The sequence below is a fragment of the Apodemus sylvaticus genome, chromosome 3 (genome assembly GCF_947179515.1).
Source record: "Apodemus sylvaticus chromosome 3, mApoSyl1.1, whole genome shotgun sequence".
Taxonomy (NCBI): domain Eukaryota; kingdom Metazoa; phylum Chordata; class Mammalia; order Rodentia; family Muridae; genus Apodemus; species Apodemus sylvaticus.
Genome location: NC_067474.1, coordinates 56,252,091 through 56,314,485, shown reverse-complemented (window position 1 = coordinate 56,314,485; position 62,395 = coordinate 56,252,091). Strand labels below are relative to the sequence as shown.

Below are 62,395 nucleotides of genomic sequence, written 5' to 3'. Positions count from 1 at the left end.
TTTTGAGAGAGGTTCTCACTATGTAGCTTTAATTGATCTGGAACTCACAGTTATCTACCTGCCACTGCTTCTGGAACAGCCCAGGTATGTACCGTACCATTATACCAGGCAGAATATCTGCATCCTTAATTCTTGTAACTTGTGGATGTGTTATTGTACATGCATAGAGAATTAAGGATGAAGGAGGAAATAAGGTCATCTAGTGTGTGTGTGTGTCTGTGTGTGCGTGCGTGTGTGTGTGTGTGAGAGAGAGAGAGAGAGAGAGAGAGAGAGAGAGAGAAACTGCCCTGGCTATCCTGGACAAAGTCCTGGGTTTGATAATCTAGGCAGTGAGTAGGATTATACAGATAGGTTCATGTAATTACAAGTCTCCTTAAAAGTGGGTAAAGATGGACTAGAGATAGCTCCGTGCTAAAGCATCCTTGAATGCCCAAGACCCTGCCTGAGTTCAGTCCCTACTGCCTATCTCAAAAAAGGAAGAGAGACCATAGAGATGCAATGTGCGAAAGATTTGTTTTACCTTTTGATAGCTTTGGAAATGGAGAAAGGGAAAAGATAAAATGGAGTCTTACCTAAAGCTACAGAAAGGAGTTGTGTCTCTGGCGCCCCTTGATTTTAGTTGTATGAGATAGTTGGATTTTTGGCAAATGTGTTTTGTCTGAATTGTTACATAAGGGAGAGCTAGTACTGTATCCAGCTAACAGTGTACCAGGAAAATGGGCACAGATTATAAATTACTGAAGGCGTGAAAATGGATTGGGGATTTAGCCTAGTGGTAGAGCACTTGCCATACAGTAAATAAATAGATATGTCATAAAAAGTCTTAAGGTTCCAACAAGAAAAGATACTTTAGTATCTTTTATTTTAGTGGTCTTGGGGCAAATAAGCTCATGTGTTGAAAGAGAAGAGCAGGGCTGAGATGTAAGTCTAGAAGAATGGTAGGAAGATACAGAAGCTGAATATGGAGCACAGTATGTAGTCCCCAAACCCGGCAAGCTGGGGGAGTAGGATAATGAGGTGGACATCAGTCTGGGCTATGCAGCAAGACCCTCTTTCTAAACAACAGAATTTTGGGGTCAAATGGATGAAGAGAACTGCTCTCTAAACAACGGCTGCTTATGTCATTTGTACTTTTGTGAATTGATGCATTTTTCTTTCATTTCCTATGAAGTGTTTGTCTCAAGAGCAGCAGTGGACTGTGTTCCTCTGGCTTTGCAGCTTTACCCTAGAGAGTAGAGACATGGACTCCTTAAAAGTCTGAGAAAGAAAGTTAAAATGGCAGAATGCTTCATCTTCCCTCTGGTTGCAGCATTAGGGAGTTTGAGAACAGTAGTGTTGTTTCCTAATGCTGCAAACCTTTAATATAGTTCTTAATGCTGGGATCCCAACAATAAAATTGTGTTGCTATTTCGTAACTAATTTTGCTACTGTTAATGATAGTGTAACTATCAAGTCCCGATGGTCTTAGTCAACCCCTGTGGAAAGGTTGTTGGACCCCCAGATTGATTGATTGTGACCTACAAGTTGAGAACTGATGCTCTAGAACCTAATAAATAAGGGGATATGGCGCTAGCAGAATAGGGAACTGACATCTTCAGTAACCTAGACTTTAAAGAAGACATAAATGGGATTTGTCTAGTTGAACTACTTTATTAGGATTTTTCTCTATTTGTCTCTATTTCCCTGCCCACACCTGAGGGTCTGGGTTATCGAATACTGGGTGCCAGTATTACCATACTTTACCGGCTGAATTTGGTTGGCAGGGGTCTATGGATACGTAGAAACTTATCTAATAACTTTTGGAAGCCTCTGCTAGGGGGAGCTTTGGGTGAGGAGGATGGGAGCTGCTGCTTTAGCGGGATCCCAGGACAGTGCTGACAAGGACAAGGATTCTGGGTGTCACCAGCCACCAGGCCTATCCTTTGCCGATCCTGGGGACAAGCAGCATTTGGAAGAAGCTCCTGAGCAAGAGCAGAATGTGGAGACCTCTGAACTCTATACTGAGCCCTTTTAGAAAACCTTGGTATAGAGGCATCTGCTGGTCTGCAGACCTGGGCAGGCTTGTTTTTCCTTGTGACAGTGGGTGATCCTAATCTTGCAGTCCTTTCACATTTCTCTGCTTTGAATGTTCTGGAACTCCTCTGTTGGGTTGAAAGTAGTGCTAAAGTCTTGTCGTGTCTCTTTCCAGAGACCAGAACCCCTGTATTTGAGGGATCTCCCATTCCTGAACAAAACTTTTCATCAGCCTTCATATGACCATGCCCTGGAGATGGGATTTGGACCATTGTCTTCCATTTCATCATCTTATTTTTCTGAGACTTCTGCTCTGCTCTACCAGAAGCTCGTACCTGAGGTTGAGAAGAGGAGTGGGAGCAGTGAGGGGCCTGGACAGGCAGGGCTTCTGCCCTTTGAACTTTTGGGAAATGACTACTTGAAGAGCAGGGGTGCAGACTGAGAGGATGAGTCTGTTGGGGACAAGATGAAAGTCCCAAAGACTCATTAAGAACTTGGGAGCTGTAAAACGAGTTGTGAGAGTCTGGGGATTTGAAAGTGGAGCTGTGTTGTAGTTTCTTTAGTCTGAGCTTCAGTTCCCTGCTCCATTGCCAAGCGTGGATCACAGGATGGTCAGACACTGAGACAGCCTCACCCTGGGAGGATGGGGCCTCTGCCTTGGCTTCCGAGAACATCCGTTCCTTCTGGAGGCCAGGCTGGATAGGCCAGGCTGTTGGTTGCAGAGGATTCACTACTGGAGGATTGGGACCCTGGGAGGCTTCTCTTTCTAGTTCATTTCTGCATACAAACTCAGTTTCAGAATGTAGCTCTTGTAACAGAGCAGAGAAAAAGCTGGGGGCTGGTAGATCACTGGCCCAGGAATCCTTTGTCCACTCTCCTCCTGACTTCATAGGCTTATAGTTGCACTGGTCTCCAGAAGGCTCACTTACGTGAAACTTCAAAACAGAGTTTGGAGGTGAACTGGATCCCCAAACTGGGGATACAGAAACACAGTGGTTTTCATTTTGCTTCATGAACCCTCCAGCAGGCTCAAAGTCAGAAAAGACTTCTGCAGGGCTATGTCCAAGTAGGTGTTGGGATAAGCTTTGAGCTGGAAGCTCAGAGGCCAAGAAGTTACTTTTTCTTTGAGTAATAAGTCTACACCAAGCTTGATTATCCCCACACCAAGCTTTAGATTTAAATGGGCTCTCTATGGGGCTAACTCTAAGGGTCTGTTGGACAAGAGCTGGGCATGGGTTGAGGTTTAGAAATGGAGGCTCAGAAGACAGACAGTTTCTTGTATTATCAATATTATTTCCTGTAGCTTCTGATCTAGGGAAGTCATCCACAGTATTGATTCTTTGTGGTTCTGTAAAGGGGACTAGAGGTGGTATATGGGGACATGGGGAATCAGATACCCACAGATGTTTTTCCTGCTCCTTTATCTCCCATAAAGCTTTAGACTCTAATAAGATTCTTTGAGGGCCCATTATTGCAAAGTCTGGCAGAGAGACAGAGGGAAGGCTAGGAGATGAGGCATAGACATAAAGATTTTCTGTACTAGGTGTACCCTTCAATTGAGTATCAGATCCCAATGGGACACACATAGGGTTGGTTTCATAAAACCCCATGGTGGAGTCCAAGGTTGGAGTTTCAAAGCCCCAGGGACTGCTTGAGCTTTTTTTGTATTGCCATTGAGGCTTAAATCCAGACACATCCTCTAAGGGACTCTCTTTCTGGTGTTCTAGGGTGTCTAGAGGAGGGTAGGGGACTGAGACTGGAGGCTTGGGAACAGGTGGGTTCTCTCTATATCCCATGTTTTCCCTGAAGTCCTTAGGTGCAGAAAGTCTTTCTTTGGGGTTAACATTTTTTACTTCTGACATAGAAGCTGTTGGTTGACAGGAAGCAGACATTAGGGGATCAAAAGCTTGGGGAATGTCATTATGTAGTGTGATTCCCCACTGAGCTTCATATCCAGGGGGAGTTCCTGGAGGGCCAATTCCTTCAGTCATGGGCACTGTGAATTGGCAAGGGTCTGAGACTGGACCCTCATAGATCTGAGGGTTCTCTTTTTGCACTGTGGTTTCCCAGAGAGTTTTCAGTTGAGACAGGTCTCCTGTGGGGTTGACTCTCTGGCATTCTGTCTGGGAAGTTGGGAGTCGGCTTGCAGTTTGCATTGCAGTTTCAGAGGCTTTTGGGTGTTCATTTTGTTTCATGATTATCCATGGCATCTCAAACCTATCTAGGACTTCCTGAGGGTTAGAAGGATACAATAGAGAGACATGATAGAGGCTGAGGTCCCCTGCCATCTCCCTACAGGCCTCCGATGAATATAAGAGTGTGGAGGATCTGATTTTTTGGAGTTCAGGCTGTGGATACAGGGCTTGATTCTCAGAGACACAAGGAACCTCTTTGTTCTGTGTAAACCACTGTGTGTGTGCTTTGGTGTCAGGTATGATTCTCATGCATCCCTTAAGCAAAGGCTTAAGATTGGAGGATACTCGTGGGATAGGAGGGGAAGGTGGAGATTGAACTAGTTGAGAACCGGGTGCTATTTTTTCTAGATCTTCCAAAGTATGGGCTTTAGGGGTAGGATAGTAAGTTGAGTTGTAATAGGGAAGCAACAGGTTGTACACACACAGGAAGGGAACCTCGTTATAGAAGACAGAAGGACAAATAGACAACTTTAGTGAAGAGGGGTGATCTAAGCTCAGGAAATCAGTCTCCAAGGACTCACTGTGTAGAGAGGGAAGACCCCAGAAGAGCTGTTTTTTTTTCTGCTGCAGGGAGCTCCCTGTCAGGGTCTGCAAGGTTGGGAAGAATCTGGAAGGGCTTGGGGGTTGTGTGAGTACTTGTTCTCGTGTCTCTGTGGCCCTGGGGAGGCCCTGAGAACTACAGGATGGCTGCCATGGGGCTGTAGAGAATCCTGAAGGATAATATGGTTTTAGTGGATCCAGAGATAAGGATTCTTCTTCCTTCTTTTCCTCATCTTCCTCTTCCTCTTCTGAATTTTGCTTCCATGGGCAATCAGAGAAGACCAAGTGGTACAGAAGTTGTAGGCCCTAGGGAATAGAGCATGCTCTTAGGTATGCTAGCTTCTTAGAGACATGTGATATGTTGCACATTTATTACCTCTGTTCCACATGTAGACTCACCTGCCCCACAGCTGTACCAGTGGTTACTTCATCCATTGTTCTTCAATCATTGTTAATGTCAGAATCTAGTTATAGTCTGATATCTGGGCCCACATCATAACAGTGACCCTCTATTTAACCACACATATCATTTTAATAGTTATTCATCCAGATCTGTGTCCAAGGTCAGTGCTCACCTACCTTGCCTTGCGTCATTTTATCTCCAGAGCACCAGGGCTGAAGCTGTTGCCATCCTACAAGCTGCCACCATCTTCGGATCTGCCAAACCATGAACAAGAATAGTATGATCATATTCCCTGGACTTTGGAGGCAGATATCGCTGCTGCAGTGTTTGCAGGCCAGAGTATGGGTCAGCTGGCCTTGGAGAAGTCCCATATCTCCTTTATCCCCAAGCAGGGCTTCTAGCAGCCATTTCATTTTCTTCGGCCTAGTGGCAGTTTCTTGTGGTCATCATTACATCATAGAACACAGAATTCTCAACTTCCACATAGATCCAATAGCCTTCTCCTGGTGCTTAGGGCCAAAATGTCTCTTATCAGACAACTAACTCATCCCATACAGTGAAGGCCCAAGGGCTCCCGTTTTGTATTGATTGACAAGACCAGACATATGCCTGAGGGCATGCATTTTTAACACTGAATTATGCAATCCCAGACTCTAGTTTCCACTTCCTGTCCATGAAACCTCAATCAAACACTGTAGAACCTCAGGTTTTGTTTGTTTGATTTTTGAGACAGGCTCTTCATAGTCCTGCCTGTCTTAGAACTCACTTTGTAGACTACGCTAGCCTTGAACTCACAGAAATCTGCCTGCCTTTGTCTTCCAAGAGCTGGAACTAAAGGTGAGTGCCACCACACCCAGCCTATTCAGTTTTTAGGATTAAATGTATATAAGTACTTAGGGCAATATCTGGTAGGTTATATATATATAGTGTGTGTGTTGTGTGTGTTACGTGTTTTAGTTTTATTTCTAGCACAATTGTTTTTCATGGCATTTTCATAATACTAATTTTAGTTGTCTCTTCCTGTTGTGCGTGCCCTTTACCCCTGCACCCCTGCCCCACACCATTTTCCACTTTGACATCACATATTCTGTACCTTTCTTCACTGAAGCCTCTTTTCCCTTTCTACTTCCCTGATCACCTCTTACACTTAGATAAATACCCATAAAGAAAAACTAGGAGCTGGGCTCTGCATACAAGAGAGACCATGTGATATTTGTCACTCTGGGCCCGTGTTTTTGTTTTTTTATTGCTGTGATGATGAAATACTTTGGCTAAAAGAAACTTGGGAAGGAAAGGGTTTATTTTAGCTTACATTTCCACATCATAGTTTATCATTGAGTGAAGTCAGGGTAGAAACACAAGGCAGAGCCTGGAATCAGGAGCTGATGCAGAAGCAATGGAGGAGTGCTACTAACTGGTTTGCTCAGCCTGATTTCTTACAGACTTGGGACCACCAGCCTAGGGACAGCACCACCCACAGTGGTCTGGGCCCTCTAACATCAGTCATCAGTTAAAGAAGATGCACTTCTGTCTTTAGTACAGGCTAATCTGGTGGGGTCATTTTCCTAACTGAGGTTCTTCTTCCTGGATGACTCTGGCTCGTGCCAGCTTGATATAAAACTAACCAGCACAGCTTGGCTTACCTTGCTTCCTATATTTTTCCAATTCCATCCATTTTCCAGAATTTTTAGATTTTATTTGTATGTGCATGCATATTTTTGTGCTCAAGTGCACAGCTTTTTTTTTTTTATGAACAAGTAAAATTGTTTTGTGTATATGTGTCATAGGGTTTCCATTGCTGTGATGAAATGCCATAACCAAAAAGCAAGTTGGGTAGGGAAGGGTTTATGTGGCTTACACTTCCAGATCACAATCCCATCATTTGGAGGAAGTCAGGACAGGAACTCAAGCAGGGCTGGAACCTGGGCCAGAAGCTGATGCAGAATCCATGGAGGGTGATGCTTATGGTTTGCTTTACATGACTGACTTGTTCAACATGCTTTCTTATAGAACCCAGAACTACCAGCACAAGGATAGCATCAGTTATGGGATGGGCCTTCCTGCATTAATCACTAATAGAGCAAGTGCCTTACAGCTGGATCTCATGAGGCATTTTCTCAGTGGAGGCTCCTTCCTCTCTGATGACTTTGACTTGTGTCAAGTTGACACACAAAACCAGCCAGACCTATATATACATTTCCATTATCCATTTTTCTGCCGGTGATTTTTTAGACTGATTTTATGTCCTTGCTACTGTGAATAGAGCAACAAAACCCATAGATGTGAAATATTGCTGGAAAAGTGTATAAAGCTATTTGTGATTATGCCCAGGTGGTAATGCTGAGTTATATGGTAGTTCTGTTTTTAGTTTTAGGGTTTTTTACTTGTTTTGTGCTTTTTGGGAAACCCCCACATTCCGTGGCACCAGTTCACACTGACCGACAGTATATGTGTGGGAACATAGACTTCTGCCCTCCTCCCCTCTACACCCCTCACCCACTACATTCAGTTTATATTGGCAGGGTCTCCCTTTGTAGTGGTAGCTATTCTGGAACTTACTATATATCCCAGTTTGGTCTCAAATTCATGGCAATCCTCCTGCCTCAGTCTCTTGAGTGCTGGAGTTACAGGACTGAAAGAACATTCCTAGCTTTTTAGTTTTTAGACTTTCTTTTTTAAAGATTTATTTATTATGTGTGTGTACATTGTTGCTGTCTTTAGAGACACCAGAAGAGGGCATCTGATCTCATTACAGATAGTTGTGAGCCACTGTGTGGTTGCTGGTATTTGAACCCAGGATCTTTGGAAGAACAGTCAGTGCTCTTAACTGATGAACCATCTTTCCAGCCCTAGACTTTTTCAAGACAGGATCTCATTATTTAGTCCATAGAAGTTGCTCTGTAAATCAGGCTGGCCTAGAATCTGTACAGATTGGCCTGCTTCTGCCTCTCAGGGCTGAAATAAGGTGTTTGTGTTTATGTTGTGTGGGTTTCCCTCACACTGCTGAGCTAAAGTAGTCCTCCCCTTTGAGCCTCTTGAGTAACTGGGGCTATAGGCTCAAAGAATAATAAATGTGTAGAAAAGTTAAACATCTTCAAACTTGGATTGCAGAAAGGAGCCACAAATTCATTAATTAAATGTAGAAAACCACATTACTCCTACATAGTGAGTGCCTGTAGTTTACTTAAACAGAACAGAATGAGAACTGATTCCAAATCTTTCTTTTATTTCTTTTTGTTTGTTTTTTTAATTCATAAAGTTTAGTTGTTCAGAAAAAAAAGGGTAATTTTTCTGAAAACTGTATTGGTTTTGTGTGACTTGAGGTTATTTTGGGAGCGATAAGAACACTGGTAAGTTGTCACTCTACCTTTAATTCTGAAAATGACAAAGTCTGTTTAGTTGATTGTAATGATACATGTATGCTCAACTGGAAGACAACTACAAACTTAGAAGGTTATTATCTAAGGGCATGCAAAGGGTGTTAAGAGGAAAATGATCTCAGAAATGCCCAAAGTGGCAACAAGAAATGATGGATGGGAATCTGAAGGTCTTTTTAGTCTTCTTTGTCGTTTGCTCCATGTGTAAGAATGCGTATGAACTCAGTGTAGTTGGAATAACCCTTGTGTCAGTATGTGCTTCTGTGTACCACCAATCCCGTTAGCTCATCTGTGACTGGTCACGATAGTCACAGCCCAGGTGCCAGCTGTTGCTGGTTCTCCTTCATTTTCTTCCTCATCCTCGTCTTTACATTTATGTGTATGATGTTTTGCCTTCATGTATGCCTGTGTGCACATGCCTGTCTGGTATCCAAGGAGGTCGCCAAGAAAGGGGCTTGATTGAGTTCTCTGGAACTGGGCTTACAGAGGTGGGTCCAGGAATTGATCTTGGGCCCTCTGGAAGAGTGGCCATCACTCTTAACTGTGGCGCGCTCTCTGACTCCCACCCAGCACTTAAGCAAGATAAAGCATTTTTTATGTCATTTTCAGGATCTCTGTGTGCCCTTTAACTTTTCAGCAAACACGCTGAGTAAGTGCTGAGCACTAGGGCCATGACTTTATCCATCACAGCATCCAGATATTTATCAGCAGGGTTTTCTCCACAGTGAGGCCAGAATGCCAATCTTCTCTGTCAGTGAAACCATGTGTTGGCCTTCTTCAGTCCCTGGACCGGTATGGATGGTTCACATATGGCAAACACTGGATGTTGCCTGATGAGGGGCTTCTTGGTGATCTTGGTCTTGGCCCTTGTGATTGACATGGTGGTTTCATCCCAGCACAGCTCTGAGAGTCAGCATACCTTGGTGAAACCCTTACTCACTCATCCTTTCATGTCTTATCCTTGAGCATCAGTGCACAAGGAAGAATACACGGTGAATGGGCATTATTATCTACCTGTTCAGCTCAGAGTTCTCAGGATTAACCTAACTCCCTGTTTTCAGGGCTCACAGTATTTAAGAATGTTCATTGCTAGAGCTCATTTTTGTCAGCAAAACACATCTCAGGAAACTAAAAGAAGAAACCAGCAACCAGAGTACCAGCTTTCTGCTTCTGCTTATCCTTGAAAATGAAAGAACTGTAGAGCTGAGGAATGTCCACCAGATGGCAGTGTGACGTGCACTAGAACCAACATACCTAGACCGGCTTTCTAAATTTTTTTTTTCTTTCTTCAAGACAGGGTTTTTCTGTGTAGCCCTGGCTGTCCTGGAACTCACTCTGTAGACCAGGCTGGCCTCGAACTCAGAAATCCGCCTGCCTCTGTCTCCCAAGTGCTGGTATTACAGGTATGCGCCACCATATCTGGCTCTAAATCTAGACTTTGGACAAATTTAACTTCCCTGAGACTCAGATTCCTCCTTGAGATCCTCTTGGCCTGTATCCCTCACAGCATGCTTATAAAGAGCATATGGGACAACGGACAAGAAAATACTTTGAAATATACAGTGTTATTGATAACTGAGCTCATTAGTTTTCATTGGCCAATCCAGTCTCTGTAGTCCTTCCCACAAAAGACTGTTTCAGTCAGCCTCTACACTACTTTTGCGTGCTCCATCTCCATCACATGTGACCGAGTCTTGGAGGGAACTTACCAGGAAACAGCTCACAAGATTCAGGACTAGCTTGCACTTGAGGCTGGGTGGGGATGGAAGTCGGTATTCTGTAATTTCTATTGTACCCTTTTTTCTTAGCATGCCCTGTGTCAGTGTAGAGTCCCAGTGCAGTTAGGATTGAGACAAGAGGTGGAGGCGAGTGTCTTGGAATTTATGAAAACAATCTCTGGCACGAAGAATAAGAGACTATTGTGGATTAGAGGTGGGAGAATGTGACTTGAGTCCTCACTTGTGAGACCTTCCTGTCCCCATTCTGCCCCTGCCTGCAGCAGGTACTTCTGTTGTTTTGCAGCCATCTGGGTAGGAAGTTCTTGGTGAAGGCAGCTTGTAGCAAGTTACCTGCTGGGAGAATCTGATGAAACATGGGTGGAGGCTGACCCATCATTTGGGAGATTAGAAAAGATGCTGCTTCTGCAGTGTTCCCAGGCTCCCACAGTTTCGCTCCTGCAGTGTCCCCAGATTCACAGCTCTGCTCCTGCAGTGTCCCCAGGCTCCCACAGCTCCGCTCCTGCAGTGTCCACAGGCTCCCACAGCTCCGCTCCTGCAGTGTCCCCAGGCTCCCACAGCTCCGCTCCTGCAGTGTCCCCAGGCTCCCACAGCTCTGCTGCTTCTGCTGTGTCCCTGGGCTCTTCTGCCTCTGCAGTGCCCACAGGCTCCCACAGTTCCACCACCTGAGTCTTCTGACTTCTTTAGCTTCTATCCTTCTAGCAGACACTCTCAAAATCCAATTGATAGTTTCCTCGTGTGATCCTGTTCATCACTAGCCTGTTTATGAACCTGTCAGATACCCACAATATAAGCCACATAGATGTACAAGCTACAGAGGCCTGGGGATCCTCCAAAGACCCTGCTTCCCATGCCACACTCTACCTCCGCTTACATCTTGTTAGTTGGCTTCCCTACTCATTTCACACTCAGTGTAAAAACAGTAGTCTCTACTTCTGTCAGAAAGGCCACTTTGCCCTTGCCCATGTACTGTCACTAATCTCTTTACTCATCTACCTTTGACATAAACACTATTTAATTACACCCATTTATTTACTTTAGTATGTGTGGAGGTAGGAGAACATTTTGCAGGAATTGATCCTCCTTCCTCCATGAGGATCCCAGGCATTGAACTCCGTTGTCAGTCTTGGCAGCCATTACCCATTGAGCCATCTAACTTGCCCTCCCTTTCCTTTAGAGATCTTCCAGAGATCTGATGGGCCCTTGTTGTTTAGTGAGCCCTCAATTCCCTTCAGCTGTGCCAGCACTAGCACTCTTCTTTGAAACTTGTATTTGCTTGCTGCCAACTCTGCTGCCTGTTTGATTTGTAGCACAGCTACAGTTCCCTGGGTAGCTTGGAACTAAGTTTAGAAACACATGTACTAAGCAGTTATTTCCAGCAAGCCCCTTCAGTGTCATCTTTAGCTCCAGCTTTCCTCCTTTCCAGCAAGGCCCTTCAGTGGCATCCTTAGCTGAGGCTCACTCTTGTCAAGTGAATTTTGTTCTCACAAGTAGGCTCTGTGATGGCTGGGATGTTGCCCTCTGGGCACCTCTACCTAACCCCCTTCCCCCTCAAATATTTATTATGTATACAGCATTTTGCCTGCAGTAACCTGCATACCAGAAGAGGGCACCAGATCACATTATATATGGTTATAAGCCACCATGTGGTTGCTGGGAATTGAACTCAGGACCTCTGGAAGAGCAGACAATGCTCTTAATCTCTGAGCCATCTCTCCAGCCTGGCACCTTTCTCATCTCTGCAGAGCTTTTAAATTTATTCATTTTAATTTTTTATTTTTCCACTTTTTATGTGTGTTGTATATATATGCATGTTTTTGCATGTGTGTGGGTTCATGTATATGTGTATGTGCATATACATATGTCCTTTTGGAACATAAAATATTTTTTTAGAATGTACATCAATTAGCTGATATTTATACACACTGATTTATAGGAATATTTTTTATAATTTTTTTTGCATTTTATGTGTATGGGTGTTTTGCCTGCATGTACTGCATGTATGTCTGTGCACCACATGTGTACAGTGCACAGAGAGCTGAAGAGGGTGCTGGTTCTCCTGGGACTGTATTTTTTTCATGTAGAGCTGTAGTTTCTTTTATATCATCCAGAAAGACTACCTTTTAGGAATTTCAGGGCAGAGTTGCTGAAGATGAATTTTCTCAGTCTTTATGTAGGGATGTCTTGATTTCTCCTTTAGTGTTTTCTTTAAGATAGAGTCTTACTGTGTAGACCCAGCTGTCTTGGAACTCAGTATGTAGACCAGACTGGCCTTGAATATCCATATACCCACCTGCCTCAGCCTCCTGAGTGCTGGGATCAAAGGTGTGTGCCACCTGTTATTTATTTATTTTTTATTTTTTTATTTTTCAAGAAAGGGTTTGTGTATTCCTGACTGTCCTGAGAGGTCTGCCTGCCTCTGCCTCCCAAGTGCTGGGATTAAAGGCATGTGCCATCCCTGCCCGGCTACCTATTTTTGTTAGTGTCTTGTTGCAGCTGTACCATACTCCAGACTTCCCCTCAAACTTGCTGTCCAATCCAAGCTGGACTCTTATTCATGATCTTCCTGCCTTCCTCTCTTTATTGTAGGGATTACAGGAGTATGCGACCATGTCGCCTTTATTTTTGATTGGTAATTTTTCTCAGTATAGAATTTCCCCTTTAACACTTTGATTGTATCACTAGGTCTTTCTGATCTACAAGGCTTCTGATTGCAGACAGCCTTCTTCTTACTGGAGTTTGCTGGGATCTGTCCAGCAGTGGATCTTTTTATTGTCCTGCATACCCATCTGGAATTTCTTTTTCTTTTTTCTATGCTGAGACTGACCAGAGCCTGTCACATGCTAGGTGAGCCCTTGTCAATCATCTCCATCACAGAGCCTTTTGGTTTACTGATTAGTAAGGCTGCTCATTGAATTTGAGGAGTTTTCAGTCAATTCATTTCCTTCTCTTCTTTCTCTTCTTTTTTCCTTCCCTGTTCATCTCTGGGTGCTAAGGTATCAAACCCAGGCTTTTATACATTTTTTTTACCCCTTTCTTTCCTGTTTCTGACACTTCTATTTTTGTGTTTTGCAGGTCTTAAAGGCTTTCTTCACCTTTACTATTCTTTATTCCTCAAATTGAATAATTTCTTGGACCTATCTTTGTTTGCTGATTTTTGTCTTCCTAATCTACTTATTACTATCAACAATTTCATTCAATTGTATTTTTCAACTACAAATTTTCTATTTGTTGATTTAAACCTTCTCTTTATGTCCCCCCCAACCTGCTGCGCTCCCCCACCATCCCCTTTGGTTTTTCAAGATTCGGTTTTTCTGTATAGCCATGGATGTCTTGAAACTCATTCTGTAGACCAGACTGGCCTCCACCTCAGGTCAGACTGCTTCTGCCTCCCAAGTGCTGAAATTAAATGTTTGTGCCACCACCATCCTGAAAAGGTTCCTTTCTTATATGCATGAGTGTTTTGCTTGAATGTGTATGCCTGTGCACCACATTTATGCAGTGCCTCAAGAAGCCAGAAGAGGGCGTGCAATCACCTATACTGAAGCTACAGACACTTGTGAGCCATCCTGCAGATGCTAGGACTTGAACCTGTGTGTGTCCTCAGAAAGACCAACCAGTGCTTTTAACTGCTGAGCCGTATCTCCAGCCCCACCCCTGAAAATGTTATAGCTGCTTGGGAACTTTAACTTTAGTACTTATCATCACTGAGTCCATATCATCTCTTGAAAGCTTTCCTTTCTTGACTTAGGAATTAAACATGTACTAAAAGCCAAAATAATATGCCTGGAATTAGGAAAGAGGTAGAGCTTACTTGTCAAGGGGCTTGAATCTATAGAACTATTCGGGTGATGAAGGCCCAGCTGCGGGCCTCTCCTGCCTCCCTTCTCAGCCTGTGTTTTAGGGACAGCTAAATGAACATTGTTCAGGTCCTGAAAAGAACCCCCTAGACAGATTGATGGGTATGATCATAAAAAAATCAGTCCTGGAGCTGGAGAGATGCTTCAGCAGTTAAGAGCACTAACTGCTCTTCCAGAGGACCTGGGTTCAAATCCCAGCATCCACATGGCAGCTCACAACTGTCTGTAACTACAAGATCTAACACCATCACACAGACATACATGTAGGCAAAACACAAATGTACATAAAAAATAAAAAAATAACTTTTAAAAAGATTTAAAAAAAAATCAGTCCCCTTGCCAGAGGTGGTGCCACACACACTTAACCCAGAACTCAGGAAGCAAAGGCAGGAAGGTCTCTGTGAGTTTGAAGCTAGCTTGCTCTACATAGTGAGGTTCTGAATAGCCAGGGCTGTAGAGAAACCTTGTCTGAAGAAAAGCAAAATCCAGTCCCAAGGCTAAGGGTAATATAGTGAAGTGGGACTGCATGTGCCTGCAGCGTTTTCGGGCCTGGGTTTGGTCCCTAGTGCCTGTCTCCTTATCATAAGCAAAAAAGTCCAAAGAGACCTGAGGGATCCATGAGTTGTGGGCTCCAGGGGACCCTCAATTCAAGAAAGAGAATTTTTTCTCCTGATATCATGGATAAATTGTGGCAGTGGGGACAAGGGGCAGTCTAGAGTTACCCCGCAGCAGGACAGGATGTGAATGATGATAGGGTACCAGCCACCAGGCTGCCGCATGGAGGGGCAGCACTCAGAAGCGAAGGTGCAGAGAGGCTGGAGGGCAATCACAGAGAGGGACAGCCTTCCAGTGTCCTCTTTGGATGGGTAGGAGAGACTTGGAAATTCACTCATAGCCCAGAAGAGGCTGAGGAGAAGTGCGGCACAGGGATGGACGCTGCAGCCCTGAGTCATGGTCGTCCTGATGCTGAACTGAGAAAGGTTGGGAAACTGAGTGGTTGAGTGACTGAGGTGACTGAAGAACCAGGGAGCCCAATCTAAAGACAATGTCACACACAACAGACAGATGATTGCCATAGTTCTGTCATTACAAAATCAACTCCTCCCCCTCCCCCCCCCTCACAAATTTGGCCAGGCAAGAAAATCTGAAGGCTCACCAGGAAACACTCCCTAGTTTCTTTATTTTCATAAAGTTCTCCCTCTATTCCCCCTTTCTCCTCTCTTTCCCCCTTCTACTTATGTGTGTGTGCACACATGTGCGTGTGTATGTGCATGCACACACTCTTCAACAGCAGCTTATCTTGCCTCAGATAGCTCGGTTTCTAGGATCTCAGGGACCCATGGGCTCAGAAGTGCAAACATTCAGTGCAAACATGTCCACAGAGGCCAGAAGAGAACACTGGGATCCACCTCACCCACAGCAGACTGTTTGTGAACCAGGTACCTTGGTTTAGGAGTAGAAGGAAGAGCTTCCCACAGGAAGTGCCTCTTGTTAGCAGGCAGGAGCCATTGTCACTGTCTCTGCCCCAGGACAGAGTAAGTCCGAAAGGTCCTGAGAAGCCCAGGGTCCACCGGTGTGGAGCCAGGCCCGGCCGAGGACAGCCATCCTTGTGGTCTCCAGGCTGTCTGGGGCCTCTCCAGCATTGTGACTGGCGTTCTTGGTACTTGAAGGTGTCCATTTCTGTAACCACAGGGTTCTTTCCTACCCAGACCCATCAGGCCCTGAGAGTCAGAGTTGTCTAGCAGGGACAGGCAGGTGAGATACCAGGACAGACAACCCCAGAAGATGGCATGGTTCAAGGAGCAGGAACTATGTTTAGTGCCCATCAGGGAGCCCAGGTCCCCAGCCAGGCCCTGTCAGCATGCTCTATCTATATTCTTTGTGCCCAAACTTTAAAAAAAATGTTTTTTTTTTTTAATTGTAAGTGTGTGTGCCTGAGTGCAGGTTCTTGGCAAGGCTGGCCTTGTTGGATTCCCTTGAGCAGTTGTGAACTGCCTGATGTGTCCTGGGAACTGAACTTGGCTTCTCTGTAAGAACAGGAAGTGCTCTTAACTGCTGAGCCATCTCTCCAGCACACTTGATGGCCAAACTTTGTTTTTGGGAGTGCGCCTATTCTCATCAGTCAGAAAGTCCTCCACCCCCTGCAAGGAATACAGTGTCTCTAACTCCAAGAGAACATTTAGACAAATATGCTGGATCTCATGTTGACAGCTTCTGACAAGGCTGGGCTCTTTCTCACAATCGAGGGTATTTTCTTCTTCATAGACAGCTGGGCTGTGGCTTCTAGCTTTGTTGTTTGTATGTGTTCTGGAATTCCAAGAAATCAGAGCTTACAGGAAGAAGGGGTGAGCCTCAGCTTGTCCTGAGGTTGACTGACTTTCCTGGGGTGACCAGGGCCCCGGAAGGAGGCTGACAGTGCCACTGTATTCCTGCCTGCACCAGGGTTACTGCTTCTGCTCAGAGGCTATATTTTTAAAATACTTTATTTTTTTCATAATACTGTCATTACAAAAAATACAAAAAACTACTATAAAAACATTCAGGGGCTTGTCAAAGTGAGAAAACCTAAAGACCCCACCCCAGGACCAGCTGAAGCAGTTTTCTCCCAGCTCCTTCACTATTCAACTTTTATACAACTGTGGGAGTGGGGTGGGGTGGGGGTCACACAGGCAGAGAGGGGCTGGAAATTTCTGACACAGCCTCCAAGAAAAGTAAGAAATAAGTAGCTTCACATATCACAAAAGTGGGGCTTGGAAGTTTGGGGTGGCTAGGCCCTGAGTTCAGAGATGTGGGGAGAGACCTGTGACCCTGAATCTCTTGGTGGGGAGCAGCTGCCACCTGACCCCAAAGCCCTTTCCTTTCTGCTGATGGCTGGCAGATGGCTCCTGCCCACCTCTTAGCTGTGATGGTTCAGCCCCTCTCTTCTTCTCTCCGCCCTTCACCCCCCCCCCACTCCAGAGCAGCTGAGGGGGACAGATCCTCCAGCTCTGTGGGGTGCAGGCAGGGTAGCTGGTGGGGCGGCTCCTGAGTGTTGACTCGCCTCCCTGCCCCAAATGAAAAGTGTCTCGTGCTCCAAGGACAGCCTTGTTCACAGGTGACGGACCTTCCCTTCCTATCTCCTGTCCTTTGTCCCCTAGAGGGACACAGACCATTTTGGCAAGTAGCACTTGTGCAGTAACACTGTGCAGTAGCCTCGGACACTACAGACCCGGGGTGAGGTGGGAAGCGGGGTCCCTCCTACCCTCTTTCTTCAGAAACAGGAAGAAGGCGAAGGGAAGGGAGAGGAAGGGTGATTGCAAGGCTGAGAGGGAGGAGGACATGCTATTTACAGGCAGGACAAGGAATCTATAGCTCCGAGTAGCTCTCAAGTCACTCTCCAGCCACTGCAGTGGGAACTGGATTCAAAGCATGTGACAGAAAATTGACCCCTGGTCTGGGCTAGCTCTCCCCACCGCCCTCCCATTCCCCCAAAGCAGCCCAGCTCTGAAAGGGGTCGGGAACAGGAACGTTTTCCTGAACATCAGTGGCTTTGCATTTTAGAAAAGGGCCAGTGTCCAGTGGACATCCAGCCGGGTCCACATGTGATGGGGGAGTGTGGGGTATTGCTGTGGTAGGCTCCAGACTGGCCAGGGCGGAGCCTAGGAACAGGGTAGGTGCTGTTTAAGGATCTGCCGTGTCTGTGGGGTCAATCTGTCTGGGAATCGAACTTTGAACTCAACGATGAGGTCTCCCCGCTGAGTGGGCACCTTGGGGAAGGGAAGTCCCTCCCCACGGAGTCTTTTCACGGTGCCTGGCTTGATAACATCATTGCAGGGTAAAGGGATCACTCGGCCATCAATGGTGGGAATGTTCACAGTGCAGCCACACAGCGCCTGCAAAAAAACAAGTCAGAGTAAGGAAAAAGTAGGCAAAGAGTGGAGAGGGAGGAAAATGATTCACATGGGAAAAGAACATGGCAGGTAGGAAGGAAATGCTTCCTATCACCCTCCTACAGACAGACAGACAGACAGACATACAAGCACACACACACACACACACAAGCACATACATGCACACATGTGAACAGACACAGACACACACACCCCACCTCCTTGAGGCTGATGAGTGCACTATAGAGCACATTGGTGCCGTCTCGGCGGAAGTGTGCATGAGGCTTGTCTTTGAGCACGAAGACAATGTCGGCAGGGATGTTGTCGGGTGTGGCGTCGCCCTCTTTGGGGAAGGTAATCTTGGTACCTTCCTTCCAGCCACGTTTGATGACAATGTGCAGGATTTTGTCCTCAGTGCGCACAGTTCGCCCGTCAGGGTTAAGGCGCCGCCTTGTGATCTTCATGCGCTTGGTAGAGCCGTGGTAGATCTCCTCCAGGGACACCCGCAGCTCATGCACCACAGGGGGGTCCTGTACCTTGCGCCGGGGGTACAGTGGTTCTGGGGCTCGCCTTGGACCCCTGCTCAGCCCATTGAAGCCAAAGCGGCCAAAGGCACCAAATGGGTCCTCATCTTCATCCACATCCATGTCATCTGGGTCAAAGCCACTGAAGGGCCGAGTGGAGCGGCTGCTGGCAAAGAAGATATCGAAGGGGTTGGAGCCACCAAAGAAGGAAGCAAAGGTGGCATGAGGGTCCCCATGAAAGGTGTAGTGAAAGGAGCCACTGGAGCCACCTGATGTACCACCGCCGGTCTTGAGGCCTAAAGGGGAGGAGAAGTTAGGGGCAGTGTGGCTCACCCTCACCCGTCCCAGGCTCTCCCTGTGCCCACTAAATGCTGGCTCATGGCCCAGGGAAAGAAGCGACCTCTAACCTCCACAGAGAGGACTAGATTAACACAACGAGAAAGGCTTTCGACAAGATTAATTTCTACTCAACTGAATATATATTTAGGAATGTGTACATGACATGGCATTGCATGTCTGTAATCTCAGTACTCTGTAAAGTCTGGGTAAGGGGACAGAGTTTAGGTTAGTCTAGTTTTAGACTGGTCTTAGAGTTACAGGCTGTATACTGAGACCTTGTCTCAAACACCAAACCAAAACAAGCTGCATCTTGAGAGCCCACCAAGCTGAGTTAGCTCATAAATGGGAAAGCTCGGACCAGGAGCCTGAGAAGATGTGACTTAACTTATGAATTATTTCCATGCACAGTCCCAAGAGCCCTCGAAAAGGTTGGGTCGTTGGCCTCGTCTTACATGACAGGCCACATCCACCTCCCAAATCTCTATGAGACAGACCTCAGAGGAGGCTGCTCAGCGGGCTGCCTTGATGTAAGTGTGGACATAGGTTAGGAGGAAGCCCTGCTGGACTCTGCTTCATCTCTCCCTACATTTTGCTCAAACTGGAAATCAAGAGTTCCCCAAAACCAAGAAAACTCATTGATATAATGAGGAGCTATTTTTTTCTAGAAAAAATATCAATTACTATATTTGCATATTGTGATCTAGTGTTGTGCAGCTTCAGGGACTGTCATTCACATATTGTACAGACAGACGATCATGGGCCAGCTCCCCAGAGTAACACCACACCAGCCCTGCGTTCAGCAAGTCAATGGCACAGTGCAAGGGATGACCCCAGCTGCGCCCTCTTGTCTGAGGGACTTGGGTGCCTTGATGGCACTTTGGGGTGGGTGCGTGGTGGAGTGGATAGGATTAATACAGACTGACCCAGAACATGTAGATTCAGGGGTGGGGCCCAGGCTAGAGGGAGGGCCCCTCTCACCGAGGCGTATTTGCTTGTTTAGTGCCGCTGGGGGTGGGACCTGGGCTGTGCGATGCTCTAGACACGTGCTCTGGCACTAGGCTACATTCTCAGCCCTCTGTGAGACCTTTTATCTAAAATTTCAATTGGCCTCAGGAACCTGGGCTTACATTATTTTCTTATTCCATGGGGCCACAAGAACAGATTTGGATTTCATTAGAGAGGCTATGAAAATAGCAGGCATTCAGGGGCTTGTGGCAGCTTCCTCTTAACCCCTCTCTTAAGACTCAGGGGTCTGGGGCTAGAGAGATGGCTCAGTGGTTAAGAGCACTGGCTGCTTTTCCTTAGGTCCTGAGTTCAATTCCCACGTGGTGGCTCACAACCATCTGTATTGAGATCCGATGCCCTCTTCTGCTGTGTCTGAAGACAGCTAGAGTGTACTCATACACATTAAATCAATCAATCAATCAATAAATCTTTAAAAAAAAAAGACTTGGGGTCTGTTCTTTGTCCCTGTTGAAGGGCAGCTGTGAAGCACGCATAGGAAACTAGGCGGAGCTTGGGGAGAGAGCAGGAGGCTAGATTGATGACAACCATGGGTAATTCACTGTGGGGATTCCTGCTCCACCACCCACCCCATGTCAAGCAGGGAACAACTTGTCCCAAGTCAAGCCAGTGCTGCACACAGACTCAGCTAATTATTTTGGCTGGCTGTGGAGGAAGAGGCAGGGTGCACAGCAGTGTAACTGGCTTCTCAAGGCAGCTTCTCCCTCCTCCAGCCCCTCAGGTTTGCCTGGGGCCACAATGCACTTGATCTGCACCACAACTCAGTGTCTAGGCCTAGGGTCCGAGTCTGGGTGTTGCTTCACTTGGTCATCATTGAGGTGGGGGAGGACGTTTCTGGGTAGCTTCTCCCACCTCCTTCCTAAGCAAAAGTTGGGTAAGGGCAGGGGCGAGTGCAGTTCTGAGGCCAGCCACACGGAGGCGTGTGCCTGCACTGCTCCCCTTCTTCCTCACTTCCACACTTCCCACCCTCCCAACTAGGCTGGGAGAATACCAGGGATTTGAGCAGGTGCCTGGTCGCTCTGAGAATTGACAAGTCTGGGAATAATCAGGGGAAAATGGGATGAACTCGAAGCATGGAGACTAAAAATGTGGGGGGGAGCTTGGAAGATGGGGCGCAGGGAGGAGATGAACAGGACACAAAGCGACAAGGGGACACAAAGACCATTCTCTTGAGCTCCTGCACTTAATCAGGTATGGTACACGCCATTTAGCCTGGCTCATTCTGAGGGTAGGTTGGGGAAAGGGAAGGGGACAATGTGAAAGAGTGGAGGAAGGACAGTTCTTCCCAGGAAGGCGAGGCCTCAGCTGTGACAATGTCTCTTAATATAGCCTGACAGGTGCCTATGGCTGGCGGGTGGCAGGCGCCCCGAGGGGCAGGCCCAGAATTAGCAGCTACATCATGCCTGTGGGATGCGCTGGGAGGAGCCACCCTCTTAGAGGCTTTATTTGGGCTTTTCCTGCTGCCCGCCCAGTGCGTGGCCACCAGCTGCCCTAGGGAAAGGGTGAGATGCCAGACATCTCCCCTTCCACTCCTGGATGCCTGCCACTTCCTCTGGGAGGCGAATCTTCACTGTTCTGCTGTCCCGAGTGGGACTGGGGGATGGTGATAACAACCATTTCCACTCAGAACTCTTGTGGTTAATTCCCTGGGGCCAGACTTTTATGCTGATGAATGTAAATGCCGTCCTCAGAGAGTCATGGTCTCTCTCTCTCTCTCTCTCTCTCTCTCTCTCTCTCTCTCTCTCTCTCTCTCTCTCTCCAACCTTTCTGATCAGCCAATGAAGCTGCGGGGACCTCAGGCAGGACTAATAAGGCTGGGAAGGAAAGAAGGTGGGAGGAGGGGGGCTCTGGCACAGTCTCCAGGCCTCTCTAGGGCCAGGAGGGGACAAGGGAGGGAGAAGAGCGAGTGTGGTGGGGAGGAGAGCGGGTAGGGGCCAGGTCGTGAGTGAGCTACTCTAGGGGAACTCTACACTGCTATGAGAACCGGCCCGCCCGCCCACCCGGCCCGGGGCCCCAGTCAATCACAGGGCTCTGGTTGCTCTGTCCCCTTACCTTCCTCGCCGAATTGGTCGTACAGGCTCCGTTTCTTAGGGTCACTCAGGACATCGTAAGCCTCAGCAATCTCCTTAAACTTCTCCTCAGCGTTGGGTTCCTTGTTCTTGTCCGGGTGGTACTTCAGGGCCATCTTCCGGTAGGCTTTCTTGATCTCATCGTCGTTGGCCCCAGACGGGATTCCGAGAATCTTGTAATAATCTTTTCCCATCACGGCCACTGGACCGGGGCTGGGCTCCTTGTTTCTGAAAGAGCCCAGGGCCAATCTTTGATGCCTGTTCTCTACAGTCCAGCCCCACTCCTGACGATCCTGCGATCCTTAAATGACCCCCGTATGACCTTCAGCAGGTCACGCCTATTCTCTGGGCCTCTGTTTCCCCATCTGTAAAATGAAAGTTTTGGGCTCGATGATATCTTCTGGCTCTGACAAGAACCATTCTATGATTCCTTTCTCAGCTTATGGCTGAAGATGGTGGCCCACTTCTTGGGGCTAGGCAGAGGCCCAGGCCCTCGGGCCAGCCTGAGGACCCCTGAGAGGCCCTTCTGAGTGAAATGGCACTGTGGACTGACAGACACACACAGAAGCTGGAAGGTCAGGGCACTGAGTGAGGTCACCTGAGCTTCATAGTCTCTCCTACGCCACACCTCAGGCATGATGCCCAGGCAGAGGACAGCTGGGGCAGTGGCCCAGAATGGGGGGCAGGCTCCTGTCTCCAGCCAGCTGAATTGGGGCATGGGAGTTTGGAGTCTCTTCTGCCATCGGGGACCCCAGATCTCTCTGCCCTTGCCCCTCAGACCATGCTAAGCTTCACATGTGACTCAGATCACAGAGTGACTCAGTGCCTTTGGAAACCTGTTTCTAACACCCTCATTAGCAGGGGGACACTGCCGTCCCCAGCCAGGGGGGCAGCTGCCTTTACTCACTCCCAGGACTGACACACTGAAGTGTGACTACTTGTCTGTGCTGCCTAAGCACCAAAGGGAGTGGGCAAGGGCATCGGAGAAAAGGCCTTCTTAAAGCCTAGGTGCCAGGGGACAGATGGACTAACCCCTGTGTCCTAAATACCTTTGCTGCAAGCCCCTCCCCTACCTGCCCTTACATCTGAGGATCTGACTCCATGCTAGGCTTATTAGACTCCTGAGTGGGGTCAAGGACACCAAGCCAGGGTCTCACACTCTACCCTGCTCCCATCAATGGACATGAAGGGAGGGGAGTGGCCACATGCCATCCTTTAGCCTTTTTGAGGTGTAGCCAACCCCCGTTAAGACAGGGAGAACCAGCGTCTTTCTAACAATGTCCTGGCAGCCGGAGCTGACTGAGGCCTGCTTTTCTGCCCCTGACTACTTCACAGTAGTAAAGTGTGCGAGGTCCTGGCAGGAGTGAGGGCTGGGACAGGGGCCCCAGGTAGGCAGGGGGAGTGACCTTAGCCTGCTGCAGGTGGCTAGGCTGATTCATGGTACTGGAAGCCACCTCACTCTGACAAAGAGAAGGCACTATAAAGGCGGGTACTCCCCCATCTCCCCTCACCAGCATGTCACGCCTGTGGGGGAGACTGGAGTTGGGGGAGGCAGAGAAGAAAGAGCATCTGGAGGAGGGCAGCCATTTTCGGAAACGGCATTAAAAGCAGTCTGAGAGGGAGATGGGTGGTCTGCCATCTTTGCCTCAGCCCACACTTTCTTTCCCCCAAGAGTGGAAGAAACCTAGAAGAGCAACAGGGAACCCAGGGGTCTCCAGTGGCTTCCGGCAGAGGGCAAGCGGCACAGCTCGGCAGCACCCACCGTTTGCGGTCCTTCATTTCCTCTGCCACTGCCCACTTCGCCCTCTCTGGCACCCACCTGCTAGCTGCTCTAGACCCACAATCCTCTTCCCTCTACAGACACAGGGCAAACTCTCAGGACCTGCCTCCTTTCCCTCCTTCTTTCCGCCCTCCTTCCCTCTCCCTCCCCACCAGCCACGTGGTAGGATGACAAAGGAGCCCCAAGGCATGGCTCTGCCTTTGATGAAGAATGAGTATGTCAAGGTGGAGCTAGGAAAGGGAAAACAGAGGACAGATAACAAGAGGGACTGTCAAGTTCAGGGAGGAGACAGGGTCTGACGGACAGGGAAGAGAGGTGACAAAAGGAGAAGGCTGAAGTGGACCACAGGTCACTGATGGGCTGGGAGGGAGAACCGGAAGAGCTGAGATGTTGGAGATATTTGTGGAAGCATGAGTTTGAGAGAGAGATGAATGGCTCCGGGTACCATTCATTCAAAAGTACAGGCGAGGTCAAGGGGACTCATGCATACACCAGGAGGAGATGAGGACGACAGGGAGGGAAGGAGGGAGGAAGGCGGCGGTGCAGGCAATGGCTGATGTGGAGAGTCTGACTTGGCATGGGTGTGAGTGCCCTTCTCAGGAGGGACTTACCGAAACTTTACAAACCCATTCAGCGTCCACGCTCGAAGTTTTAAGGGCTCCAGCTGAATTTTAAACATCAAGCTGGCTAAGAAGTCTTCTCCCCAGAAGTGTGGGAAGCTCCGGAAAGCTCCTCGAGCCTGCAGTGGGGGTGCTGCTGGGGGTGGGCAGGACAGCACTGTGCGCTTAAACATGCCCAGCCAAGCCCCTCACCTCTGATCGCTCCGCCGGAGCCTGCCTGGGACGCTGGAGCTCTGGAAGCCACCTCCTCAGATTCCCAGAGGCCGTGGCCCAGCAAGGCCTGTCTCGTGCCCAGGGAGCTGGACTTGATCCCCAGGTGTGGAGGGCAGTGAGAGGATCCAGTGGCCCTCTGCTCGCAGGTGCAGCAGTGTCTGGCTGAATGGTGTGAGCGCCTGGACGGCTGTGTGGCAGTGAGGCTGGAAGTGACAGTGTGGAGTTGCTGAGTGGCAGCGTTTGTACCTGTGACAGGTGTGATAGTGAGGGCCTGAGAGTCAGTGAGTGAGCTCCTCTCGCCTCTCTGGGGAGGACCCTTCAAGCCCAATCCCTAAGAACCTACTCAATGAAGTCACTGACGGGGAGTCTCCGCCCCCGCAGATGGGCGGGGAGGGGCGGGGCAGAGCCGAGCCTGGCCGGGACAAAAGGCGCGGCAGGGAGAGGAAGGAAGGGGGTTCGCGCGGGGGAGGGGGTCGGTGATGTCACCCCAGCTGGCTGGCTGGCCTGCTCAGAAACGCCTCCGCCCGGCGCAACCCAATCCGACCCGACCCAACCCGACCCTTGTCGCAGACGCCCAGCACCTGGCCGACCTCGAGCTCCCAGGCCCCTCACCCCTATGGCAGAGGGGACTAAGGGCCCACGGTGTCCCAACCCCCAATACCAGGACCTGTCTTCTCGACGCCCCACTCCCGGGACCCCCGAGTCCTCGCTCAGCGTCCTCACCGGTGAGGAGCTGCGGGCGCCGCCGCGGTCCTTCTATCAGCCGCTGCCCCCTCCCCCGGCTCCGGCTCCGCCGCCTCCACTCGGGACAGGAGTCGCCTGCCCGCCGGCCGCAGACAGCGGGACCGGGAGCCCGCCCCCACGGCTCCGCCTCTGTGCTTCCCATTGCACGGTCTGTCCGTCACTCAGATCAGACTCTGCTGTGATTGGATACCTCTCAACGAGCGTCCGGGTGATAGCCACCTCTTCTCCGCCCCTGTCACCCGGCCACACGCGCACACATTCCGGGCAGTGATTGGTGTGGGTGTGATTGGTGCCCTCTGGGATCAATCAACCACACCTCTTCTCCATCTCGTCGTGTTATTGGTGCAAAGGACATAGGGAGGCAACTCTAGGCGCCCTTTGATTTTATTGGCTGGTCCCTGTGATTTCGACCCAAGCCAGTGGGGGCAACTATATTAGTCCAGTCTCTAGTATGAGAAAATGAGACCTTCTGGCCACCGCTTGAGCACAGGGAGAACCTTCTGGAACGAGTGCAACCTCAAAGACAACCTATTAGGCAAACTACATTCATCAGTTGTCGGTGACACCAGGCATTCTTTCGAGTCGAAAGAGGGGGGGGGGGAGGGGGACAGAGACATAGACAGAGAGACAAGAGAAACAGTGTACTTAAAAGATGCAGTCTCTGGACCAGTGCCAAAAGCTCACCCCTTCTTACCCGTCTTCTATCAAATTGTGATCCAACTTGACCTGGCCTGGTTTAGCTTTACCTTGTCTTGACCTGGGATTGACCTGACATGGTTTAACTGTAACACAAAACAGAGCTCGGTAGCCCTGAGAAGAATTCTAAATGCCCTTGTGATTTCTCTCAGCGCTTGTAACTGGTAACACCTTCACGAGTCTCTGTCCATCTTCAGTGCTTTCACACCAGCTCCTATAGCAGCAGTGGCTTTGCAGCCACGTGGAGTCCCCAGTGTCCAGTTCAGACGTGTAATAAACTAACCTTCCATCTTCTCCTCCATGCCCACGCCTCGTCCTTTTTCTTACCCCCTGTGATATCTGGTCTTCCCTCACCCCAATTTTCTGTCCTGTTCTGTATCTTTCTTACTCCCCCTTTTGTCTTAATTCTTAATTCATCTCCCTGCTTCCATGGTCTGCAATATCATAGCTCACAGTTTCCCCTTTAATCTTTTATCTCAGCTTTACATGATCCTCTTTCTTAACACCCTCATACACTGTCATCTCTGGCCCCCCAGCCCCCTAGTAAATCATTAAATCTCAGCCCCAGTGTCCCCGATACTCAGAGCAGGCGGGGCTGCGGAGGCGGTCGCCAGCGGAAGCCGCCGCTCCAGCAGACACGGAGCCTGGCGCCCACGTTACTGTCTCCCAGGCCCATCTGTGCTGGAGGGAGCGGGGGTGGGAGGGGGTAATCTGGGGGTGAAGAGGGGGAGGGGGTTCTTGGGAGATTTGGTGACAAAGGCCTGAGAAAATTCTCTCTCCTTATTCTTTGCCAGTTCTCAGAGACGGATTTAGATATCTATGAGGCCATGCTAAGCAGTTGGAACTGTAAACTGAGGCTTGGAGTACCTAGGCACCAGAATAGAGCAGGAGACTGGTCTTGGGGTTGAGGGGGGGGGGATTCTACATATTCTTAACAACCCTTCTCTTCCCATTGTTCCACATGCACTCCAAGGGTAAAGGAATTTGAGTTTACAGTAGGAAAGGGGACTAGGGTGAAAGAGGAGTGGGAAGGGGTGTGGAGCCATCAGGATAAGGACTGACAGGCATCTGGTTGAAGGAGATGGGATGGGAACTAGATCGGGGACCATAAGATGGGGTGGGAGGCAAAGAGGACCTGGGCAGGTGAGAAGGAGGGGAGGTCGCTGGGAGGACACTGTAGGAGCAATAGAATGACAGGACAGAGAAATCAGATGAGGCAGAGGGAGGAGGAGGGGAGAGGCTGCGATGAGGGAGTGGAACAGTGTTGTGGGGTGGACAGGGTATCCTGGGAAGAGGCGGTCCAGGAATGGCACTGGCCCCGAGGATTTGGGGGCTGCCACTGTCCTTCCTCCTGACGTGAGGGGCCCCAACTGTGTCTCTTCCTACTTCTAGGCCTGCCTCTTGCTGCTCCCGGCCTTGACCACGCCAGCACGGAAGGAGGGTTTAGCCAAGAGCTAAACCTGGCTCAGCGGATGCTAAACTGGACTTCAGGGCCTGGAGGTTTATGTCCTTGAGAGTGGTGACCACACTTCATTGTCTGCCTGGATCACTAGTGTTCCCGCTTGTCCTACTTTCTAAGGCATCTGAACCAGAGGACACAGGGCAGCACAGACGAAGAATAGGAGTGCTGGAGCTGGTCAGCCTGTTGACCTTTCAAGGGCACTGGCCTCATTTGTTCTGGGCAAATGGGCTAAGCAGCAGTAGATGCTCCCAGGCTTTTGTGGGGGTTAATTAAGGTGACACATGTAATAGTCTTAGTTCCGAACATGGCATGCAGTTAATGTAAGTAACATTGACTCTTACCGTGTGTTCAGGGCTATCTGGGTGTGTGAATGCAACTAGAACTGTGTGTGTCTGATGGGGATTGCTAGACTCATGAGCCCATTTGTAAGTGTGCATCTGTATAAGCATTGGTATGCCTGATTCTGTACTTGGTACATATAGGTATGTGGCTTTGTGTCAGCACACAGGTATGATTAAATAAATGGCTGTGTAGGCATGTGACTCCATGATGAAGAGAGAGGGAAGTATGTGGCCATGGACACCATTTCTGCCAGTGTATGTACGCATCTGTGATCGTGTTGGCTGCAGACACCCCCGCCTGCCCTCCCTCCTCATGGAGACGTCATAACCCTAGGTGTCCCTCATTTCCTCACCCTGAGGGAACCGGAACCTGTGGGCAGGGGGGTGGGGGTGGGTGCCAGTGAGGAGGTGTTTAAGCAGGAGCACATGTTCCCTCACAGACTGTGTATGGGAGGGGGAGCCCCTATCTTGCACACATCCCAAATCCTCCAGAGGAAGTGCTTCCCCCCTCGGCCTGTTCCTAGTTCCCTGTCTTGTCACCATGGCAGCAGTTGCCAGGGGCTCTCATGGTTGCTAAGATCTGGGTGTGGGAGGATGCCAGGCCCTGTTGCTAGTGGAAACAGAATCCTGGAGGCAAGGAAGACTACCCCCACAGCTGCCAGCTCTGCGTAGCGATAGCATTGGCTCTTGGGCTGCCCCTTTTCCCAAATTGAACCCATGATTTGTATGTGTCAGTATGGTGTGTGGGGAGGCTTTAACATGAAGCTGGGACTATGACACCTTCTGGGGAGAAAAGAGGCGCCCCAGTCTGCCTTTTACCATTTGTAAAGCCAGCAGCTACCAAGAAAGCAGAGGCTGCCTTGTTCTCTCGTCTCTCCCACTGGTCCCCGGGTGGCGTTCATGGTTGGAGTTCTCCAGTGGCTGGGTTCTCGCTCCCGGTGTTTCACCTGGCCATAGGAAGGATGCGCGAATGCAGACTGACTCCTTGTGGTCAGACTCTTAGCATATCATTTGATATGTGCTTTGTGTTGACATAGAGACATAGGGTTGGTCCCACACTGAAACCCATCTGCCTAAGATACCAGCTTTGTTATAATCTTGGCCATGGGAATCCCTTGAATCAATCCTCAGCCTCAGCTTATTTCCTAGACACAGCTGAGCCCTAATTTTAATGCTAGACACTTAAGCTCACTGTCACCTTCACTTCCTATTCTCAGTGACTGAGCATTGGCCAGCGATTCTTCTTCTTGGTACTTGTTGGCCTCTCCTTAAGCTTCTAAGCTCACAGTGACCTTAGGGGTCTGAAAGTTATTTTTCCACTTTAGACTGGAGATGTCAGTTTCAGGGCTGGCCAGCAGAGGGCGTGTAGCATAAGACTCTCAAGGAAAGCGTCATTAAGTGAGCCTCTTAGTGAACTAAAGAAGTTTTTGGCTTTGTGATACTTAAACTTTAAAGTTATGTGACTGCTTGAGCTTATAGATATATCTCCAGATAAGCTGGGAGGGTACAAGAAGGCGCTCAAAGTTGACTGGCACCTCAGGTGTCAAGAGGACCTGGTAAGGTATCTTACTCCAAAACTCAGCACTGTGTTGAAGGTTTTGGTGGCGTTACTGTCCTCCCTGGTGTTCAGTTGTCCTTAGGTCTATTGAGAAGAACATTGTATCCTCACAATGCTCACCCTTCACCTGAGCTCTCTTTTAGGGACCTCTTCAGCTTTATAGGCCCTATTGCCAAATGTCAGCCTTCTGCACCGGCCATGCCCCCCACCCCCCCAGGATCCATGCCTTTACAGCTTCCTCACCTGCCTTGTTTGATTCCAGCCATTCCAGGCTTCCGGTCTGTGCTCCTGACTCTGATTGGCCTTTTCCTGGAGGGCTGGCAGGATTAAACAGGATGCCTTGCCGCCCTTTTCCATGTAGCTTCAGGTTGCTTTAGGTTTTTTAAAATTTTTCTTTTTTGATAGCTAACTCATAGATAGATCACTCAGACCAAGTTAAAGCCGCAAGCTATTTTATCCTGAGGTGATGATTCATCTCTGCTCTATTACAGTTTTGGAAAAAAAAAACTTGAAATAAGTTAAATAAAAACATTTTGATGATCCTTTTTGAATTTGGGGGCAGTCTTTGAGCTTGGAAACCTCTGCATTTGATGTTTACTTAAAGTGGGAACAGAGGCCAGCCGCTCTGTAGCGGGCTGTGTGACTTCAGCACTGTGGACAGAGGCCACTGGCCGTACCTCCAGCTCTGCCTGGGACTGCACAGGGGTGGGAGATGGAACCCAGCTTCAGAGGGACCGGAATCCTAGCTGTGCACTGTTCCGCTTTAGACGTGCGGCGCCTTGCACATCTAAAGCGCTTTCCTCTTACCAAACTCATTCTGTTTTTGTTTTTGCTTTTCTATCACTTTAAAAGGCAGCCATGACAGGGACTGTGTTCTAGATTTTTACAGATGAGGAAATAGGTGTGCAAAGGCTGGATCCAGAGAACCCCTGGGAAAAAGGGAGTGTGGGGGGGAGAACACTGGCTCTAACTTGGTTGGAGGATTGAGTAGTACTGTTTCTCTTTGGGGGATGACTTTCTCAAAAGACAGAGGAACATCCTTGAGCCAGAGCCGCACCCGTGGAAGTTCGTGTGGGGAACAAGTGGCAGCTGGTGAGAGAAATGGCGAGGAGGGAGGAAGTCTCTGGCTGGCATTGCTGAGTGGAATCTTTGCTGTTCACAGAGATACAGGATTTTAATTTTTTAATTCCATCTTTATTTTGTGTATGTACGCATGCTATGACACACGTGGAGATCAGAGGGCAACTTATGGGAATTGGTTCTCATCATCCACCTGGGGATCGAACGCAGGTCATCGGCCTGACGGTACGCGCCTTTGCCCTCTGAAGCCATCTTACTGGCCCAGGATCTAGTTTTTATGCCTTTTGCTACCCTGATGCCCAGCTTCCCTGAGTCTGGAGAAAAGAAGGAACTCATGTGATGTCATCAAACTTCCTGAGCGGGGTGGACACTCTCTGCCCTGTGGGAAGACGTATGGAAGCTGAGGTGCAAACGTTGTGTCGATGGCGAAAGCTTCAGTAATGTGGCTACAAGCCCAGTTCTCTGTCTGTTTTGAGGAGTCGGGAGTGGAGGTGCTAGACTACACTGTAACAGGTCCCTTGAAGTGCGCTTTGACAGGCACCACATGCTCATACGTGCACACACCTTGCTAAGAACATGGCCACTGAAGATGGACTGAAGGCTACAGTGCCCTATTTTATACTCAGGCCAGGAATCGGCCATGGATGGGACATGTCAGAGAAATGGGAGGATCCCCAACACAGCAGGAAGCAAGCAGCAGGACAACGTCACAATCTGTTTATTATGGTTTCCGCAGTGCCCATCCGTGGGGGCCCCTGCTTGGAGTACTGTGAAGGCTGAGTTACAGGGAGGGTCATGCAGCTGCAGACAGGAAGACAGGACCTGGGGTCGCTCCCCTCTGATTACTGTCAAGTTACCTTCAGCAGAAGAGTACATGGGACAGGCACGAGGAGCCAGAGGGCCTGGGACCCTCGGTCACAGAAGGGCTCTCAGAGCCTCCCTCCCAGTCTGCTTGGCTAGAAACAAACCATGGATATGCCCTAATGCTCAGAGGCTAAACTTGAAGGCCTTTGCTAATTATGGATATAGAAAGGACAATCCTTTCTATTCCAAACTAGAATGGAATGGACTTCTTAATTATTTGTCTAGATAAGATCTAACCTGTATCTCCAGGCTCCAGGCCCCTGGGGCATGCAGCCCAGAGGGAAGCAATTTTCTTTAGTGTTAGTCTAGTGGGAATTCTGTAGCTTATCATTTTCTTTACAAGGTTGGCACACAGTGGCAAAAGGCCAGCCACAGCAGGCGGGATGCTTGGCTGCCCCACATTCCCAGGCTGAGCTGTGGGACCAGGCCATATACTCATCATGCCCAGCCAAGAGCTCCTTTGTCTGGGCTGCAGCCAGGATAAGAGAGATATAGTGAGCCAAGGAAACCCAGATGGCTAGGAGGACGTGGTGATTCGGCTGCACTGTAAATGGCAGGCTAGAAAGGGGCCACCGTTACAGGTGTTGCAAGGATGTTCTGAAATTTTGGCATCGAGGTTGTTTGGCCTTTTAGTGCCAAGTGCAGAATAGTCATGTGCCACATAGTGACATTTCAACCAACAACAGATGGCATGCACAATGGTGGTCCCATAAGTTACATTGCCTTACTAATGTGGTAGCTGTTTGGTTTGTGTAAGAGCACTCTTGATGCTTGTGCTATGAAGATGCTGCCTAGTGATAGAGTTCTAGGAATAGATTTCCAGAATGGAAGTGGGTCTCTTAATCATCAGTCCAGACAAGACCTGCCCCTGTTTTCCATGCTCTGGGCCATGAATGACTCTATAGACTTGTGTCTCTCTGTACACATATGCAGTTCACAGCTGTGTGTGTGTGTGTCTTTACTCCGCTGGCTGGAAGGAGACATGGAATACCAGAGCCTTTTGCCAGTTCAAGTTTCGTGCCTCCAGGTTGCTTTCCTTTGGTTCTTGGGTAGTCATGGCTGAATGGCCCCTACTAGACAGTTTCTGCTGATCCCCTCTCTTAGCCTTACTGATTTATGCGCTCTGGGAAGCCGGGAAGCCTGCAATGATTATTGTGCTTTGGACTAAGGCATGGGGCACCCTGGCACTCGCTTCCCAGTGGAGTGCCCACTTCTTCTGTGCTTCCTGTTTTGGTGATAGGAACGGGGGAACTCCAAGACTTGGCCACTTAAACAAGGTCCAGGTGACCTCCCTTGGGAAGCACTAGGGACAGAAAGGCAAGTGTTTACCCCGCCAGCCCACTGCTTGGGCTGGGGGTAGAAAGAGGCAACATATTCATGGCTTCTGCTGCAGCTTTCCTCAAAGGAAGAGCACTTGAGTTGAGTCAGTACCTAGGAATAAGGAAACTGCTTCATCCCTGGGATACCATAGGGGCCACTGCTCAAATGTCTTGCTGGGGAAGGGTGACTTCAGGGAAGGGAGGCCAAGGGACAGGCCTGGAGGGGTCATGCAGTGCTGAGTCATGCTCAGCAGCTCTGTCCCTGCAGCTCTGCAGTGGCATCCTGATGTCCCCCTATTTCATCTGAATATAGGGATGAGAACTTCTGGATGGAAACCAGGCCTGGGGAAGGTGGGCCTCAGAGAAGCTCATATGCAACCCAAGGGGCTCCTCGGTTGGAGCTCGGGATGGACAGAGTTGAGAAAAGCATTGATCTTAACGTTTGGCAGCCAGGATGGGAAAGACTGACAGATTTCTCATACCTTCATCAGAGCCAGACATTAATCTTTGCACTTGACAGGATTTCAGACAGTCACAGTGATAGAAAGGCTTGGAAAGGTAATGAGTCCTACTAGGTTGGTGAGCATGTACCTCTATAAACACTGCAGGGGGATCCGGGGAGGCCACATCAAAGAGATTATGGACACAGGGTTGGGGCTGGCTTCTGTTAACAACGGACTAGGGAGCAATGGGCCCTCCCTTTGGAACAACACTGGATGCTTATGGAGAAGAGGTCCTAGATAGGCCTGGTCCTGTGGAGGATGCGCTGTGGGGCTCGCTCTGCCGGGGTCTGATTCAACCTGTGGGCTTCTGTCATTCAACTGTACAGCAACAAGAAACAGCTGCTTCCAAGCAGCAAGCATCATCTTGGTCTGGAAAGGACCATGGGGCAAGAGATGGACTCCTAGTGTCCACAGCTGGGGAGTGGCAGAAAAATCACTGTCCAATTCCCAAAGCCCAGAGATGAATTGCCTCTGTTCAAAGTGCCTCGTGCGGCTCGGCAGCCCACAGCCACAGGGAAAGAGGGATGACTCATCCGGAGAGCGAGCTGGAGCCCCTGAATTTAACACGCTTTAATCTTCTCAATGGAAAACCCCAGGGCTGGCTGCTTCGGATGCAGTCCTTGAGCCCAGCAGGTCTGTGCTTTGTTCCCAACTCTATTCAACAATGGGCCATCTTACTGATGGGTCTTGGGAACATGGCCGGATCGTTTTCATTGTTGTTTTTGAGACCAAGTCTCACTTGTGTAATCATGGCTGGCCTAGAACTTGCTATTTAGACTAGTCTGGCCTTCAACTCATAGAGAGCCCCCTGCCTCGGTCCCTCAAGTAAGGGTGTGTGCCACTATGCCCAGCTCTGAGTAACAGTTTTTAAAAGCTGTGGATTTCAAAATGAACCCACATCTATCTCCTGTCTCATTTTGGTCCTAAATAATCCGTCTCCAGCAGTACACTGGCCTGCTTCTAGGTTAGGCAGCTCCTACAGAAAGAGAGCGCACAGGGCTCTTAGCGAGGCTTGGCTGCAGATGCCTGTGGCATCTGAGCCTCTCGACACTGAGCAGAGAGCTCCTTCTCCTGAGACCATCCACTTTAGCACAAGCGCTTTCAGCGGTGGAGACAATTCCAGCTTCTGCAGGACTTGGCTCAATTCTCTCTTGCAGAGCTCGTTGTCAGAACTGGCCATGCCTAAGTCATCTGGTTGAAAATAGAAATCCAGAATCTGGATCCCTGGGTCTCAGGGCTGACCCACACCTGAACTGACTTGAGAGCTCCAGAACTGGGCGGTGGGCTTGAGCAAGGCTTGGCGGCTGAGCCTGTTCCACCCCGGCTTCCTCCGCCTGCCCACAAGGTCCTCTCAGGCTCCATCTCTGAGCGCAGAGGGGAAGACACAGAGTGAGCAGCAGGGAGGAGCAGCGACTGGGGCGATGACAGAGGAACACACTGTCCCCTTCTGACGCCGACTAGGACTTCTGCACAGTTGAGATGCAAATCTCCACACGCCTTGGTTGTCTCTTCTTAAAAAGCACAACTGCTCAGGTGTTCTGCAGAGCTCCTTCAGGCTATATAAGGGGCTTGCCCGCCCTCCGTGTGATGCCACAGTTCTATGGCTGGTCCAGCGGAGCTGGAGAGGAGGAAAAGCCCGAGCTTGCTTCCGCATCCTCATCGCCTCCGGGGCCGCCACTTAGGCTAACGCATCTCACACACAGTGGTTCCTGCCAGTATATCTGTTCCTTTGGGTCCCTAGAGCTTTGGACCATTTGAAGAATAGGGACCAGGGGTCTCATCTTAGTTTTCCTGTTCTGCTAAGGACTTGTGAAGTTGGGGGACCTGGTTGAAAAGTTCCTAGAATTCTGGGTCTCTGGGAGAGACGGTCTCCACTTTGTCCGGGCAGAAACCCACAGTTAGTTTCCTTCTCTATCATGAGGAATTAGGATTTAAACACAAACTTCGGGATGGCTTTGAACTGTTCTCCCACCACGACACACCCGAGGGACATACAGACACTTAGGAATAGCAGTGGTCATCACCGAAGGGGGTGTCCACGTGGGCAGGGGCCTCTCAGCATCTCCAGGAGGGAAGTGAGTTTAATCTGTCCCCTTTCTCTTGGGAATCAGAACTGGCCAATGAAGAGTGAGGAGAGACCCTGTGATCTAAACCGGGGTGGGGGTGGGGCTCAACAAAGGGATTTTGGTCCTTTTTCATGGAAGAAAGAACCAGGAGTGTGAAGGCATGGATATCTAGGCATGTGTGTAGCTGAATATGCGTGTGCACACATGTATGCATGAGGTGGCAGGTAGTTTTATGATGAGAGGGCAGGAGGTGGTCCCTAGCAGGTGACAGACGCCACAGCTCTCAGTTCTCAGGCCGTCTCAGTGTGGCAATTCACATCCTGCCTCTGTTGTGAGGGAACCGGCGGCTTCGGTGCCATGAAGCTTAAGGACAAATTAAGATGTCGGCAGTGTCCCATTCCCACGAGTCTCGGTGCCAGAGGTCGGTAAAGGGAAAAGAAAGGAAAGGAGAGAGAGGAAGCCACCGTCCCGGAACAGAGCTTCTCTGTCCCACCTATCCTGGGGGCTTCAGGTGGATCGCGCCGCTGTTAGGACGAGCGGCCAAGATGTAGATGACATTCTCTCTTAGGAAGGTGGGCCAATCCACAAATCTGTAGAGGGAGAGAACAGATTTGCAAGGTGGGGCGCAGATCCTGAAGGCCCAGAAGGCCCAATCCCAGCGGCAGTTTGCCTTGGACTGGACAGAACTCAGGGGGGCCTTGCCTCGTGACTGACATGGTCAGGGCTGGCTCTGCGACAAAGCTAGCAGATCCGTTGTTCTGCCCTGGAGACCTGGGGTCAAATGTGTCCTTTTGGAGCCTGGTTTCTAGGGTGAGCATTTGCTATTCTGGGGTAGAAGTAGTAATGGCTTTACGTGGGTGTTACGGTAGTGGAAGCTACAGACAGCGAAGAAGGGGTTCAGCTCACCTGGACTCCTGCTCAGGGGGCAGCAGGGCCTTCTCCTGACTCTTGCTACTGCTGGCCGCTGGGCTGCTGTCTGCTATAGGACCCACGTGGCTGATGCTGCCAGGCACAAGAGCATGAGGTCAGCAGGGGACAGCAACAGGCCCAATCCTCCCAGACTCTGGTGAACCCACAGACCTAGCCACACTTGCTCAGTCTTTCTGAGATGGGGCAGCAGAGAATTTAGGACAGAGGCAGTCCCACAGACTGCCGGTAGGATCGCTTGTCCTCTGCCTAGTTCACGGGCAGATCTTCTGCCAATAGGACGGAAAAGAAGCACATGCTACAGCAAGCACCTCCAGGTAGAAGGAGGAAGAGATGGGCTAAGAAGGGGGGGGGACTAGGCAGGGGGGCCTGGTGAGGCGCAGACCTGACACTGCAGGAAGGAACCTCTGTAAGGCGTTTGCAGAACCAAGAGTGCCGGGCCTGGTGGCACTCCGCCTCACTGATGGTGCTCCCTCTGCCCCGTGCCAGGAAGGTGGCTCGGGCTCGCTCCCTCTCCTTGACGGTGAGAAGCCTCAATAGAGAGTTCTGGGAAAGAAGAGATAAGTTAAGGTCCTGAAGGTAAAAATACCTTGAAAACCACAGAGAATTGCACTTCCATTACCTAACCTTTGCTGCTCTCCTGAGAAGTTCCCAGAGCCTCTTTTATAGCCTGGCATTTTTAGAGGAGTCTGGAACAAGCTAGTCGTCTTAAGCAGTTTCCTCAGCCCCGGTTACTGGTCATCTGTCACCGGATGGTCCCGGAACCCTTTCCTGATACACACTCTCGCTCAGACAGTTCCCAATGCTCCCTCACACGCCCAGCATGCACCTTAGGCCTCTGTCACCCATGGGCATTCACTACTGCCGCTCCTCACCTGGGGACGCAGCTGCTGCAGCAGCAAAAGGGATTCGTGGGACAAGAAGTCGGGCCACTCCACATGGCCCCGGTGCTCAGGGTCCAGGGCTGCGAACTGGCGGGCCGCCTGCTCCTCTTGCTCATCCGTCAGGGCCCTGCTGCTCTCCCCTCGCTTGGCTGCTTGGTGGCGGTAGCGCACAAAGTCCTCCAGGGTCAGGGAGCAATCTGTGGGAGGCACCCTTGCTGGCCATGGCCACCTTCCTCAGCCTTGGACGCTTCACTGGCCTCCAGGGCACCCCAGGACCCCTCAGCCCCAGCTCCCATGGTCAGAGGAGCTCGGGGAGCTGAGGTGGAAGTGGGTGCTGTTCACCCTTACTCTCCAAACCCCACCGTCCATCCCAGGATGGATAAAGGGATGTGTTTGGTCCCCCTCAGCAGCACCAGCCCGCTTACCAGGGATGACCTTGCAGCGCTGAAAGGTCTCTGTGAGACTGTACATCTCCTCCTCAGTAAGCAGCAGGTTAAGGTTGTCCTAAAAGAAAGTAAAAGTGGAGTTAGTTGGTGGCCACACAGGGTGGAAAAGCTAAGGGTTGAGAGGGATGGAAACAGCCTCTCCACCAGAGATGAGGTAAAATCCGCCGATCTCAACTACCCAGCCACTGTCAAGGAGACTGGGGCTGCGGGAAGAGGGAAGATCTGCTCGGAGCTGAGTGACTCTGAGTTTGAATCCCCACTCCCCACCCCCAGAATCTAGATATCCTGGCTTTGACCCAGTCTCTTCATTCAATAACTGCTTTCAAGTTAGCCTGTGAGCTGACCTAGGGATGCCACAGAAGCAACACCCAAAGCTGCTGTGGGTGTAGCGCCGGACAGGAACTCGGCTGTAGGTCCTAGCTCTACCCCTCAGACCCTCAACATGTATTTACTTTATGTGCAATGGCTTTGCGGCCTGGTTTACAACACATCTTAGTTATAAAAAACAAATAGCCCTGCTTCTAGTGGGTTGTTCACACTTTAAATGATTCAAGACTGGTTTTGAAATGTCCTTAAACAAAGCGAAATTTTATAGTGTCATAGAAGTTTAATTACTAAAAAGCACTGAGGTCTTATTTTGTTAGCATTACTATCGAAGGTCCTTTGTAATGATTAGTTAACTTTCCTCCTAAAATAGCAGCCAAGAGCAGACTCAGACACCTCGTGAGTTTCACAAGCAATCCTGTGATTCTGTCATGGAACACCCATCGAGCGCCCGGTGTGGGCCGTGCACATGCAGTGGGCACAGCACTGTGATACTTGGTACTCGGTGTGCCTGCTGCGTGTGCGTGTGAAGGGAACCAAGGAGAACTAGAAATGAAGACCTGTGAAGCTCCTCAGACGGCCCTGACGGAGCCCCGTAACTCAGGCCTTTTTTTTTAATTCGATATATTTTTTATTTACATTTCAAATGATTTCCCCTTTTCTAGCCCCCGACTCCCCGAAAGTCCCATAAGCCCCCTTCCCTCCCCCTGTTCTCCCACCCTCAGGCCTTTCTTTTAAGGACAGGGGGTAGGGAGAGGGCAGTTGTCATGGTCAGATCTCTGACTTCTGAGGGAAAATGGATTAGAAGAGCAAACTCTGGTGGTAGGGAGAGCCACCAGGTGCTGGACAGCGGCACAGGTAAGAAAAACCGAGTGGCTAAACCAGGGAACAGGGAAGGGGAAGAGGCCGGAGATGTCAGAGGTCATCTGCACCTGCTGACTTACAGGCGGGGAGGGATGGGGGTACCGGAAACGTGGGGACTGGCAAACTGGTGAGTGATATTACTGCTCACAGAAGCAAGGAGTGGGGGAAGAGCAGGTTTAGGCAGAGAAATCAGTTCATTTCGGGACATTCTGAGCATGAAGTACTGGTGAGGCATCAGGACGGAGAAGCCTCTGAGACAGGAAATTTAAGTCTGGGCCCAGCTATGGCATTGTTAATATTTAGATAGTGGGCTGTGAGGAATATCGCATTTAGAACTGGAACAAACCACGGGTTCGCAGAAGTAATGGTCAGGGAAGGCTGGAAGAGACGGAGTACTGGGTCCCAAGCAAGACTGCAGCCTGGTGCAGCGGGTGGGGCCGGATGCATGGGTCAGACATGCACATGCATCGGGGGAGTTTTTATTCGGAAACATTTTCTCTACTTTGCACATATTGTATAAATTCTAGAAAATACCTAACTACCAGAAGAAAGAGGAGGAAATAAGGAAATGTTGACTATTTTGTTCAAAAAGGCTGACTAAGAAGATGCGTGAGAAACAGAAGATCTTTGATGACCTCAACACAAGCCAACTCAACAAAGTGCTGAAGGCGGAGGTCACATTGGAGGGCGGAGAAGTCAGGAGACAGTGAAATGCCCTTAAGAAGTATGATTATGAGTGGAAGGAAAAAGAAGGGAGGAACTTGGAGGAAGGGTGTGCGACAGGCCCATGGAGGTGGTGGAGGCAGCTGGACCCTGGCAGAGATGGGAAGGAAGCAGAGGGTCCCGGGAGACAGCGAAGGGACCTGGTTGACCCCGGCTCATGCCGGCAGCACATTGGCAAGCGGGGCTGCTGAAGTGGAAAGGCTGGTGTTCGGGTGGCTGTGTGCGCGTGCGCGTGCCTGTGTGTGTGCGTGTGCGTGTGCGTGCGTGCGTGCGTGCGTGTGTGTGTGTGTGTGTGTGTGTGTGTGTGTGTGTGTGTAGCTGTGTGCATGCATGCATGCATATGTGTGCACGTGCATTTGTGTGTGTGTGTGTGTGTGTGTGTAGATTGGGGCAGAAGGGGAGAGGAAGATGGTAGAGCAGAGTCTGGTGTGGTATATTCTACAGGGAAGGTATTTCAGCAACTGGAAGTAACTTGTAGACTTCATTCTTGGGGATTAGCCGTGGATGGAGAGTCAGAAAGTAGCACATATCTGCTTTCTGCAGACAGTGGAGGAAGACAGTCGCCAGCTGCTCCTTACACGGGACCAGAGGGCAGGAAAGACATCCGCACAGCAGGCAGGACAGGCCGGGATTCCGCCCAGGCATGATGATAAATGGCTACGAATCTGGCTTTCAGCAGAAACCTTAGACTCTTTCTGCCATTAGAAGTTGGAAGGCATTTATATATAGTTTTATATATATAGAGAGAGTTCTGAATCAATGCAGTGTTGCTCTTTAATTCACGCAATGATCACTTCAGAGATGAAGAACAGAGGCTTCTAACAGGCTGCAGGCCAAGTGAGGACCGCAGGACTAAGTATTTTCCTGTAACAGAATCTCCCTCTGCGGGAAGCAAGCTGTTCAGGATGCCGGGTCGGTCTCTCAGGTGAGTCTCACGGCACATGACAGCCATAGACTTTCAAGAGAGCACTGCCCTATGCAGGGTTACTTTTGATTGGTTAGGCCTGTTCTTTTTCTTATTCTTAACTGAGGGCGGTTTTCTCCCTCTGGAACATACTTGGCAAGGTCTGGTGTGTGACCAGTGGGCTTGCGATTGGCGTATTTTTTTTTAAGTGCCACACAGTGCACCTCACAACCAAGACTGATTTCCTAGCTCCAGGACCCTTGCACACACCATTAGAGAAGCCCCTTAGGTCGCTGCTCAGAGACGGTTATTTTTAAGACTAGGCCTCTGGGGAGAATGCCGAGGGTTCCCCCTGTCTGGCAGTCCAGACTCACACAGTAGTAGCAGCTCCAGCCTGTCTCTGTATGGGCCATCTCAGTCACCTCCACTGCACTGTCCCCTTGGAGGTAACCCATGCGACGCAGGCAACCATCGTGGAAAACCCTGGTGCAAATTCTGCATGGGAAGAGGCTCTCGGCGGTCCAGACTTCACAGATGTCACACATCTCATCGTTGGCAACCTTGCAGGAACGAGAAGGGTTTGAAAGTACAGATAGCGAGATTCCACAGCTGCTGCATGGCATGGGTCACCCATCACCCACGGGTCTCTAGGGCCACCGTTCAGGTGTGAGCGTTCTTCCGGCGGACAAGCACTAGGAAGCTGATTAGGGATCCATTACTGATTCTGAACAGGGATTCTATTAGTGTTTTATAGAGGATAATCTGTGTGAGTGATCGCCCAAGCATCATAGGACATATAACACCCCTAGCTCGCTCGACACCACACACCAGTAGGAACCCCCAGCCACATTCCCCCTTCTCAGTTTCCCAAATGTCCCCTCCAAGGGTTAGTGCCCTCTGTGGGTGAGAATCCAAAGATGACAGGGTGAGCACTAGGACTGCCACCCCCACCATTCCTTACCACGGGAAAAGCTCAAGCTCTTCTCCATGACTAAGCCAAGATATAGCTAGTATTTTTATTCACATGAACTATTGTTTTCCTTTGTGGTACTGGGGACAGAATGCAGGGACTTGAACATGTAAGTCAAGCAACCCACACTGAGACACATCTAAACCTGTCTTGTGGGAAAAAGGACTGTTCCCAACTCCACTCCATCTTCTGGTGCTGAGTCTCACTTCAACCACACCTAGCTTTCCCTATCTGTCCTGTCCTTTGATTCTTTATTTTTTTCAAGTTAAAAAAAAAAAAAACCCAAATCTTTATTGTATGTGTGTGTGTGTGTGTGTGTATCCCCCAAGATGCTATTCTGCTATTCTCTCATTTCCCCATCTTTCTCCTTCTCTTCAACGCCTCTGATATAGAGGACATTGTTACACCTTATTAGAGCTTCACCCAGATGTCCTTACAATGCCCCATCTATGTATTCTTCTGTATTTGCAAGCTGCATGTTCATGTAGCCATCAACGGAGACCAGGTAGCCCTTGTACTCCATGCCCCACTTTCACCATTTCACCCCACTAAGTTTCACCATTCCCAGCTTTCCTATCAGTCCATTGAGAAAAGGCTTGGAATTGAAGGGTAAACTCATCGGGAACACCGGCAAGCCAAGCGCTGCACCCCTCTAGCCGCTGCCCGCCCTGCTCCTCACCCCACCGCTGCCCGCCCTATCCCTCCGGACTAGAGCAGCTGCCGCTACACCCCTACACCGAATCGACTAAAAGAAAATCCGGTGTTAAAAGAAAATCCCGTTCTTTGATTCTTATAAAGGCTAAGACAGGAAAATCCTGCCTTAACATAACACTCACAGACTCCCGGGGCTCCAAGCAGATATCTGGAGGTTTGTCATCGTCCAGCTTCCGGGTGGGGCGGATGAAGGCAGGGGGCGTGAATCGGCTGGTCCTGTCAAATTCCTCCGGCTCAACTCCACGGCCATCTCGGAGCCGCTCCCAGGCTGCGCGGTTGATACTGCTCTCTTCCTGGACCACGGCGGCGGCCTCTGCTTCCTTCTCCTCCTGTACTTCCTGAACAGAGCCCTCCACAGTGCCACGGCGGGACCCTGGTAGCTCACCCCCACGTCTAATGGAAGGCCTGTCCCGTAGCCCATCCTTGAAGGCTGACACAGCCAGGCTCACCTTCTGCACCTGCTCTACTGTCTGCCGCTTGGACATCAACACCCCCATGGCTCTGTGGACAAAATCAGTTTTATCCATTCATGGAAAAGGCAGGTACTGTTAAATAGTGTCGGTCATGACTCCTAGTAGCAAGACATTCTGGGGAGAGCACTAAGAAGTCAGAAGACGCTGGTTCTGCTTCTGACGGGCTAGCCAGTTTTGGTTTTCCCTTTTATAGGAAGAGGGTTACCTGTTTGGCACACTGCACAGGGTTGTCATGAGGACATGAGGATAACACAAGGAAACGAACTTGGACTGTTGATACAGCACCACAGTAGAAAGAAAGCTTGTGATGAATTCACAAAGCTCTGGGTTTGAACTCAGCAAAATGTGTGTGTGTGTGTGTGTGTGTGTACATAAGAGATGCACATGCATACACACAGACACATATGCACATATACAGGCACATACACAGACACACATGCACACACAGACACACAGAGACACACATGCACACATAGACATACATGCACACACACGCGCATACACAGGCACACACATGCCCATACACAGACACACAGAGACACACATGTACACATACAGAGCACACACATACTACATACAAGAAGGAAAAGGTTAAACAGTTCTTAATAAGTAGCTAGTATTATACATATGTGAAATAGTATCTGCCTTCCTTGTTATTTGAGAGCTGACTTAGCCTAGGGGTGTCAGTCCTCTGCTGCTTTGAGGTGGTTGGGACTCCAGATACTAAGTTTTTCCTCTCCCTTAAAAGGAGATTCAACATATTGCAGGTTTTCTGATCGAAAGACAGCACCTCTAGGAAGTACTGTGCACAGTCTACCCAGGGTCTGTCCCTATTGAGGTGCTGGCTAATTTTCCAGCCAGAGTGAATGGATTTCTATTTTTGGAAGACTTCTGAATCAGGCATTCGGGAAACTCTGTCACGTCCCTGTATGTGGCCAAGGTCACAAACACCCTTTGTGGGTCTCACACAGGAAGCCAGTCTGTCCAAGCTCTGCGGTAGGCGCTCTGCTCTCCTAAGACTTCATTCATGTTACGCTCACATCTTCACCTTTGTCTTGACACTGTCCAAGGTCTGTAACTTTTCACAAGTCAAAAGGAATGGCACCCTGTCCTCTGCAGGACCACACCACCGTGTGGGACAGCAAGGGCGTGTCGCAGCACAGTGCAAAGCCCGTCTTTTCCTTTCTGCTCTGGGAGCTCAGTGGGAGTCGGCCGGGCAATGCGTGCTCGCAGTAAGCAGAGCACAGTCCATTCTACCCGTGCCCTTGGCACACGCCAATCAAGGCTTACACGTTCAAGGTATGCTTCGTAGGAAGTGGAGATGGGATAGCACCACACCACTCAAACCTTTAGATGTCAGACTCCAAAGAAGCAGGCAGAAGTCCAGGTCACCTATCCACGCAGTGGGATAGCCTTCTCTCACCGACATGAGATACTACACTCATACATGGATGAGTTTCAAAGCAGATACTCATGTGAGAACACAGGTTCTGTGGTTCTGTGTGTGTGACATGTCCAGTAAATCTAGGGAAATAAAATAGACTGGTGCTTCCCTAAGTGCAGAAAGGTTGTGGGGTGGGTGTGGCTGCTACTGGGTCTGACCTTATTTTGGGGGCAGCAAAGGTGTTCTAATGTTGAAGTGTGGTGATGATTGCCTAACTGTGCAAATGTTAAAAATAATCCAGTGCTACACTTTAAGTGAGTAAATTCCAGGGTTCAAACTATAAAGCAATTGGGCTATTTTTAAGGATTTTTTTTTAAGCGTGAGGCCACACTGTCAGGTCACAGTGGACCTCAGGGAATGCGTGAGGAGCCGTCTTCAGTTTATTTTAGGGAAAAAGTGGCAGTGGGTAAGAGGCAAGGTAGAGAGTTAGAGACACTCCACCAGCCCAGGTAAGATGGCAAGGGTGGGGCTGAAGCAAGAGCAGGCCTGACAGAGTACGTTTGTCACCATGGAACGGAATTAGAGAATTTTAGGAATAAACGTTGGGCCAATGGTGAAATAGATGAGGGCAGTTTTAAACAGAGCAGCAGAATGGCCAGGGAGGTGGAAATAAGGGAGAGGAATCACTGGATGTCGTGCATGTTAAATTAAGGACATCCCTGGGACACACCGGAACATCTATGGTAGCATGAATGTTTTCAATAGCTCTCTGCAGCTTTTAGGATAGAATCCTCAGACCTGTGCCTCTACCCGGCTTATGAGGAACCACACACTTGGTCTTTCCTGCCAATCTCTGTGTTACGAGCTCTGCTAGCCCTGCTATGTCTTTATTTGACATGCATTCTCTATTTTTGAGAAACATGAACACCCCAATTACAGCCTACTCTTTCCAGCTTGCTCGAGCGAGCGTCCTTCCTTTGGGGAAGCCACTGCAGATTCCAGGCTGGAGTGAGTGCTTCTGGGGCCGCGCTCTCTGCTCCAGAGCACTTACTTTCCTCACCACGTGCTTAATGGGATGATTATCTGATCAATGCCAACTCCCTCTGACTGTTTCACCCTGAACATTACCTACTTCCACTCTGGTGAGGTATCTGGAACACAGCAGATGTTAACAAACATTTCAAAGCCAGGCCTGGTAGCTTGTGCCTGTCATTCTACTACTCTGGGGTGGAGGTGGGGAGAGGGGTGTGTGCGGTGAGGCAAGATGGCTACTGTGAGATTAGGGCTAGCCTGGTCTACAGAATAAGATGGTGTCTCAATACAAACGAAACTAAAGGTGGGGGAGGTGGTTTGGTCTGTAAAGTGCGTGCTATGGGAACACGAGGACCTGAGTTGGATTCTCAGCACTGCAGAAAAAGCCAGATGTATTGGTGTGCATGCAATCACAGCATAAGGAAACGGGAGACAAGGCTCTCTGCAGCAAATACAGCCTAGTCCATAAGTCACAAGTGCTGATGAGAGACACTGTCTCAAAAAACAAGGTTTTTCCAGGATATGACACCCGAAATTGTGGTCTTCAAATGATGTGTGCATGTGCACATACGCACACATGCACACACACATACACACACACACAGACAGACACAGACACAGAGACATACATACAGATACACACACACACACACACACAGACAGACACAGACACAGAGACATACATACAGATACACACACACACACACACACACACACACACACACACGCACGGGCAGTGTGTGTGTGTGTGTGTGTGTGTGTGTGTGTGTGTGCAGAAAATCCAAACCAAATCTTTTCAGGTAATTGTCAAGAACTTGTTTTTCCAAATAAAACCTTACTATGTGCCATGCCTGGTAGTGGCCAAATAGTCTTTATAGAAATACTTATTGTTTGTATGCACCACAGTGGTACACATTTATACCCTGCCACTTATTGTTACCAAGAAAACTCATATCCCCATTTTTAAAAAGATGGGTCTCACTATGTAGCCTTGGCTGTCCTGGATCTCACTATGTGCTAGACTGACCTCAAACTCACAAAGATCCTCCTGCCTATGCCTCCTGAGGCTGAGATTAAAGGTGTGTGCCACCACACCTGACAGAAACCCACATTCTTGAATTGGTCAACTGAGAAGACCTGCTTCTTCCATTTGTTTATAAAATGTAAGATACAACTCAAAAGAATAAAAACTCTGCTATATAAAACTAATGAATGTTTATTGTCTATCCGTAACTGACTTACAGGGTCATGGTGGGAAAGGTTGATTGAAAAGAACTAGGAATTCATGACTCAGTGGACAGAGTAGATTCTTTGTAAAAATTAATTTTATTTTCAATAATGTCTTGAGAGTGTGCGTGTCTGGTGCCACCTGCATGCCTGGAGCCCTCGGAAGCCAGAAAATGCATCTGACTCCTGAGGTTACAGATGGCTGTGAACCTTACATAGGTGCTGGGAACACAACCCAGATCCTCTGGAAGAGCAGCCAGTGTCTTAACCACGGAGCCACCTCTCCAGGTCCTCAAACTAAATTCTGATTAAAAATACTTTCCTCCTTGTGTGTCAGCTTACAAACACCTCTAAGTTTATCTCTAGGGAACTGGGTGCCCTCTGTCCTCCACAAGCACCCGCCCTTACCCAGACACATCGATCCGATCCTCCCAAACAAATAAATAAAAATTTCTGCCAGAAACTTGATGTGCCAGGGAAGGGGGATATCCAAGGGGAGACACACCCTCTCAGAAGAGAAGGGAAGGGCGTGGGGAAGGGTCTCTGTAAGGGGGACTGAGAGGGGGCAGCATTTGGGATATAAATAAATAAATAATAGCAAAATTACATTTTTTTTTTAAAAAGATGCTTTGTTCCTAACATTAAAAAGAAAAATGGATAGCACGGGGCAGGGAAGAGTCACAAGCATGATAAACACTGAGGTGGAAGTGTGCTGCTGTGGAAAGATGTCCAAAACACGCAAGCCTATTAATGAATGGGCATGCCACGGACGCTGACAGATCTGCCGTCCTCATACGGGAGGGAGTGGCCCCCAAGGGCTGGCTCCTGTGTTTAACGACTGGGTTCCCAGTCGGTGGGACTGTCTGGGAAGTCCTGATGGAGGAGGTGTGTCACTGGGGGTGGACTTTGAGATTTCAAAAGACTTGACATTCCCAGTTAGCTCTCTCTGCCTTCCGCTTGTGGATCAAAATGTGGACTCCTGGCTGCTTCTCCAGCCGCATGTCGCCATGCCTTGGTCGCTCCGCCATTACAGACTTTATCTTTTTGGGATCATAAGTTCCACAAAACTCTCTCTTTTATACATTTTATACATGGTAACTTACTGCAGCAATAGAAAAGAAACAAATTCAGGATCTAAGTTTTAAAAAAAGAGCGTAGGTAGTTTTCACATTTTCTTCCTTCCTTTCTTTTCTTCCTTTTTTTTTTTTTTTTTTTTTCTGAGATGATTTCTCCGTGTAGCCCTGGCTGTCCTGGAACTCACTCTGTAGACCAGGCTAGTCTCGAACTCAAAAATCTGCCTGCCTCTGCCTCCCAAGTGTTGGGATTACAGGTGTGTGCCACCACCGCCATATTTTCTATTCTGTATTTTCCAGTTTTCCTACCTCTCCCCTTTCCCTGAGTTGGCAGCTAACTTTAGTCTGAGATGCTTTATTGCTTTGGACTATCTGTTAAGCCCATGTTGGGAGCATATATTCTTAGGCATTTTGAGCACTCAGGTTCTTTCACAAGCCCACATGACCTAATGAAGGTAGTCAGAGTCAGTGGGAGAGTGTAGCGGAACGTTAAAGTTAGACTCTGGGGTCCTCGATGGGCCTCTGACCCCAGCATGGCCCAGATGCCTAACGGGCAATAGCTGTGGGCCTTGCTAGGCAGGAAGGCCTGGGATACGTACGCCAAGCAGGGAAAAGCCAAACTGACACACAACCCTTCCTTCCCTGCTATTTTTACTTCCTTTTAAGGAAAATTGTTTATTTTTATTTTATGTGTGTGTGTCTACATGTATGCATGTGTACTACATATGCATTGCCCACAGAGGCCAGAAGAGGGCATGAGATCAGCTGGAACTGGATTTACAATCAGTTGTCAGCCACCAGGTGAGTGTTGGGAATCAAAGCCAGGTCCTCTGAAGAGCATCCAGTGTTCTCAACCCTATGCCATCTCTCCAGTCCCCATCCCTGCCATTTTCAGTATATGCATTTATACATTTCAGGCCCACTGTTTTCCTGTTATACATTAAGTGGGATATTTTTAATTTAAAAAAACTGTTCAGTTGAAGATGGAACCCAAGACATTAGGGATGCTAACTAAGCATTCTACCACCAAGTCATACACCCACCCCTAATTTAAATTTTTTTTTTTTTACTGCAACACAGAGTAAGAAGTACATTTTACAAGGAAATACTGTATATGCAAGTATTTATTTGTGAACTTGTAACTGAACCCAAATATTAGGAATGATTTTTTTTTTTTTTTTTACTATATGTGATGGTTCCTGATAATTCTTGTCTTTTTAAAACTACCCCTTAGGGGCTGGAGAGATGACTCAGCGGTTAAAAGCACTGGTTGCTCTTTCAGAGGTCCTGAGTTCAGTTCCCAGCAACCACATGGTGGCTCACAACCATCTGTAATGGGATACAATGCCCTTTTCTGGTGTGTCTGAAGACAGCGACAGTGTACTCATATACATAAAACAAACAAAAATAAATAGATAAAAATAAAACTACCCCAATAATGATTCTCTACAATGTTCTGGAATCATTGAAAGAATCTTGTGTCTATTAGTTGTACAAACGAATGGATTCCATTATGATTTTTCATGCATGTAATAGAACATACTTTGAATATATATACTCTCAATTACCCTTTCTCATCTCTTCTCCCACTGGTCACCTTCTCTTTATGAAAATAATCTCCTCTACTGTCATATCTTTTATAAACATCTACATTCTGCATATGGGAGAAAAGTATTTAAGTCTATATTATTATTATTGATATTATTATTATTATCATTATTATTAAAATCTTTTTTTACAGTCCAGTCATTATTGCCCTCCCAGTCCAAATTCCATTGTGGATGAATCCTCATTTTCTCTTCCTGCCCACCCGTGGATGGGCATCCTGTAGCTCAACTATGGGAAGAGCACCCCAATAAACCTGCGTGTGGCTGGACACGGTGGTGCACACTTTTACTCCAGCACTCAGGAGGCAGAGGCTGCCTGCCAATCTCGGTTGAGTCTGAGGCCACCCTCATCTACATAGAAGCCCCAGATCAGCCAAGTCTAATAGTGAGATCTGTCTCAAGACAACAACAAAAAGTGGGGTACGGAGATCTCTACCTTTTTAGTTTTGAGACAGAGTCTCTGTGTAGCCCAGGCTGGTCTGCAACTCACCCAGGTTGGCCAGGATGTTGGGGGTCCTCCCACCATAGCTTTCTGGGTGTGGGGGTCACAGGCAAATTTCTCTATGCTTGGCTTAGTTATCTCTGGTGTATCCTAATTTAGATCCCCTGGGTACATAACCCAGGGGTGGACAATGTGGCAGCCTCGTTTAGATTTTTCGTTTTTAGAACCTCTGTGCTTATCTCCATAGAGACTGGACTAATAACCCAAAGGCTCTGCTGCCATTTGCTGTTTGTTTTCCTGGAGACAGCCATTCTGACAGGGGTGAGGTGACCCTCACGCAGCTTAGATTTGTGTTTTCCTGGTGACCAAGCACGGCAAACACTTCTTTTATGTATTTATTCTCCATATAAATGTCTTTTGAGTCATTTTGTTCAATTCATTATTTTTAGGGGGATAGTCAGGGTCTCGGTCTCTCTCTCTCTCTCTCTCTCTCTCTCTCTCTCTCTCTCTCTCTCTCTCTCTCTCCTCCCGAGACAGGGTTTCTCTGTGTAGTCTTGGCTGTTCTAGAACACACTCTGTAGACCAGGCTGGCCTAGAACTCAGAAATCCACCTGCCTCTGCCCCCCTGAGTGCTGGGATTAAAGATATGTGCCACCCCTTCCCAGTAAATATTTTTCATTAAAGAATTGTACTTCTTTCTCTTTGGCAGTGCTCGAGTTGAGCCCAGGGCTTGGTAGTCAGACACTCTGCCACACACTTCCTTTTGATTTAAAGATGGCCACTCATAACACACGAATATAAGGAAACCTGCTGTGTATGACAGTCTGTGTGGATGGGGGGGGGGGTCTACTAGAGACACACTGACCCAGGAAGCCAGTTCTGGGGTGGGCCACAGGGAAGATGTGAAAGGCCGCAGTTGCCTTTGAACACAAAAACGGCGATGAGACAAGTAACGTATGTGGATTCAAGAGGCTGGAAAGGGCAAGAAAACAGGGTCACCCCTGGAGCCTCCAGAGAGCTGTGCACCCCTGCCAAGGGACACCTTCGTGTCAGCCCAGTTGAGACCATGTCCCGTCATTGGCTCCAATATTGCAAGAGAATAGATTTGTATTTTTAAGGGGAAATATGGGAGAAATGAGAAAAGGAAGAAGAGAGGGATGAAGTGAGAGGATGGAGGGAGAAAGAGCGTACTCGGCCCGACACGTGGAGCCCTCAGAACTATGAGCGTGAGCAAAACAACCTTTACTAATGGGTTTTGTTTTTTCTGTGTAGCCCTGGGTGACCTGGAACTCCAGGCTGGCCTAGACATCAAAGATGCCCACTCAATTCTGCCTCCTGAGACAGATTAAAGGCATGTACCCTCATGCCCTTCTGCCTTACTAAAACAAATTAAAAAAACAATCTTAAGGGGCTGGAGAGATGGCTCAGTGGTTAAGAGCACTGACTGCTCTTTCAGAGGTCCCGAGTTCAATTCCCAGCAACCACATGGTGGTTCACAACCATCTGTAATGGGATATAATGCCTCTTCTGGAGTCTCTGAAGGTTGGACATTGTATCTGTGAAGTGGCTTATTAATAGTGTAGCAAGCCGGGCGGTGGTGGTGTGGCGCACGCCTGTAATCCCAGCACTCTGGGAGGCAGAGGCAGGCGGAGTTCGAGACCAGCCTGGTCTACAGAGCGTGTTCCAGGACAGCCAGGGCTATACGGAGAAACCCTGTCTCGAAAAAAACCAAATCCCAAAACCCAAAAACAAACAAACAAACAAACAAACAAACAAACAAACACACAAACAAAACCAGTGTAGCAGTGGCTGGACCACAGAGCCCTTCCACACTGCAGCTCTGTTTTCTCCCACTGCTCCATGTTGGGAGAGCGCTCACTCTGTGAGGATGCCAAGATCCCTCCGCTGTAATGAAGTCCCTGCAGTCGTTTTGCAAGCTTAGTTTTTGGAGGAACTTTTATGAAGACAGAGCTGACATACAGCATCAAAATAATCAAATAGAAAAAGCAAACAACATGATGCTCTTTGCCATGGTTTCTTTGAACACATCTATTCTTTTTGCTGGAGATGGTTCATTTTTCTAGTTTGCTTTATGTCCCTAAGGCAAAAAACTGTGAGGTAGAACCATTAGTAGAAAGCCACTACAACCCAAACAAGACCTCGAGCCATTTTGTGTGTGTGTGTGTTTGTTCATTTTATTTTCATCATTTTGAAATGGCATGGCTGTGATCTGATTGTAAACCGCAAGGACACAACAGAATTAAGCCTTACAAATAAGGCCTAGTCTCTTAGTGCTTAATGAAGAGGACTGCAGAAGACACCTTGATTAAAAGCGAGCTTGCTGGCAGAGCACAGTGGAGATGGGCACCTGTGGTGTTTGAGGAATTAACACAGGCAGCTCGAATTCCTGGAGAGACAAGTGGCACTGATTAGCGATAGAAGAGGACCCAAAGGAGAACCGCCTGGAGAGAAAGGCCGGCCTCTCCTGGGCCGAAAGGAGGCCTCGGAAGAAGAGCAAGCTAAAAGGAAGTGAAGGTGAAAAGATCCCACAAATGTTCTTAATGACTACTTCTTTGGTTGGTGGGTGGAGTCTTTTTCCCCTTCTCCAACTAAAATGAAAGGGGATAAGAAGATGTTGTCTCAGGATGGTATGACTATCAAGATTTTGGGGTGTATACAGGAGAGGCTTAGAGAACACCTTGGGGATGGAGCAGGTGGCGGGACACCATAGAGTGGGCAAGCACAGCTGACGGTACGAACAGGAAGACATGAAAGTGGCAGCCAGCAGAATCTCCCTTCCAGCAGGAGAAGGCTGTTGAGCTGTATTTGTCAAGCAGAACGAATATGTGGGCAGCTCAGAATGTGCGCACAAGACACACCCATTCTTTGCAGAGCATCTACTTAAAACTCAATGGGATTCGTTATAAGGGCAAAGTAGTGGGAGTGGAGAGGTTTTGCTCCACAGCAGGAGCTGGCCAAGGCGAAGGCAGCGAGGGAAGCCCTCTGCCAAGGCACTCTCTGTAAAGATCTATGGCTATGGAGAGGCTGAGCAGCAGCCTGCCCAAGAGGCAGGAGTTTCCTTATTCAGCATGCTAACATGAAGTCCACTGACTCCCTTGAGCCTGATCCTTTGTATAGAAATGACAGCTGCTTGCAAGGCCCAAGAGCGGTTTAAAGGGATTCTCTGGAGGCTGAGGGCGTTCCTAGGCAGGAACAGGCAAAGGAACCCCTAAGTGAGAAGGGACCCCAGGGATGTTTGAAAGTTGAGTGTAGTGGCCTTCACCTGTGATCCAAACCTTGAGAGGCTGAGGCAGGAGGTTCATTGTGAGTTTGAAGCCAACCTGATTTACAGAGGGAAGGAGGCGCACGCGCGCGCGCGCGCACACACACACACACACACACACACACACACACACACACACACACAGACACACACACACACATGAGTAGAGCTTGTAGAAAAGAAATGAAAACAAAGGGTAGAAAGTCTGGATGGGGCCGGGCGGTGGTGGCACACGCCTGTAATCCCAGCACTCTGGAAGGCAGAGGCAGGTGGATTTCTGAGTTCGAGGCCAGCCTGGTCTACAGACTGAGTTCCAGGATAGCCAGGGCTATACAGAGAAACCCTGTCTCGAAAAAACCAAAAAACCAAAAAAAAAAAAAAAAAAAAAAAAAAAAGAAAGTCTGGATGGCTCCCACCATCTTTCACAAACATGAATTTGTTGAGATGACTGGGCAAAGTCAGTTTATTTCAGACATGGTGTCAGGGTCCTCTCTTTCCACCAGTGTTGGTCAGAGGCTAGGCCTGTTTGGGGCTGTAATTCCAGCCACTCAGGATTCTGAGGCAGAGGGATCACCTAAATTCAAAGCTAGACTGGGCTGTGAAGTGAGTTCAAAGCTAGCCTGGGCAGCTTAGCTAAACTTAGTCTTGCAAACAGAACTGAGGTCTGGGGATGTGACCCAGTGGAAGAGAACCTGTGTAACACACACGGGCTCCTAGATTAAATCCCCAGCACTGAAAACAAAAGGACACAAAACCAAAGTTAGCCAAAAATGTGATTAGAGCAAGGTTCTGGAACCCAGTTCTAGAAATATAGTATCAAGCCAGCGTATCATCACATCAACGCTGCCTCCTCAGAGGTGGGGCCTGAACAGTGGGTGGGTCAGGGCACCGAGGATAAGAATCCTCATATACCTTATGGTAGCTATGGGTGACTTTCTGCTACAGGGGACAGTATCTGCTATGATCTGGCTCCAGATGAGAGGGCTGAATATTTAATTGAGCCAGTTCCTACAACCACAAAGTTAAGACAAGAGAGACGCCCATTTCCAGGTCTATGGCACTTAATCTCTGTCCTGTTGACTATCACTCGGCCCACAGGGGCAAAGCTTGCTAGGGCACAAGAAGGAAGCTTGAAAATGCATCTCCCTTTCCCCGGGCTTGAGCCAGAGATGCTGGCCAGAGCAGAGTCTGTGCGTGCAGGTGTAGTGGTTAAATTGGTCGGTTTGCTCCTGGAAGTGTGTAGCTGAAGGACAAAGAACCTCAGGGAAAGCCACACACGTAACGCAGAAGGTAAAAGTTACAAAGATATAGAAAACCAACACAACTGGGGTCTGTAAAAATCAGCTTAGAGCGGTGGTTCTCAACCTCCCTATTGCTGAGACCCTTTAATGAAGTTTTTTGAGCTGTGGTGACCCCCCTTCTCCCCTACCTCACCCCATCCCTGTCCATAAAATTTGTTGTATTTCATTGCTGGAATTTTGCTACTGTTATGAATCATTATATCTGATATGTGACCCCCATAAAAGGGTCATTTGATCCCTAGAAGGGTCATGCCCTGTGTGTCACAACTTAAGAGTGTACAGCACAGACCCTGAACTCACCATATATATCAACATCAACCTGAAGAACTCAAGCAAAAGCCATCCCGAAGGATTCCCTTACCCTCTGCAGGTCTTTGAGGCAACCCAAGTGGTCCAGATGGTCTCCTCTGTCTGTTGCTTTAGGAATCCAGTCTCTCCAGTCAGTCTTCTGGGAGTCTGTTTCTAGTCGTTGTCGGTGGTCTCCTGGCAGTAACCTACAGACTGGTGTCAGTTCTCACGGCTGTGGACCCTGAAGCCACCCTCCCCATCTCCTTCAGTCCACTTCTGCCTGTCTAGGAAGACAGTCACCCGAGCTGCAGAGAGGTTTTCTGGAGATTCTAAGAAGCAGACGGGCTGGAGACCGAGGAAAACTGTCTTCCAGCCTCAGCTCAAGGCTCGAAGGCAGGAGGGACATCCTGCTGCTGCTTAATATTTACTGAAGCTTTAATATACATGAGAGAAAAATGATGGCATGATCTTTAGCCTCTGGGGACTGGGCTGTCTTCATTAAAAGCTACAGCTCTGGCTTCCCACAGAAGCAGAGCAACAGTTAAGGAACATCACACTGGCAGTGATTGGCTGGTGGGATTGCACTCAGCAAGTGAATTTTTCCAGCAAGATGGAGAGGCACTCCCTGCTTTCTGCCCTTATGTCCCCGAAGCACAGGTTCAGCTTCAGTTATGAGGTTATTAAACTTTTAACTCTCACCACTTGCTTGCTTATTGAGTCTATAAACTCTCTCTCTCTCTCTCTCTCTCTCTCTCTCTCTCTCTCTCTCTCTCTCTCTCTCTCTGAGTGTGTGTGTGTGTGTGCACAGCCTACTATGTGTTAGGCACAAATCAAGTGCTAATAGCTGTTAGTAGGACGAAGAAACGGAGTCTCAGCCTGTGGGGATGCAGGGAGTATGTGCATGTGTAGGGGGCATACGTGTAGGATTAAAAAAAAAAGGTGTTGCTTGAGCTAAATTTTGAAGATGAGTGGGAGTTAACCCAGTGGAAGAGGGGGAAAAAAGCATTCCAGGAAGAGGTAAAAACACATGGCAGGCATGGAGCTATATGGAGACTTCGCCATGACTTAGAGCTATGAACTAGTCCCTGGTGCCGGACAGAAATAGGCAAGGAAATCTGCACTCACAGGAATTAGCATTGATGTAGTACACCTAGAATATTTGTTTAAAAGAGAATATTCATTTGAATTAAGGGAAGTGGGGTTGGGTGGCAGGGAGGGGAGTTTGGCCAGGGTGCTCAGAGACAATCCTGGTACAGCCCAGGGCCGACCAGTGAGCATGCTCTGACCTCTCTCCGCTCTCCAGCAAGGAGCTGTCCCACAGCCTAAGGCCTGGCAGGGAGTGACCATGGGAACCACTGGGCTTTGTCTACGGGAGACATGAGCTTACAGAACAAACACGAACAAGAGCAAGAGGGCAAGGCTGCAAATCACTTAGTGTTTCAGTGAGAAGACCATAGCAACAGGAACAGTCTCCATCAAACGGAGGTCAAAGCATGTCAAGGGCTCGGTAACTCGTAACGTGCTATCCACATAGATGACTCGCATAAGGAGGCAAGAGTGCGTGTGACCAGTTTGCTCGGTACGCACGGGTAAGGGAAACTTTGGCAGGGGTTGGAAGATGAAGAAGATCATCTTAGCAGTTAATGGTCAGTGGATACCTGGGAAACGTCACACTCAACTGACCGCCATGGATAGCTTGTCTCCCTGCATTCCCCAGGTACTTTTCCTGCACTTTATATTTATAGTAATTGACGAAATGCAGACTGATTTTATGCAAACTCCTTGAGGGCACGAAGCCTCCTGTTTATACAGCACAGCGCTGGCAGGTCAGCAGCACTTAGGGTGCGTGCGGACCTCTGAGAGGATTGCCGGGAGTGGGGAAAATGGAGAGATGCTATAATGGAAGCCAGTGCCTCTCAGTCTAAAGCTGGTAGAACAATTCCAATCAGAACCTAGTCATTAAGAATGAAAGGCGGAGCGGATAATGATGTTCCCATCAGATGTGAATAAGTGGATCTGGGGAAGGAGGAGGCACCGCTAGACAGGCATGTGGCACCGAAAGACAGCAGGCACTGTAGCAGGAGAGATGGGAGTCTATGATCCACTGAGGAGCTGGTGTGCTGGGAGAAACAAGGAGCTCTGGAGAACCGACCTCAGGAGGTTTTATTATCCATGTTCCAAGAAAAGGAAGCACTTAAAAGATACATGGGTAGTGTTGGGGGAAGAAAATGGCCACAACGGGGTCAGAAAATCCACGGAAGATCCAAGGCTGAAAATCCGTCCCTATTTGTGTGAACTCTGGTGGGGGAGGGGCATCCTCCCCTTATTTCCCTTTGGAATGAAGCGAGTTTTTTTTTTTGTTTGTTTGTTTTTTTTGTTTTTTTTTTTGTTTTTTTTTTTAGAAGATTAAGGTCACCCGGTAACACCCATCACACACAGGCTATGCTCAAGCACTATTCTGACAGGTTTTGAAATTTACTGTTTACTCAATACTAGACATTAGGAGATTGAACCGAGGATCCAAGGTTTAGGGAGCACTTAGATCAATCAAGTATCTTCCCAAGTTATCAGGGAGTGTGATACTCAGAGTCCTCAATGAAAAGATCAGGATAATAATAAGTAATAATAATGATTATATTAATAATAATAATAATAATAACACTCCAACAAGAAATATCTGAGAGACTTTTGGCCCAGCACTTAGGAGACAGAGACAGACAGATCTCTGAGTTTAGGCCAGCCTGGTCTATAGAGCAAGTTCTAGGACAGTCAGGGCTATACAGAGAAACTATGTCTTGAAAACAAAACAAAATAAAACAAAACAAAACAAAACAAAATTAAATGTCTGAATTAGGACAAATGTTACCATATTTGCAGGCTTGGTCTCAGTTTTATCTTAATACACACACACACACACACACACACACACACACACACACACGCACATATCTGCCTGCTGAACTAATGAGGGGGGTTAAGCTGAAAGGATATTATAAACAACCTTATATCAGATGCTAACCAACAGGAACTCTGTCAGATTTGCTTGCTGAGCTATGCATGAGGTACTACAACCATCTGATATGGAAAGGAGCTAAGTGTTTGAGGAAGACAAAGCCCAACTAATGATTGGTCAGTTAGGTTTCCTTGGTTACCCAGTTACCTAGTTTCCTTGGTAGCTTCCTCTTCTCACAATGTAATCCCAGGCACCCAAAGAAACATTTCTTTTTATCTTTTTTTTTTTTTTTTTTTAGAAAATGCCTAGAACTTTTTCTATGCAGCCCAGGCTGGCCTTGAACTTGAGATTCTCCTGCCTCTACCTCCCAAGTACCAGGATAACAGGCATAGATTACCATAGCCAGTGTGGAAATACAATGTTTTCTTGGCTTCGTTTTTCTGAGACAATCTCTCTAGTAACCCAGGCTGGCCTATAACTTGTGGCAAGCCCCCTGCCTCAGTCTCTGAAGTAGGTATACATGTTTTCAAAGAAAACCAGGAGCCAGCCTGAGCGTGTCTGTGACAGACCTATGCTCTGATTGGCCCTTTCTGTTGGAGCCCAGCTCGAGGAGGATAACATTATTAAAGGGAGACAGGTTTGGCTGTGAGGAAGAGGGCGAAGAGGAACAGGAACACTCCAGAACGGCTCTGTGGTAGATGACAAGGCGTAGCCCTTTCACCCGCCCTTTTTGGATAAGAAGCAAGAATCTATCTTTGGGCCCAAAGTTATACCCCTAGAATTCAGCTGGAATGAACGCGTTGAGGGCTGAGACAGGGGCATTACTGTTATCAGGTTTAGGCATGCTCTCCCGGACAACAGATTACCAGTGAGCCATTCTTGGCTCCCGTGAGCAGTTCTTGGCCTCCGCCCTTCCCACCCTCCTGCTTCTCATACAGAACTCTTCAGCAGTGTCCTGGGTGGTATTTGTGGATTACTGTCCACGGGTGCACACTCAGGGCCACAGGGGAAGTGTGGGTAAGCTCTGGAGGTGACAGTGTCTCCGATTCTTCACCCCCAAGGTCTTGCAGCAGGGAAGGTGGCCCCTCTAGTTCTCCCAAGCAATTCCTGACAGAGACCACCACACCCTTACAGTAGTGCTACCAACAAAGGAAGCCACACACTGAAATCCGGGGATTAAATGGATAACTGCCCCAGTGGTCGCGTGTCCCCATAAACTGTCCTCCTCCCTCTAAGCACCACCTCTGCAAAGCTCCATTCTTGATCCTTCAGCACAACTTACTAACAAACATCCACTCGTTCTTCTGTCCCTCTTTGATACTTTTCTCTGAGTTAAATTTGAAGAACAGACTTCGTCATTTGTGATCCCAGGCAAAGAACTCAGCCTGCGTCACAAATACCTAATGTTTAAATGGGGCAATTTTATGAAGCTGTTGTTAAGTATTATGTAAGACGTTTAAACATATCTAGCACAGTGCCTGGCACACTGGTTATCAAGAGTGCTTTCCTGTCCCTTAGTCCTTCCTCCAGAAACTTGGTCTTACTGTTTCTGGACAGTCAAGCTCACAGGATCACATCTTTGATTTGGAGGCCTCTCTGGCCTTGGTACCCCTGGGGCCGTGTGATCTGACAAGCAGTTCCAGTCTCCCCTAAAGTCCATCATGAAGCCATCTGGACTATCATTCAAGAGACGTTCTAATGGGGGCGGTGTGAGAAATGGAATGAACGGAGGCCACAGCCCCATAGAGTCCCCACTCCTTTCCACTGTGTTGAGGGGGACAAGTGAGGGTACACTGAGTCCCTCAGGAGGTCAGTGCCAAAGTCCTTGGAGCTAGGATGCCACAAATGGATCCCGTTTCTCCAGCCAAAGCTTCTTTCTGGGCATCTCTGGGACACAGGCTGAGATCACCTGAGGTTCACCAACACCACTGAGAAAGTCCCTGAGGTTCCCAGATGTTCTCCCACGGAGCCAAGTCCAGGGACTACCCTGATGCCACTGCACTCACACTGAAGGCCTCCCTGGGGGCCTGGGGAGGTGCCTCCACACTGGGGCAGTGCAAGGCAGAAAGTGTAGAGCGCCTTGGGCGGCTCCCTCCATGCCCATCCCATGGACTCTCTCGGGGTAGAGGTAGAGGCGGCAGTCACTGGGGTGCATCCACTTGCACGGGGGGCCCCGTGGGGGGCGGCTCCCACACCAGCATCGAGTCTGGGACCGCAGACCCGCCCCTCGGGGTGACGGAGGGGGGTCCCACCGCCCCCGCCCTCGCTTACCGGGACAGTCCGCGTGCGGGACGCGGGTCCGAGGCCGGCGGACTCTACGCCGCGGGCCCGCGCTGCCCACGGCCGCTCCGGAGCCGACGTGCTGGGCCGAGCACCGGGAGCGGGCGGCGAGGGCGGCGCGCCAGGCTGAGGCGGCGGCGGCAGCGGCAGCGGCGCGCGCCCCGAGCACGCCCACCCGCTGCGCGTGCACCCGCGCGAGGCGCCCTGGGCCGGCCCGTGGGCGCGCACCGCCCCACCCTCCGGAGCCTCAGGCTCGGCCGCGGGCGTGGGGCGCGGTGGGAGCGCGGGCGCGCGGCGGCAGCGGCAGCGGCGGGCCGAGGAGCGGGCGGTCGCGGTGCCAGGGGGCGCCCGCACGAGCAGCCGGCAATGCGGCGCGGGGACTGCGCCAGCCCGGCCGCCCGCGGCAAGGTCAGCGCGCCCCCGGAGCTGGCCCGGGTCGGTGCTGCAGGGGCTGCGGGGACTCGCCCACCCGCACGCATCCAGAGCAGAGCGGGCGGATCTGTGTGGATGCTGCCACCATCATCTGCTCGGGGTGGGAAGAGCTCAGCCAGCCGGCTCGGTCGCACCGCCCAGGTCTCCCGGCTCACCGAGGGGACTTACCTTCAGGTTCCCACTGGGCTCGGGAGTGGCCAGAGGAACCTTCACAAAGACCTTGGCTGCTCCATCCAGCCCTGTGCGCTTTGTCGGAGGCTATTGGTCCTCCATCTCCAGCAGCAGAGCTGGACTGTCATGTAACCCACTTTTTGCTGCAGCAGCCTCAGCCTTCAGACTAGCCAAACAGCTAGCTTGTCAGGCAGCCAGTGTTTCTGAGAACTATAACGCGCATTCCAACAAACTCCAGGCTTTGAAGAGGGCAAGAAAAAGACCAAGTCATAAAATTATCTAGAACTAATTGTAGGAAAGTAACGGACGATATGTACACGTGCCCAGATCCCTCTTATCTAAATTACATCTTCATTTTCTTGTACATCTATTTTATGACTATCAAACACAGCCATGTTATTTTTTGAGCATCTAGTATCCCCCTAACCCTCTTTCCAGGTATTATAGGCGATACTTTGTCCTTTAAATAGAATTTATGTAAATTTAGGACTATATATTATTATCATCAAATTAGTATTTAAAATGCCAAGTGTAAAAGTACTATTTTAAAGACCTTAAATGTCACTCACCCTGTAGCTGCAGCTGGTCAGTAATTGACTGGGGAGCTTGGGTTGGCTTCAAACTCCAAACAGCCTTCCTGCTTTGGCCTCCCGAGGGCTAGTGTTCCAGGCCTAAGCTACTACAGCTGGTTAAGACACTATGTCTTGGAGGAGTTATACTGAGTAACAGAGGTTAAACAGCTTGCCTAAAGTAGCAAGCTCCTACGTCGTGGAGACAAGATTGAAATTCGAGATTGAAATCCAGGTGCTCTGATATCAGAACCCAAACTGCTGCTGAGAACTGAGAATCCACTACAAAACTGGTGTTAACAAGAGCCACATATTTTCCCCCCTTGCAAAACTAATATTGAAAAGCAGACTGGGCTTTCTATGTGGTCTGATGTACTTACCTTTAGACTCACAATAGACAAACAATTTCAGACAGAGACCTAAGAACCATCTTTACTGTTCTATTTCTAGGTGATTTGATGGGCCCACATGAAAGAAAAGGCTATAATACCCCCCACAGAGGTGTCTGTTCGCTAATTCCTTTCATTCAAAAATATATGTTGTGTGTCTGCCATTCACTGAATGAACAAGAAACAAAGGGGCAGCAGTTCCACCAAGGGATCATGAACCTCGAGGGTCTCACTCTAATCTCCAATGTGACCGTAATCCCTCATCTTAGCCCCATCTTGCAACACTGCAGTCTGCTTCAGTTTCTCCTCTTAACACTCATCCTAGCGGTTCCATCCTGACACCTTGGGTTCTGTCTGCCTGTGGTGGAGCATGACTGAAATCGCAGCCCTGGAGAGCGGGCAGCAGGAAGATCAGGAGTTTAAAGTAATTCTAAGATAGGTGGTGATTTCGAGCCATTCTGACCTATTGGAGATGATTTCACATCGCCCAAAAGTGACATTTTGCACAGTATATATAATTTGCTTTGATTATTTCATCCCGGCCCCACCCCACCCCGTTTGCTCTCTGTCCAAATAACCACTTCCTAAATAATCACTCCATGACTTCTATGTTTTTTCCCCTCAAAAGAATCTAGATTCTAAGTATAAGAGAAAACATAATGCTTGTTTCTCTGAGTCTGGTTGTTTCTCTCTACACAGTGATAGCTAGTTCTATACCCATTTACCTGAAGATAACACAACTTAGTCTTTTATTGCTAAATAAAAGACTGTTATATATATAAACTATATGATCTTCTCTGTTCCTCTGTTACATTGATGGCTATAATATTGTGACTGGTAGTCTATGTCAGCTTGACACAAGCTAGAGTCATCTGAAAGGAAGGAACTTATATTGAGAAAATGCCTCCATAAGATCTAGCTGTAAGGTATTTCTCTCTCTCTCTCTCTCTCTCTCTCTCTCTCTCTCTCTCTCTCTCTCTCTCTCTCTCTCTCTCTCTCTCTCTCTCTCTCTTAGTTTTGCGAGACAGGGTTTCTCTGGGTAGCCCTGGCTGTCCTGGAACTCACTCTGTAGACCAGGCTGGCCTCTAACTCAGAGATCTGCCTACCTCTGCCTTCCAAGTGCTGGGATTAAAGGCGTGTGCCACCACTGCCCCAGCCTCCTCCTTCTCCTCCTCCTCCTCCTCCTCCTCCTTCTCCTCCTCTTTCTCTCCATCTTCCTCTTTTAAAAGATTTATTTATTTTATTTTATGTATATGAGTACACTCTCATTGTCTTCAGACACAGCAGAAGAGGGCATCAGATCCCACTACAGATGGTTGTGAGCCACCATGTGGTTGCTGGGAATTGAACTCTCAGGATTTCTGCAAGAGCAGTCAGTGCTCTTAACCACTGAGCCATCTCTCCAGCCCCGTAAGGCATTGTCTTAATTAGTGATTGATGGGGGAGGGCCCAGCCCATTGTGGGTGGTGCCATTCCTGGGCTGATAGCCTTGGGTTCTATAAGAACACAGGCTGAGGGGGCCATGTTGAGCAAGCAGCGCC

At 48.9% G+C, this 62,395-nt stretch overlaps 3 protein-coding genes and 1 pseudogene across 4 annotated transcripts; all 4 read right to left on the bottom strand.

Moving 5' to 3' along the window:
• Window positions 1-1,739: 1,739 nt before the first annotated feature.
• C3H9orf131 (chromosome 3 C9orf131 homolog) lies at window positions 1,740-5,584 on the bottom strand. The gene is made up of 2 exons (XM_052175462.1): window positions 5,328-5,584; window positions 1,740-5,054 (listed from the first exon to the last, which is right to left on the bottom strand). The coding sequence occupies exons 1-2, from the start codon at window positions 5,562-5,564 to the stop codon at window positions 1,740-1,742; spliced, it is 3,552 nt and encodes a 1,183-aa protein (XP_052031422.1). The 5' UTR covers window positions 5,565-5,584.
• Window positions 5,585-16,589: 11,005 nt separating this feature from the next.
• On the bottom strand, window positions 16,590-25,408 carry Dnajb5 (DnaJ heat shock protein family (Hsp40) member B5). 2 transcript variants are annotated; one of them, XM_052176310.1, is made up of 4 exons: window positions 25,285-25,408; window positions 21,932-22,176; window positions 18,212-18,813; window positions 16,590-17,996 (listed from the first exon to the last, which is right to left on the bottom strand). In XM_052176310.1, exons 2-4 carry the CDS (start codon window positions 22,140-22,142, stop codon window positions 17,763-17,765), a joined length of 1,047 nt encoding a protein of 348 aa, XP_052032270.1. In that variant the 5' UTR covers window positions 22,143-22,176; window positions 25,285-25,408; the 3' UTR covers window positions 16,590-17,762. The 2 variants fall into 2 exon arrangements, with proteins under 2 accessions (XP_052032270.1, XP_052032268.1); XM_052176308.1 differs by lacking the exon at window positions 25,285-25,408 and adding an exon at window positions 24,340-24,534.
• A 9,912-nt stretch (window positions 25,409-35,320) lies between these two features.
• Phf24 (PHD finger protein 24) lies at window positions 35,321-42,447 on the bottom strand. Its single transcript, XM_052175461.1, has 7 exons — window positions 42,073-42,447; window positions 40,641-40,826; window positions 37,431-37,509; window positions 36,997-37,202; window positions 36,507-36,667; window positions 36,101-36,196; window positions 35,321-35,784 (listed from the first exon to the last, which is right to left on the bottom strand). The coding sequence occupies exons 1-7, from the start codon at window positions 42,445-42,447 to the stop codon at window positions 35,688-35,690; spliced, it is 1,200 nt and encodes a 399-aa protein (XP_052031421.1). The 3' UTR covers window positions 35,321-35,687.
• On the bottom strand, window positions 41,577-41,855 carry LOC127679872 (small nuclear ribonucleoprotein F-like; annotated as a pseudogene).
• Window positions 42,448-62,395: the final 19,948 nt, after the last annotated feature.

Coding starts and splice junctions, on each gene's coding strand:
- C3H9orf131 (XM_052175462.1), bottom strand. CDS start 5,564: ATGAAATGGCTGCTAGAAGCCCTGCTTGGGGATAAAGGAGATATGGGA. Junction 5,055..5,327: donor ATAAAATGACGCAAGGCAAG/GTAGGTGAGCAC, acceptor TCTATTCCCTAG/GGCCTACAACTTCTGTACCA.
- Dnajb5 (XM_052176308.1), bottom strand. CDS start 24,521: ATGTTTAAGCGCACAGTGCTGTCCTGCCCACCCCCAGCAGCACCCCCA. Junction 18,814..21,931: donor CGACCAATTCGGCGAGGAAG/GTAAGGGGACAG, acceptor CCTCCCCTTTAG/GCCTCAAGACCGGCGGTGGT. Junction 17,997..18,211: donor CACTCATCAGCCTCAAGGAG/GTGGGGTGTGTG, acceptor GTTTTTTTGCAG/GCGCTGTGTGGCTGCACTGT.
- Phf24 (XM_052175461.1), bottom strand. CDS start 42,447: ATGGGGGTGTTGATGTCCAAGCGGCAGACAGTAGAGCAGGTGCAGAAG. Junction 37,203..37,430: donor GCGCTGCAAGGTCATCCCTG/GTAAGCGGGCTG, acceptor TGCCTCCCACAG/ATTGCTCCCTGACCCTGGAG. Junction 35,785..36,100: donor CCCCCTGAGCAGGAGTCCAG/GTGAGCTGAACC, acceptor CTCCCTCTACAG/ATTTGTGGATTGGCCCACCT.